This window comes from Convolutriloba macropyga, chromosome 1 (genome assembly GCF_964194025.1).
Source record: "Convolutriloba macropyga chromosome 1, txConMacr16.3, whole genome shotgun sequence".
Classification (NCBI taxonomy): domain Eukaryota; kingdom Metazoa; phylum Xenacoelomorpha; order Acoela; family Convolutidae; genus Convolutriloba; species Convolutriloba macropyga.
In genome coordinates, this window is record NC_134468.1 from 9,341,233 (window position 1) to 9,413,321 (window position 72,089).

A 72,089-nucleotide genomic window follows, 5' to 3' on the forward strand; every position below is an offset into this window, starting at 1 on the left:
GCAATCACACTCTGCGAAAGTAAGAATTGGATCACATCAGTATTAAATGACCCCAAAATGTCTTTACTAAGACCTCAGCTGTGGCCAGTCTAGATGTAGGATTACTTCCCTGTGTGCAACCTGAGAGTGTCTGATCAAAATAGTCTTGGGACGCGAAAGTGAGCCTGCACGAAAAGGTTCAGAAAGATTCTCTATACGCCAAAATTTTTCCACTAGGGGTCATCTAGGGGCACCAATTGAATTGGGAGACCATATCGGTGATGACAACTATTTTCATCGATGGAAGATGGTTCAATCAAGTGAGAGTGCACCCAGGAAAAAGTTTTCACAACCAAACTCTCAATTATACGCGAACTGTGGATAAGTTCCCAATCAAATTTTAAAAGTTCATATCTTTTTAGCCAGGGACCCAAAACGTCGGGTAAAAAGTTTTAGAACAAATAGAGTTGAGCTGTTTACGTGTCAACAAATATAAAAAAGACCTTAGCCATTTTGAGTTATTTGCATTTTTATTTTTTAAGGAGGCATGAGTCCAAAAACGCGAACAAAGAATTCGTATAAGTTGACTGAGAGCCTATATTTGTCTTGTGTTATTTTGTTTTTATCAATTCACACTAATTCGGGGACTAAAAGTTTTTTAAATATTTTTTGGCTCTCGAAGTGCCAACTTTCGGCGGTTGTTGAAACTCACAAAAGCAACATTACCCAGGTCAAAGTCCCAGGCCCAAGCCAGCTCTGATCAGACGATCATCAGTCTTCTAACTCTGCTCAGACCGTGCCAGACCGAAATGCCCTGTGATCAGACTTTTTTGATGCGACCATTTTTTGTGCTACTTTTGTGCGACTGTAGCCAAACCAATCCAGACCCAGCAGACCCAGCAGGCCTCTGACCAGACCTTAGTGTGACCATTTGTTTGTGCAACTTTTGTGCCAACAAGACATATGTGATGCGACTTTAATGCGACTTTCGTGCGACCTAAATTTGTGTGTTAATCAAATTTTTGGTATCCGGGTACCCCCCCCCCCCACCCACCTACCCGAGTAAACCCCCACTCGTTCCAACTACCACCCCCCCCCCCCACGTACCCAACTACCCCTCCTCCGCTCCCCCACGTACCTAACTACCCCTCCTCCGCTCCCACACGTACCACTCTAACCCCCTTCCCACACACACACACACACACACACACACACACACACACACACACACACACACACGCGCGCACACACACACACACACACACAAACACAACCACACGCAAGCCAATACCTAGTCCCCCCCAATTGTGTAAAATCCAAATTAAATAGAACGCAAAATTATGTAAGATCTACGCATAGAAACGCAAAATTAGGTAACATCAACGCTTAATTCAACTCAAAACGCAAGATCTACGCTAAATTCAATGCAAAATAATGTAAGATCTACGCAATATTCAACAAATTATGTAAAATCTGCTACATACATTGCTAAAATTTATTCTTCTTTTTAAGTATACCGAGACCATTGTTCAGAATATCGTGCATCCAATGTCCAGAGTATGCTCCTCTATTAAACTCTGATCAGGCCATAGTCAAACAACTCTATTATCAGTTCTCTGCTTCATCATTGTACAGAATATCGTGTGTCCATCGTCCAGACTATTTTATTCGTTTCGTTTCGGATCAGAATCTCATGCGACAGTGTTCTAGACTATTGTGCGAACACTTTTCAGACTACAAGCAGACTTTGTTCTCTCACCAGACTTCCTCACGACCAGGGTCCACACCATAGTCAGACTTTAATCTCTAATCAGACCTTTGTATGACCATTGTGTAGATTCCCACGCGACCATTGTCCAAACTATTGTGCTACCCTCGTTCAGACTACAACCAAATTTTTGTCTCTCAGCAGAATCTTTTGCGACCATGGTCCAGACTATGTTCAGACATTGGTTTTTGATCAGATCCTTCTGCGAGCGTTGTCCAGACTATCGTGCGACAGTAGCACTTTCCCTACCCTGCAATTTTGGTCGCACGATAACCCCTGTGTGCGACGCAAATCGGTCTGATCAGAGCTCGGTTTGGTCTGGGATCTTGAATTGGGTAGAAATCACCTATAGAGGTACACCATCTGTCAAAAATTCATAAAGCTCTTTCCATCTATCTACAAGTAATTCAACTTTTACAAAACTCTGGGTCGTGCAGAAATTCTAGGGTTTAGTGTCTGGTCAAATATGACTTCAAATTTGGCTTCGATGTGTCAGATTCAGCCAATCTTGCTATTTTCATTGCTAATGGACAACAATTTTACCTAATAAAAATCATAAACCTTGTCTAAAAATTTTTTTTCTTGATACTAAAATGTACAAATTTGCATGATTAAACGTTTTGAATCTCCTCAAATCTCACTTTCCCAATCGAACCGTCTTTCTTTGCCCCAACATTTCAAAACTTTCAACTTTCAAATGGAACCTTTTTAAGTGCTAGTAATTTCTGACCGCGTGGTTGCAATTTCTGACCGCAAATATTTATCACGTTGAAATAAACATTGAAATAGCACTCTCTTGAAATTTTGATTCCACCGTACAGCTTACAAAAATTATCAATTGGAGGTGGGTTGGGATTGATTGATTTCCCACGTTTTTCATATATTCGTTTGGTTTTTTTCTCTGGCAAATAGCATTTGTACGATCTCCACCCAAAGTTCACACTACCAAGTTTAATTCAAAATAACTTTTTCTTTTTCACTATCATTTCCTCTTTACTTTACTATTCTGATCATTTGTTTGGACTTTAACAGATGCGCCTATAAATTGGGCTAGTTCATTGAAGTAAAGGTTACGTTTCTCGGATGAAGTCACTGAGAAAGTCTGACATTAATTGAGAAGCGCGCACACGAATTTCGAAGTGACTTTAGCAGAGTCACGTATCCTTTATGAAACGCGCGCTGTGCAAGTTAATTAAAGAGTACTTTTCTACCAAACGTGATTACAATTCTTCATTGCGAAAGCATTAAAACTTTGAGGATCTACATCCCACCATCCAAATTAATGCGTATAGTTACATCCATATATTATAATTTCACTCTCATGCCAGCAAGCTTAACACCATATTAGAGAATAGTTGTATGTGATTTGTGGAAGCAAATAGATGCTAATTTTTGCAGAAGAAAACAGGAAAAACACTTTTGCAAACAATCAACCCTTTTCTTTTCCTGATGGAACTCTTTTGATGAACCACTTTTGATCTTTGAATCAGTTTCTGATGTTTTCCGTTTGTGCTCCAAACGCATAGGAGGAGCTTATAGTTTGCTACCCCCGATGCACTTTTCTAAATTAGTGATTCAACATATAATAGCACAAGCTCTGTAACAGGGGGAGCATAAAGTACTGGTGAGTGGTGTCCATACGGGAGAGTATCAGATTTCTGCTATATGTATAAATTACATTTCGTCCAATTGTCTCTCTTTTTTTAAATTAAATAAGAAGGCTTAATTAAAAATGGCAGACGAATCTGCAGCACTGGCAGAAACGATAGGTGTATAATTTCATTGGCTGGAAAAACTCTGGAGAAACTTGATTGAAGCGAAAAACATTTGAATCCTGAATTCTATGGTGCTTTGATTGACGGATCCTTTCCGTTTTGCCCCCCCCCCAATACGTTATACATCCCCCTAGTTAGAGAGCACTTGCCATCACATAGTAAACTATTGTTAATATAAAGTGGGTCTGGGGGTTCAAATAATACGCATTTAAAGCAAACGGTTGGTACAAACGGAAAAGATCCGGATTGAAACGTGCTCATTTAGTGGTGCTCTATGTAACAACTGTACTTTCAATTTCAGTTGAAAAAAAAACTTTTTACTTTCTTGAGTACCTGAAGATCTGGCACTGCATATTGGAAGATCTGGCATTTTAAAGTCTGGCACTGGTAAGTCTGGCACTATAATAAGTTGATACATTTTTGTCTGCCATAAAATTTTGCACTTCAAGTACGACTTCCAACAAACTTCACACTATCAAGTTCAATCAACAAGATTACATTTTCTCTTCAACTTTTAATATAAAATTGTGATCATTCGTTTGGACTTTAGACAGATGCGTCTGTAACAATTTGCTCGGATACTGAAATGCTGGTAAAATATTATGCTTTAATGAGTAAATTGTTTGTTAAAGATAAATCTTTTAATTCCCTTCTGTTGTGCTTTCAAACAATATCCTATTAGTAGGGAATGATAAATCAAAAAAGACAGAAGTCTCAAACGTAGTTCGCCAGATCTACTTACGTTATTTCTTACTTATGATTTTATTTTTACACGCCTCACTCCTAGCAATTTCAACCGTTTTTTGCAGAGTTTTCTTCAATTCCAATAACGTCTCCATAAAGACTCCTTCTCCTCCAATAAAGTTTTCACTAATACCGAAGAAAAAGATCGACATAGCTTCCGCTCAAGATTTTCAAAATTAACACAGATATTTTGATTTTGAATGACTTAAAAATTGCCCATAAAGTACAACTTCAGTAAAAAATATAATTCATTTACTTCATCTACCAATTATAAGATATTTTCCTGCAAACAAACGATTAAAACTTTCGTCCTCACTACTCTAACACTTTATCCAATTGTTTTCAAAACCGATAGTGATATAGAAAGGGCGATAAAATTCATAAGACAACACAATGACAAGGCTTAAAACGTTTTGATTGTTTAGCTGTTGAAATCGCTCTCATCCTATTTTTTTCATAATGATTTTTTGAAAGGATTACAAGCTGTTCCCCCAAAATGGCTGCTAATCTTGTTGCAATATCTCAGTGACTGATTCCCGGGTCGAGAAAAAAATGCAAAAATATGTAAGATAAGCGGTGAAAAGTTAGTTTTTTCACCGCAAGTTTCGTACATAATTTTGCGTTGAAATGCGGTGAATGCGGTGAAATTATGTAAGTTCACCGCTAGACTAAGCGGTGATCTTACAAAAATTCACCACATTTCACCGCTAAAATATGTAATTTCACCGCCCTTACAAGGGTCCGAACCTCTCACCTCCTGCATGGCATCCACTTCTTCTTCCACTGCGCAATCTCTCTCTAAATTCTATTATTGTCTGTTTGAATATAAATCGAATTCACTCTACTTTCTGCAAAACATGCGCGGTGAGTTTTTGTAAGATTTGCAATTTTTAGCGGTGAAATTACATATTTTAGCGGTGAAATGTGGTGAATTTTTGTAAGTTCACCGATTACTCTAGTGGTGAAATTACATAAAATCACCGCTTAGAAAAAGTGTCAGAAAGATGTAAGATTAAGGGGTAGTTTTAGTGGCAAGGCAAATCTAATAATTCCTCCCACACTCATCACTAATTTCACCGCTGATCTCAAACATCTTGAACAATTTTTTCTAATCGTTGAATTTATGTAAGTTCACCACTAAGTTGAGCGGTGAATTTATGTAATTTCACCGCATTCACCGCTTATCTTACAAAATTTGGACACTTTTTTTCGAAGCAGTGAATTTATGTAATTTCACCGCTAAATTCAGCGGTTAAATTATGTAATTTCAGCGCTACCAGGCGATAAAGTATTTTTCACCGCATTCACCGCCTGATTTATGTAATTTCACCGCATTCACCGCTTATCTTACAAAAATTTCCTCTTTAACCGCTTATCTTAAATGATTTTGCGTTGAATGGCGGTGACACCTCGACCCGGGTTTTTACGTGATGCTTTCCAGCGACTCGCTTCTCTTTCCAAGGGAAGGACCTTCTTTCCGGTATTAAATTGCAATCTCAAAAATCTTGATGTAAATCTTCTGCAATCATCCAGTTTTGACAAGACATATTCCATCAATGTAATTTCAAGCAAAATTGATGCTCCTCAACACTTTCAGGGAAAAAACAAATTTTAGACTAATTCTTGTTCAGTTGCGATTTTTACTCACTCCTCCATCTCTTTTCCTAACTGTTCAAGTTTGCTGCAGTCGCCTACTGTCTACCTTTTTGTGCATTGTGTGAAAGAGGGTGTCATCTGTGGTCCAGTTCCTGCAAAAAAGCGATTACATTTCCTAACTGTTGACAGTTAAATGGATAGTGCACAATTAATGCTCTTGAACCGCGTTTGATGTGTTGCAACAGGTGTCCTCCGAACCTTTTGAATTCAATCCCAATCATTAAACAAAACTTTTCGAATAAAACTGTTCATTGCAAGCATATCGTTGTCTGTCGATTATTTTAATTTAAAATTTTTGGCAAAAACATTCGTTGCTCAGCGGATCACTTACGTCGTGGTTCTATATGTCCGAAAAGACATGATTCGAATAATGTTTAAACCTAACATTTCGATATTTCAGTGTTTATATGTCTTCAGATATTGGTAAAAATACAAAATCCTGTTTTACAGATCCACGGTCATCTACAACTCATTGTGCCAAAAGATTCAACATTGTGCCAAATGGTTGTGTTTTTTTGTAAGAATTCTTCTCGCGCCAAAATCTTCATATTGGCTGTAATCTGCTAAGCAATTGTCTTGATTAGGTTTTCTGCTAACTTCTTGAATGCGTTTTTCACTAAACACGTTTTCAAGAGCCTATAAATTTTTCTAAATTCTCACACTTCTGTATCTCTCAGAATGTCCTCCATCTTTCATTTCCCCGATCAGCTTAGCGCGAAACGCTTTATTCCGCAAAACTCCGCATATAGATACCAAAACCGAATATTCCAGAAGTGTCGAGGTACTGCGGCACTGTATCCAAAAATGGCTAGCCAAATATTCTAATAGAAGCTTTCATCTGATTTCAAACAGACTGCTCTGGCCACTTTTGATCAACTTCAGAACTGTTGGTACGGTACTCCGCATTTAGTGTTTTCTTAAAGTCTGCTAGGCAAACAATCTGTCTCTCAATCGAAGAAATCTCCAATCGCAGACCTTCCAAGTCTTTCTCCAATTAATTCTGTTTTGTTTTCACATCCAATATAGTGAAACATGTCACTGACACCACTCCATATTCGCTCTGACAAACAACTTAATTTTTTTGCAGGATTTCCGGGCATCAGGACTGTAGGACACAGCAGTATTTAGAGGTTATTATATCAAGTATAATCATATGAGGAAAAGTTAGAGCGTTCAAAATGAAATCGGAAATGTAGAAGTCATGATTTGTATGTAACCACGTTTTAGCTTCATAAGCTTTGTTGATTGTCTATAATACAGTTGATTTCGCGATATGCTTCCATAACAGTAAAAAATATATACCTAATGTTTTAAAGGGAAAGGCGTATTTAGATAATAAGTTAGGATTCCCCTACTCCTACAATGGTGACCCTTATCTATTAACATACGCCTAATACGGAAGCTAACTACCTATTTTTCCCTCACGATAATCAAAATCAAACTTAATTGTTTTATTACAAAAAAATTCGAGTCGAGCTTTACCTTTGCTCGACTTCTTAAATTTGTTTCCTTTCAGGGGCCCCGTTATTTTTTCCCATTACCGGTTTTACGGCGATGGATGGTTCGAGGGGTAGCCCGGTAGGTTCAGGTTTGGAGGGTTTCGGTACGGTAGGTTCGGGTTCGGTAGGTATAGGTCAAGGTTTGGTAGGTAATGGTCAGGGTTTGGTAGGTACAGGTTCGGGTATGGTAATAACAGGTATTGGTATGGCGGGTACAGGTATAGGTACAGGTTTGGGTGACGCTGGACGTTCGGTAGGTACAGGTATGGGGGGACAATTTCCATCGGGATCCTTGACTCTTACTGGAGCAATTGATCCAAATATATTGCTCGCTCAACAACACATAGCTTCAGGAGGCTACGTTGGAAGAGTTTCTGTGAAACATCCTGTTTTCTACAAGTCAAATCCTGGAGTATGGTTCCATCAAATAGAATCTCAATTTGTCCTTGCCGGAATAACAAGAGATGAAACAAAATTTCATCACATACTTGATGCAATTCCCGAAAACGTTGCAATCAATCTTCCAATGGGCATAGACAATTATCGTGACATTAAAGAACATATCTGGGGCATATTCCAGAAGTCAAAACAAGAAATGATTGAAGAAGCCCTGGGAATGATTTTACTGGACGGCCAAAAACCTTCATTGTGCTTAATGAGAATTCAAAGAAAGCTTGCCGAATGCAACTTGACCTTAGATGACGATGTCATAAAGCACAGGTTAATGCAAGCAATGCCAATTTCTGGTAAAACGGCACTCTCAGCACACCTAGAACTTCCCGTTGAACAATTTGCCAAATTAGCTGATACCATTTACAGCTACTCAAACATCATAGTTGCCACACCTACTCCAGACGTATTCGCAGCCTCAGCACAACAGATGCCAACAAGATCGTTGTACAATCAGCATTCAACAAAAAGCAACCAATTTATTATCAACTCAAAGTCTAACAAGTCAATCGAGAATACACATAGACCTTTCACAGCAGGTCAAAGGCCAAAAATTTGTCGTTATCATCTCTTTTTACCTGAAAACGCAAAATCATGTAAACCTTGGTGTTAGTAGCCAGAACAAAAGCCCAAGAACATCGAGCCAACGTCTCGACCAAATTCTCCAGCAAATCAGTCTTACTAGTAACCCCTAGTTTGTGTGCGGCAACCTCTTGGAGAAATCTTTGCATTCGCATAGCCGCGAAATTAAGAGACAGTTCTATTGATTTCATAGCAGACACTGGTTCAATGACTTCAATAATTATGCCAAGTTTTATTAATACAAACTTCGTTACTCCTACTGTAACAAAACTTAGAACAGTCAATGGAGATGCAATTAAAATTTTTGGCAGAATGTCATTATCAATATCAATTCCCTCTTTGCGACGAACATTTTCTTTCACATTCTTTTTTAGCAGATGTCAGAGACAATATTCTCGGCTTAGACTTTATGAATGAATTCAAAATAACAGTTAATTGTGATAACCTCACCTTAAATGACAACTTAACAGGTCTTTCTACGAGACACTCTTTAACACCAGTTGACAAAAGCCACTCATCAGTCCAGGTTGTTAAAAATGACTTTTCTTCAATTAAAAATTTTTAGACTAAAAGCGATTATGGAAAAATGTTCTGATGTTTGTGGTGACGTTATTTTTGGTGACGAAGCAAAACATAAAACAGTCCACAGAATTGAAACATCCGGAAAACCAGTTTTCTCTAAACCAAGACAGTTGACACCAGAAGAACTAAAAATTCCCAAAAATGCTTTTGATGAAAAGCAACGGCTTGGTATAATACGATCATCCAAGAGTCCTTACTCCTCACCTTTGCATATGGTTCCGAAGAAAGAAATTTGCAATTGGAGACCCTGCGGTGACTATTGATCTCTAAATCACATAACTGTCAGAGACAGTTATCCAATGCCTCAATTTCAATGGTTGAACTTAATGGCCGAACAACTTTTAGCAAACTTGACTTGGTCAAAGCATACCATCAGATACCAATTCACTCGGATGACATAGAAAAGACAGCCGTAACTACACCTTTTGGTTTGTTCGAATTTATCAGAATGCCATTTGGTCTCAAAAATGCCGGGAAAACATTTCAAAGATTCATTCACGAAAGTGTTCAGAATATAAAAGATGTGTTTGTGTACTCAGACGACGTATTGGTAGCATCCTCTGATATTGAGTTGCATCTTGAAACACTTGATCTCCTGTTGACAAGATTAAATGAATATGGCTTGCGTGTAAACCTAACCAAGTGCAAATGGCTTCAAGCAACTGCCATTTTCTTAGGATTTGAAATTTCATCTGAAGGAATTCAACCACTTGCTTCAAAGATTGAAAGTCTGATTGGTTTAGAAGAACCGAAAAACTACAAAGAGCTCCTAAGAATAATGGGAATGTTTACTTTTTACAGGAAGCATATTCCACAATATGCACAAATTATTGAGCCTTTACAGCAACTTCTTAATGAAAATAAATCAATAAAGAGAAACAGAAGAAACAAAAACAATTTAGTTTTGCATACCGTTGAACCCACTTATGATTGGTTTCACCAGCATTCAGAATCTTTCAGTAAACTTAAACAGGCCTTGAGCAAAGCAGTACTTCTTCACCATTTATCATCAGATACTACCCTGTCATTAACAACTGATGCGTCAGAAACAGCCATTGGTGCAGCTCTTCATGAGGTATCTAGTTCAGACAAAAATCGACCAGTAGCATTTTTCTCTAGACGCCTAAGTCAAGCAGAACGCAATTATAGCACATTCGACAAAGAATTGCTTGCAATTTATTTTGCCACTGTTAAGTTTCGTTATCTCATAGAAGGCAGAAAAACCGTTGTCTTCAATGACCACAAACCTATAGCTTGCACTTTTTGTCGAATTAGCGCGTCCAATAACCACAGTCCTCGACAAGCCAGAGAGATTTCTTTTATAGCTGAATATATAGATGAAAATCACCATTTGTCCGATTCGGAAAATATTGTTGCCGACTGTTTATCTCGTCCCCCATCAGTTGATACTAAAGAACATTCCCAAATCGTATCCAGCGTCTACATCGACGTTTTTGATTTTCAGAATTAGCGAAAAGAAAATCAGAAGATTTTCGTACTCAGATGATTAATGAATACTTGAACGGAGTACAAGAAGTTGATATTGGCAAAGAAAAACTTCTCTGTGATAAATCTGTCGTTCCACGACCTATTTTAGCTCCGGATTGTCGCTTTCCTAGTTTCAGCCAGATCCATGACTTATGTCATCCTGATTGGAAAGTTACGAAAAGGATGATACTAGCCAGATTTACATGGCCCAAAGTTGGTCAAAATATCAAACTTTGCTGCAGAGAATGTTGACAATGCCAGCAAAACAAGATCTCAAGACATATAAAACCCAGGACATGCCAGTTTAATGACGGTATTACCAGGTTCAGCCGCATACATTTAGATATAGTAGGAACACATTCTGCAGTTCCAGATTCTCCTCATAGGTATCTTGTAACATTTACAGACAGAATGACAAAATGGGTGGAAGCAAAACCTGTATCATCAACTACAGCTGATGTAATAAGTGATGCCTTCGTAAATTCGTGGTTCTCTAGATTTGGCGTGCCTTTGTACCTAACAACAGACAGAGGTTCTCAATTCGAAAGTGAACTCTTCGAACGCTTAGCAAAAACTATTGGCTTTTGTCGGCTAAGAACAACTGCTTATCATCCTCAATCAAACGGTCAGATAGAAAGTTTTCATAGAACACTTAAAGAGGCTTTAAAGTCGGCTAAAAGCGATTGGCTCAGAGCCTTGGCTATTGTTCTGTTTGGAATTCGAATTAAACCTGACGAAAATGGAATTTCTGCACTATCAGCCACCACTGGTCTTGAAGTTCTAATCCCAAACTCAATAGTCAACAGTCAATTAAAAAAACTGATATTTGAATATATTCGCCAGCTACGAAGTCATTTAGACCTTTTAGTTTTCACTTCGGAGAGAAAAACAAAATCAAGTTCCAAAGACAATGTCTTTATTCCAAAAGAACTTTCTAAATGCTCTCATGTTTGGCTACGCATTGATTGTGTGAGACAATCATTAAAAGCTCCATATTGAGGTCCACATGAAGTAGTCTCTTTCAATCATGAGTTGAACACAGCCCAAATAAAAGTGAATGGTTTGATCGAAACAGTTGGTACACAAAGGTTAAAACCATGCAAGTTTCCTTTAGCCGTTAACAAGAGCAATGAACCAAAAATTTATACAAAAGGGAGCCAAATTAACAACAATGTTGAGACACAGTCAACTTTACAATAACGCTATTGTCTTTGCAATGAGCCATAAAATCGAGCAATGCTGAAATGTTGTAACAAAAATTGTCTCATTGAATGGTTTCATTCAGATTGTGTTGGCTTAAGAGTACATCCAAAAGGCTCATGGCTCTGCTCAACATGCAAAAGCCCTCTTAATGTCAAGCATGTGCGCATAGATTCTGATAAATTGAGCAGTGATTGAACAACATTGCCTTTTTGTTAACATAATTGCAGCTTTTATTTTAAACTTGCAGATTCAGTTTGCAACATTATTCTCCCCATTCATATTTTTTTTGGTTAGTTATTACACTTTTGCCCCCTGGACTCCCCTTTGAATTGTCAAAAATCATAGCTGCGGTTATTTACAAAAGTTAAATATTCGTAAAGGCAAGTTTTTTACTGAAAAGAATAAAATTTCCCCAAAATTTGGCCGATTTTATTCTTTTCGCTATTATTTTGTCCTCTTACATGACTAAAATTGGCCCGATTCTGCATATTTTGTTTTTTAGTAACCAGTTATTGACATTAAAACACTCTATTTGTTTTATTTCTTCATTTGCTTACCATTCTTGCTTATTATTTTTGAAATTTTTGGTTATTTTAGGTTTTTTTAGCTTATTTTAATATTGGGCGACGTGGAAAACCTACTGGGCGACGTGGACGAGTTATCGGACGATGTGGGCAACCTATGGGACTATCTGGGTATTATATTGGTGAATTTTCCACGATATTCGGGATGTTTGGCGAGTTTTGGTGGTTATTCTACGATATTCTGGGTATTTTGCGAATTTTGGTGGGTATTCTATTTTTGCGATGTTTTGGGTCTCTGACACTGAAGAGGGGGAGATATGTAGGACACAGCAGTATTTAGAGGTTTTTATATCTAGGGGCCAAGCGGGCCCCTAGTCAGGAGTTCCCCTTCAGTCACTCGATCGTTCCATTTTTTGCTGTTGACGTCTTTTTGCTTCATTATCTCCCTTCCACTCAACATAAAGACAAAAAACACACAGACACACGCTCACGCAGACGTCTTGGAGAAGCCTCGAATTCCAGCACTCAGGAAATCGAAAAGCTATTTGGAAACGACGCTTGTCATTTGAGCCCCCCCCCCCCCCCGCCCCGGCTTGGGGTAAGAAGAAGCAATATAGATGGTTCTTTGTTGATTGACTATTAAAGGAGCTGTCTGGCGGGGGACAAGCCCCTTACACAGTTACTGCTTGGTTTAACGTCAAGAAATTAATATAAATGGCCAAAAACAAGTTTCTAGACACTGGTAGAATCAAAATTAAGCTCCTCAAATGTGTCAAAGGTGAAAAGCAAAACAGTTAGCCTCTGAAGGGATTCGAACCATCGTAGAATTCTCATCTTCATCCACTGCACCATGTTACCTCTGATTGGCAGCATTTCAAAGTTAGAACAATGCCTCAACTCACTGTGCAGTGTACTCACTGTGAGTTTAGTAACCACTGTGCTACGCAGCTTTTGAAAACGCACTTTTAACTTCTCTTCAATTTCTTTTCATTTGCGCTGCCGGGCCAAAACGCACGCATTAATCAATTCTTCTATTTCTGAAATAAATGTTCTACAATTGAAGGAAACATAGGTACGCCAAATGAGCAAGCTCAACGCCTACTTGTCCTCATTTACGAAATGCTTTTCTTCGAACAAAAACTAACGGAAAATTTGTGTGTTTGAGAACTCACATATGCAGCAGAACTGAATCGCGCACGTAGGAAAATACGTTGACTAGAAAGAACACTTCATTCAATGGTCATTTTCTCTCCTGCTCAGAATTGATCTGACAACCTGCAGCGTGGGAGGTGAACGCATATCGCGCACTGCGCCAAGGTTCTCCACTTACAAAAATTTAAGCAGGTTGGGCGAACTTTGAAGTGGGTTTTCTTCAAATTGGGAAAAGCTATCTTCCAACGGTTTCATCTAATATAAACTACATTTCAGGACAATTTGAATGGGCCAACACAAAAAACCAACTTGCTTTGCAATTTTGAGAAAATTGCACTTTTTCTCAGATCAGCTGTTTTTAACGCCTTCTCCCAGGAAAAATGCCCAAAAACTATGGAAGGATTGTTTCAATCTTCTCGGGTCATAAAAATCGGTGGCCCTTATTTTCGCATGCGGACCTGCATGCAAAGTGTCAGCCAATTCCTACGGGTGCAATCCGAGAAATCGCTCCGGCTGTTTTTGGAGGTAAGAGTCAGATTTTTGTGACTAAGCCAGCAGGGCCCCTACCCCGCTGCCTCAATGCGATTATTGTGCGCATTCACCGCGCGACCACCAAGTATAATCATATGACGAAAGGTCAAAGCGTTCAAAATGAAATCGGAAATGTAGAAGCCATGATTTGTATGTAACCACGTTTTAGCTTCACAGGCTTTGTTAATTGTCTATATTACAGTTGATTTCTCAATATGCTTCCATTACAGTAAAAAATATATACCTAATGTTTTAAAGGGAAAAGCGTATTTAGATAATAAGTTAGGATTCCCCTACTCCTACAGGACATCAAAATCGGTTGGTTTTCTCATATATTGACAAATTAAATAGAGTTATTGGTGTCTCTCTTTTATCTGTACTTCCTTTTAATTTGGCTTTGCTTTCTAAATTAATCCATTTTATGCACCAATAAGTGTTATAAGTTTGACATAACAATTTTGTTATGATCTGATGGTAGTTTTCTGCTGAAGTTCCATGAAGAAAAGGTCTTGAATTGAAATATTAGCAAATATTGACAATTGTTGCAGAGGTTTAAATCAAATTGTTGTCGTTCTTTCGATAAACGTAGATTATACTTTGGTTTTAGTTGCTACGTCTGAAAACTTTACTGAATAATTTTTATTGTGACCATAACTAGCGATCTGTTTGTTTTTATCTTTTTGTGACTTTGACAAGAAGCGATGATTTATTGCGACCATTAAAAGGATGACAACAGTTTTAATATCAAAACTTCTTGGCAGTTTTTCAAAATGTGTTTTCCAAGCTTTTTCTCCAATGATTAATTTCAATTAATTTACACATTTCTTGTTGAAATTTTTTGGTTATTTTTAAGTAGTATAGTACAAAGAAGATGCGAAATTTCTCTGTGAAAGGACCCGTTTGTAGGGAGAATTTGTTTTTAAATAATTATGCTGATGGCGATTTCAGTCTGTCTGCATTATGTTTTCCATGATGTTCCTCATTATTGAGATCAAATTCAGTTACCTGAAAACTTTTCTAACATAAGAGATCCATCAATGAGATCTTTGATCAGTGAAACCAAAGTGTTAAAATTATTTGTTTTAAGCTTTTATTGAAGTCTGCAGTTTCGATTAGTTGTTTTAGTTTATTGTTTTAGCTAACTTCAGTCCGGCTCGTACAATTTTTATCCCCGATCTGCTTCCTTGTTCCGACCCCCAATTTAGTGGGGAGGGAGGAACTATATACTCAACTGGGTTTTTTTTGTTCAGACAATTTTGGCCGACCGATATGTTCATCGTCGAGAGTTGCGAGTGGTATCAATAGAGAGCACGTACACCCTAAAATTTGGATTTAAAAAGATTTTTCCGGATTTCTTTTTTTACGGGGAGTTATCGAGATTTAAAAATTGTGAATATTCCACAGTCCTTTTTTCACATTTTTCATTAACTTTTGCTACAATACGGCACAATTTCGCTAAAATAATTTAAAATAAGTTCAAAACTTTTAACGGTAGAGTGTTATTGTTCCCTTATAGATAGAAGAGCGTTGAATTGTTTGATTGAAGTTTTTTTAGCTCAAATTTCTTCTGATCAAATTTTCAAAACTCAAAACTTTTTCAGCTATAATGGCACAAAATATGCTTTCCTTTGTCCCCTTTGTTAGATTTTGCCAGACGCAGTGGCCTAGAAATTTTGACACAAATTTCTTAGTGTCCAATAGGGCGTCAGTTGAACTTAGATGCCCTATGAAAGTCTTCTGGAATTAATTTTTTTTGCCGTTTTGCAGATTTTGCTCGATAATTATACAAAAGCATTGTTGCTTAGTTTAATATATGAAGAATTTCACTAAACACTTGGTCTAATTCGCAAACACTTAGAACACTTGGTTGGTTTTGGCGGTTTTGGGGTGGTTTTAGCGAAAAATTAATTTTTTGGCGGATTGTTTGAACTGATGATTTTCTTGCTTTTGGTACTAAGAGTTTTCATACAAAATTTTTTTTGATTTTTGTGCAAAATTGCCTAACTGGAAAAAATTTAGTCAATTTGTAACCCAACATAATATTGTTTTTCGTAACAAATGGTTTTATGGGCTGCGACACCGTTCTCTTAAAGAATTTGGTAGAGATTTTATTCTTTCACTTTTTTGCTGTTAATTTTTGTTGGCGTATGCCAAATATTGAGTAATTAAAGGTCTTAGTGGCCAGCTTATTGGTATATAGCTAATGGTTTTATTCCCTTTCAAAATAAATTTCTGAAAAAAGAGTAAAAGAATTCTTCCACTTATACCTTTTTGTTCTGGTTTGCGTTTTTTGTATTTTACAATGTTAAATCATTTTTGTAACTTAGCCTCATTATAGAGACGTCTATATAATGTTTTGCTAAACCAATTTTCTGTTGTTTAAACGTTTTGATTGATGTTTTCAAGGCTCAGACAATTTTTTTCAGAAGAATTTTGTGAATTTTATATACTTTTCAGTTTTTTTGGTTCTTTTTACTTTCATTTTGTGATAGTCGTTTTACAGAAAAATTCTTCGATGATTGCAAGAAGCGAAAACGAGGATTGTATTATCTCTCGGGTAATTTTCTTTAAATTTAATGGCTTGAACAAGTTGTTTGTGAATTTTTTTCGGTTCATCTTTTATGTATTGTTTTTCTTTTATTGTGTTACGACTTTGTCTCTCAAATAACAGTCCCAATTAGTTATCCAAAAATTTTGAAGATAATCTGTATGCTCTTTTAGTCTAGCTTATGTCGGCTATGAAGTATGAAAAAATTTGTTTTTTAAAAAAAGACAATGGTTTTTTGAGAATCGGCAATCTTAATTCTGTTAAATTGTAGCTTAGTACCTCAATATATCCCTTATCATTGAACTACAATATGTCATTGAACAAAGGTCATATCCCTTATCTATTGAACTACAATTTGCTCTTTATAACAGTTTTCTTTCCGTCATTATCTTCGAATTGTCTTTGTTCTTGTTACAACCAGTTTTTATAAAACAAGCATGATTTTGGCATATTCGACCTTTTTTTTAGGTTTTTGGTTGTTTTTTTCTCTGTATCACATCTATGGGCGGTCGGTCTTCTGGTAAATTGGAAAGACGCAATCAAGGCTTTTTAATGTTTATAGTAAACATCTTATTGTTTTATTGGCTGGGACATCGTTTTGGTGCAAATTTTTTTCTGCAAATTTTTCCTTTTTTCCTGTATTTGTCGTATTTTTGTAGTCGTTTGACATATCCTGGATAACGAAAGGTGTTTATCGCTCTTGATGGATTTATAAAACAATCTCTCATTGATTTCATTTGATGCATAACGTTTCTAATCAGTCTGAATTTAATTCTTATCAAAATAGTATGTTTTTTAAACTTTGCCCTTTTGCTAATTTCTTGTCGACTTGTTACCAAATTGCATTAGGAAAAGTTGCTTATTTTTTTTTCTAACAAAGTACAGGTGCATTTTTTTAGTATAAGTTATATCTGATGCCACTTTGATTTGTTTATGAATGGTTTTTAAAAGATGGACTACGAGTTTTGGTCGTAATTAATATTAGTAATTACTTGATTTTCATTGCCATCTTTTCTGGTAGTCATTTTATGGTTGTCACAGGTTTCACAGGCCCTCTAAACTAGATTGTTTTATTCATTTAGTAGTTTTTTGAATGATATGTTGATATTTTAATTTTTTATCACTTCCGCATTTGATAGAAAATTATGTGAAAAATGTAGATGAGCGGGGTTGGAAGTTTATGTGCAAATGCACATTAACGAGCCGCCTTGTTAACCTTCCATTTGAATGGTAAATTGGCATTGAAGATCTGTGAAAAACCATACTTTGCATGGTAAGCTTTTGTTAGCATGGTAAGTGTATGGAAAGTTTTATTTTTTGTTCATATTAAAAATTTGGGTTTTTCTTCTGAGCTAGACGATATGGCGTTTTTAATAAGTTTTTTTGGTTACATTATTTCACTGCTTGTTTTCTGCAATATCTTGGTTAATAATTTTTCTTTTAGAATTCTCAAATTGTATTTTTTGCGTGACTTTTAAGTAGACAGTTTCAAGTAAGCAGTTCTTTTGTCTATCCCTTACTGGCGTGATATCATTGATGAATATTTTGTATTCGATTTTTATTTTGTTAATTTTTTGTTTTTTTTTCAATTAATTTTTGTTAATTTTTTTTAAAATTTGTTTTTGTAATTTGTTTTTGTTAATTTTGTCCGCTATGAAGAGTCTACTATCAGTTTTCCCAGATTATAAAAGGTTCGTGACAAAAGTGACCAAAACGTTAAAGTTCGGTCAATTAAGTTTACTTTCGCTCTCACATATGTTTTCGCTCCCGTCTCACTTTTTATGTCAATTAAAATTCTACTTCTGAATTTCGCCCTTAGTTGTTTCGACTTTTGTTTTTGGATAGGGGCTGACACTAGGAGGCGGTTCCTCAAAAGTTTTGGGTTTTTACTTGTTTAAATCTTCTGATTGAAAGAAAAATTGAAGACAATAATCAGATGGGAAAATAAAAATTAAGCTAAAAAGTTGATTAGCACCTGCTACGTGCAATTCAACATAAACAAAAATTATTCCAGTTTCGACTTCAAATGCGAGAAAGAAGATGTTTCATATGTTTTATGCTGATGATTTTGATTCTGCACAATAAATATTTTAACTATTTTTTCTTGCATTGAGAAGAATTTTTGAGCACAATTAGAAACAAGTTGCTCGAATATTTCTGACAATAATTTTGAACAATTCATCCAATGTGAACAGAGACATCGTCACAACAACTCTAGTGAACAAATTGATGATTTCTGCTTTCATGTTCTCAAAGTTTGACCGAAAGTTATTGCAATATTTTACTCCAACTGCCGGCATATTTTACTCCAACTGCCTGTAAATTTAACAGCACCTCAAAGCATTATAAATTCATTAATGTCTGCTTCTGTTCGTAAAATGTTTTTCTACTTTTGATACGATTGGATGATAATTTAAAACACTTTTTTTGTTCCGACCCCATTTGGGGGAGGAACTATATACTCAAGTGGGTTTTTTATTGTTCAGAAATTTTGGCCGATTGATATATTCATCGAAGAGAAATGTGAGTGGTATCATTAAAAAGCTCGTCCAGCGTAGAATTTGAAACAAAACAGATTTTTTTGAATATCGTTTTTTTTCGAGGAGTTATCGAGGATGGAAATTTTGTGTGAACACGCAATATTTGACATGATTTTGTTCATTTTTTCTTCAATTTAAGACTGGTTCTGGTTTCATATGGAAGTTTACTAACAAAAAAATTAGAATTCTATTTCAGAGCTCTATTTTAGAAAACTTTTCAATTTTTTTTTGTTTTCTAAGTCACCTAGAGACTGGTCACTTTTCATACCGAGGTCCGTTAATGACAAAACTGATTTACAGTCTAATTAAGCCCAAATAACAAAAAATTCGCTTTTTTGCATTCGACTCTTGAGTTTTCTTAATTTTAAATGCACTTTTGATTTTGTTTTTGGAGTTTTACTAAATTTTTGTCCTATGGCGTAGACTTGTTGACTAAAAGTACTTTAGGTTTTGTAATGAGCATTAAGTGAACCTATCTAGAGCTTTGAGTGGACAGCTAATGGCTGTTAAGACTTTAAAAATAATTTTTCGAGAATATTTTTAACTTTAACCGATCATAACATTATTTTTGTGAATTGTAAGTCAGTCTGAGTAATGGAAGGACCCCATCCTTTCTACTGCAACAGCAAATAATGTGGTTCGCGGTTTCATGTTCTTAGTATTTATTATATGACATCGATGCCAAAAGATTTCAAATTTTTTTTTTAAAAAATTGGAAATTTTTTATATTATTATTGCCTCTCGAAATCTTATCGCATTATCCTGATATTGTAATCTCCCATTGACATAGAGAAGATGAAGATGTTGAATGGATCATGCATAAATTTTCCGAAGAAAAACTTATGGTTTAAAGGGCTTCGACACTTTCTTCACGCAATTTTTCACTGATTTTTTGGTTTTGCATGTAGCCGTAAAAAGCTGACCGGTATCATAAGCTTGTTATTGAGGATTGATTGAAAAATATTACCCTAAGTAGTCAGCTTATGGCAAAGTCATAAAGTTTATAATATTATATTTTAAGGTTTTAAGGATTTTTCTTTTTTTTCAGTTTTTGTTGTTGTTAGCAACTTGTAACTTTGTCTCATCATTGAGAGGTCTCATAAATTCCCTGTTATCTAAAATTTAACGTATTTACTGATATTATGACTTAACTGATGTTTTGTTTGTTGGACAATATGCGTATTCATAAAAAATTATGTGAGTGGTGTATTTGTGTTTCTTTTTCTCCTGATTTAGCACAATCGCGTAACAAGAGACCCCAATGATTTTCAAATGTGGCTCAATTGAATCTATTTATTCATTCAGTATTTAAATTAGTTGAGTTAGAATAAACAGAAATTGAAATAAAAATACATAATTTTGAGAAGTAGCCAATGATTTTGATGGCTTTAATAATTTGTGTTTTTGCAATGATTTTAACTTGTTGTTCGTAATTTTTCTATAGTCCGTTGCTATGGCTTAGTCTAACCAAAAAACACATCCTATTGGTTTCACAATGACTTTTTAGTTAATTTATCAAGAACTATTTCGTTAAAAGCTAATAATTTTTAAGACTTGAAAATGTTTGGTTTAAAAAAGTTGATTGAATTTTGAATTTCGCGTTACCTAGTCTCATTAAAGAAAAATCCCTTCTGCTGTGTAGTTGGGAAAAATTAATTTTGTGCAGTTAGGGTTTTGTCTGAAAAGTTTTTTTTTGCTTTTTTGTTTTTATTTTTTTTCGTAGTCTTTTCAATGCAGATCTCGCTGTAAAGAGGCATGGCATTATTTAATTCAATTATTAGTTTGGTTGTGCATACATTTTTTTAAAATTCACACAACTATTTTTGATTATCTCTTTGTCAAAAAGGTAAGTCAAAAGACAATTAAGTCAAAAATGTAGAAGAGCGCAGGTCGGAACATCATGTGCGAATGCACATTAACGAGCATCCTTGTCATGTGAAAATATTTTAAGTTGAAATTTGTTGATGTATGTATATTTTTGCTTCTTAATGTTCTTTGTACAATTAAAGGGCAGCTCAAAAATTATTTGAGCAGCTCAAAAAATCCATTGTTACAGGCGAGGATATCATTGTAATATGAAAAATAACAAATGAAACAGAAAGAAGATCGAACATAAAAAGAAGTCACAACACCTAAGTTATCTTTGGGGAGCTTGCGTGAAACTCTTTGAACATGAAATAACGCCAGGTAGGTGTATTAATTCTTTGGATGAGTTTTAATTTTTTTATAAAAAGTTTTTTGTTCCTTTTAGAGTTATAATTCTGACTTCAATTCCGAAATTGCGTTTCTCAAACTAAATGGATTTCGAGTTCCTTTTCCAGACAGTGGAATGAAAGAAAAATAGATTCAACCAAAAACAAACATATGAATAATGGTGCTCATTTGTTTTTTGTTATTTGTTCTTAGTTTTCGACAAACGTTACGGAGGGAATACGTGCAGTTTTAACTAAAAAAATGATTAATTTGCTTCCCAATTTTTTGATGAAGAGGAGGTTGTTTGTCATTAGTTTTCATTTTGAGACATTGATTTTTTACTAGAAGGACCCATGAGGACGGGTATTGATAGCAATAAAACAATTTTGTTCGCTCAATTGATGTGGTTTTCTAGAAATAGCAGTAATCTAGAGGGTAAGCAACTATTTTCACGCAATAAACATTAACGAAAATGAGAGATAAACAACGAATAGGACAGAATTCAGAGGAGAATATCGGCTATTGATATTTGATGGAATCGATGGTCATTATCAATAACGCCACTTTTGTAAAAAAGAGTTTACAAAGGGAGGTGCAAATCTGAAATTTTACTTAGAGTTTTTCTTATATGTTTTTTTGCCAAATTGTTTTTTAATATAATCATATCGTTCGAAGAAGCTGTTTTATCATAACACGTGCAGAAAGTGCGAGTTTCAATTGCAACAGAATAATTAATTGTTAAGTGATGCACTGGAAATTACTTCCTAACTTTTAGAATACTCCTCTGTGAATCATTTAGCGCTTTTTGATATGACAGTTGGAGGGAAAGAGGATAAAATCATCAGGAAATCATTAGCATGCAAATTGAAAAGAAGCAGACTAAGCAAATTGCTTTGATGTAACCGTTGTTTGATTTTTTGTTCCTTTCTGACAGCCACACTATGATATCGATTTGTTACAAAACTTTTGATTGGGCCAATAGCAATTTTCTCAGAGACTATATGGTTATTAGTTTACAAAACAAAGCTTCTTGTGATATCAAACTGATTGCTTTAAAAACATCCAGGGAAGCAAAACTGAATATTTTTTGCTCTCAAATCTGTTGTAGTAAACTTTTTGCAAAAACTTTTATGCAATGGATTAAAGATCTCAATATTTAAGCAACACTTGTTGGTGCATAATTCTTTCAAATGTTTTTGACATTATACTAGTGATTTAAGTTGGCCGATAATATGACGTGGTCATTGCATCGTTGTTCTTATGCAGAGGACATATTTTTTTCGCTTAAAATTTTCTGTAAAAAAATACTCTCCCGGGTCAAATGTCCTCCCTAAAATCCTCCCATTTTATTGTAAGAGTGGGGGTAACTTGTCTATGGGGGTAAATTGATGTAAGAGTGTGGGGGTAATTTGTTCAGAGGGGGTAAAATGATGTAAGAGTTGGGATGCAATGGGAGGACTTAATGCGAGGAATTAACCCCCTGACTGAAATTGCCATGAAAAAGTGGGCTACAATGGACTGCAATGGGAGGATTTTTGAGGAATTACCCCCCCCCCCCCCCGGCTAAAATTGCCATGTAAGAGTGGGCTGCAATGGGCTGCAATGGGAAGACTTTTGAGGAAATACACGCCCTGACTAAAATTGCCATGAAAGAGTGAGGTGCAATGGGAGGACTTTTCAGGAATTACCCCCCCCCCCGACTAAAATTGCCATGTAAGAGTGGGCTGCAATGGGTTGCAAAGGGAGGACTTTTCAGGAATTACACACTGACTGAAATTCCCATGTAAGAGTGGGCTGTCAAGGGGGTAAAATGATGTAAGAGTGAGGGGGTGTTTTGTCCAGAGGGGGGTAAAATGAGCAAAGAGTTGAGCTGCCAAGGGGGGTAAAATGATGTAAGAGTGGGGCTGCAACGGGAGGATTTTTTAAGGAAAATGCAGCTCGAAACTCTCACGTTTTTTTGGACTGCATTGGGCTTCCAAGGAGGGGGGGGGTTAAAATTTTGTAAAAGTGAGGAGGTAAAAAACAAATTAACCCCCACTCTTACATTTTTTTCTTCTCTCAAGGGGGGTGAACGATGTAAGTGTTTTAGGTAATTTCTCCATTTTCCCCACACTCTTACATCGTCTTACCTTCCTTGACAGGCCAAAAGGTGTAAGAATGGGGGTTAATTTGTCTTTTACCCCCTCAACCTTACACTATTTTACCACCCTTGCAGCCAAATGCAGCCCAAAAAGATGTACGAGTTTTTAGCTGCACTTTCCTAAAATATCATCCAGGTGCAGCCCCACTCTTACGTCATTTTGGACGAAAAAATTTAACCCAGGCTGTCTATAGCGCTCAATTATTAAAAACAATTAGATGAGGAACTATTATCTTCTGTAAATCTTAGCTAGGCTACAAGACACAGTACAAGGTCTTAATTTTTCACGTGGATTTTGCTTCACAACAAAGTCAAACGCTTTGCTTTAAAATATCCTCCTCAGTACAAAAATTTTTGTTAGTTACCAATTTGAAGTGTGGAGGGATCTTTCTGGGGCAAAATTATAACCGTCATTATAAAACATGCTAAATTTTCTTTTCAAAGCGTGCGCACTTGTCTCGTGGTTTCAAAAACATTGGAACAGACTTCCGAAGATTTCTCATTGTAAGTTTTATCAATTTCAAAAAATTAGTAGGAACATAGTTTCAGCAGTTTGTGTTGGCCTTATCAGGTCTTCAAACTGTTTTAATGAAGCAGGAGCGCAAAGTTACCTTATGACACACAAACAGCAACTTTAGAGTATGATCTGTCCAAAATGCAAAAAGCCTCACTGTGAAACATCACTTCAATATGCAAAAAGATGTAAGGATTGGGCTGCAATGGGAGGAATTAATGGGAGGAATTAACCCCCTGATTGAAATCGCTATGAAAAAGTGGGCTGCATTGGGCTGCAATGGGAGGATTTTTGAGGAATTACCCCCCTGACTAAAATTGCCATCTAAGAAAGGGCTGCAATGGACCGCAATGGAATGACTTTTGAGTAAATACAACCCCCTGACTAAAATTGCCATGTAAGAGTGAGGTGCAATGGGAGGCCTTTTCAGGAATTGCCCCACTGACTAAAATTGCCATTTAAGAGTGGGCTGCAATGGGATGCAATGGGAGGACTTTTAAGGAACTACCCACTGACTGAAATTCCCATATAAGAGTGGGCTGCCAAGTGGGGTAAAATGGTGTAAGAGTGAGGGGGTGAATTGTCCAGAGGGGGGTAAAATGAGCTAAGAGTTGAGCTGCCAAGGGGGGTTAAAATGATGTAAGAGTGGGGCTGCAACGGGGGGATTTTTTAGGAAAATGCAGCCCAAAACTCTTACGTCTTTTTGGGCTGCATTGGGCTTCCAAGGGGGAGTTAAATTTTTGTAAATGTGAGGTGGTAAAAAACAAAATAACCCCCCACTCGTACAACTTTTTGGTCTGTCAAGGGGATACAACAATGTATGAGTTTTGGGGTAATTTCTACATTTTGCCCCAAACTCTTACATCGTTTTACCTTCCTTGACAGACCAAAAAGATGTAAGAATGGGGTTAATTTGTCTTTTACCCCTTCACTCTTACACTTTTTTACCCCCGTTGAAGCCCAATGCAGCCCAAAAAAATGTAAGAGTTTTTAGCTGCACTTTCCTAAAATATCATCCCATTGCAGCCCCACTCTTACGTCATTTTGGACGGAAAATTTAACTCAGGCTGTCTATAGCGCTCAATTATTAAAACAATTAGATGAGGAACTATTATCTTCTGTAAATATTTGCTAGACTACAAGACACAGTGCGAGCTCTTAATTTTTCACGTTGATTCTGCTTCAGAACAAAGTCAAACGCTTTGCTTTAAAATAGCCCTCTCAGTACAGAAATTTTTGTTATTTACCAATTTGAAGGGTGGAGGGATCTTACTGGGGCAAAGTTATAACCGTCACTATAAAACATGCTAGATTTTCTTTCAAAGTGTGCGCACTTATCTCGTGGTTTCAAAAACATTAAAACAGACTTCCGAAGATTTCTCATTGTAAGATTTATCAATTTCGAAAACTTAGTAGGAACATAGTTACAGCAGTATGTTTTGGCCTTATCAGGTCTTCAAACTGTTTTAATGAATTAGGAGCGCAAAGTCACCTTATGACACACAAACAGCAACTTTAGGGTATGGTCTGTCCAAAATGCAAAAAGCCTCACTGTCAAACATCACTTCAATATACAAAAAGATGTAAGGGTTGGGCTGCAATGGGAGGACTTAATGGGAGGAATTAACACCCTGATTGAAATTGCTATGAAAAAGTGGGCTGCAATGGGCTGCAATGGGAGGATTTCTGAGGAATTACCCCCCCCCCCCGACTAAAATTGCCATCTAAGAAAGGGATGCAATGGGCTGCAATGGGAAGACTTTTGAGGAAATACACACCCTGACTAAAAATGCCATGTAAGAGTGAGGTGCAATGGGAGGACTTTTCAGGAATTGCCCCCTGATTAAAATTGCCATTTAAGAGAGGGCTGCAATGGGCTGCAATGGGAGGACTTTTCAGGAATTACCCCTGACTGAAATTCCCATGTAAGAGTGGGCTGGCAAGGGGGTAAAATGGTGTAGGAGTGAGGGGGTGATTTGTCCAGAGGGGGGTAAAATGAGCTAAGAGTTGAGCTGCCAAGGGAGGTAAAATGATGTAAGAGTGGGGCTGCAACGGGAGGATTTTTTAGGAAAATGCAGCTCGAAACTCTTACGTCTTTTCGGGCTGCATTGGGCTTCCAAGGGGGGAGGGGGGTTAAAATTTTGTAAAAGTGATGGGGTAAAAAACAAAATAAACCCCCACTCTTACAACTTTTTGGTCTGTCAAGGGGGGTACCACGACTTAAGAGTTTTGGGGTAATTTCTTGATTTTCCCCCAAACTAACTCTTACATCGTTTTACCGTCCTTGACAGACCAAAAAGATGTAAGAATGGAGGTTAAATTGTCTTTTACCCCCTCACTCTTACACTTTTTTACCCCCGTTGAAGCCAATGCAGCCCAAAAAGATGTAAGAGTTTTTAGCTGCACTTTCCTAAAATATCATCCCATTGCAGCCCCACTCTTACGTCATTTTGGACGGAAAAATTTAACCCAGGCTGTCTATGGCGCTCAATTATTAAAAACAATTAGATGAGGAACTATTATCTTCTGTAAATCTTTGCTAGGCTACAAGACACAGTGCAAGGTCTTAATTTTTCACGTGGATTCTGCTTCAGAACAAAGTCAAACGCTTTGCTTTAAAATAGCCTTCTCAGTACAGAAGTTTTTGTTATTAACCAATTTGAAGTGTGGAGGGATCTTAATGGGGCAAAATATTAACCGTCACTATAAAACATGCTAAGTTTTTTTTCAAAGCGTGCGCACTTGTCTCGTGGTTTCAAAAACATTAAAACAGACCTCTGAAGATTTCTCATTTTAAGGTTTATCAATTTCGAAAACTTAGTAGGAGCATAGTTTCAGCAGTTTGTTTTGGACTCATCAGGTCTTCAAACTGTTTTAATGAAGCAAGAGCGCTAATTTACCTTCTGACACACACACAGCAGTTTTAGTGTATGGTCTCCCCAAAATGCAAAATCCTCACTGTGAAACATCACCACAATATACAAATTTATCGCAAATATGCGTTTTTTTAAACTCAAAGCAACATGCTAGGCTCTAGGTGACGCTCCAAAGCCTTAAAGCTATGCTAAACTATTTTGGTGTCATACTTCTTATTCCGCACAAGAAAACTACATGTAATTACTACTTCAGTTACTAGATTATAACCATGCTATCCTCTGATATCCTCTGATATTGATGGTTGCGCTTCGTACACTTTTGCTTTGCGCCAGGCGTTGTCTCTTCCTCATAAGATTTTTATCGCACAACACTGTTTCTTTTCTGCAGGAAAAAAGGACGGCAACATAGTCCATCGGCATTTTCCCCAAAATGACATGTTGAAGTCTCAGATGTTTAATTGTCTGCTGATGATGCTAACTTTTCTGGCATCCTTTTGTACACGACTCCAGCAACGGAATAAAAATTTTTCAAGAAAGTTTTGCTGAATCGAGATCCCCCACAAGCCATTTCTTTTAATGTCAAGCCGAACACTGTCATCAGTGCTAGTCCATTTGTTGTAAAAGTTTTCGCTTTCCCTCAACTGAAGTGATGACTATGACCTCATAGCATATGTCAACCATGGTTTCATCAAACATATCACTCGTTATCTTTGCGACAGCATTGCTAATGCTTTGCCACGTGCAGTTACAACCCCACTTTAAACAATTGTGGACAAGTTTTTAGATACGAATTTAGTTTCATCGTTAGGTCTCTTTTTTTATTTTATTCATCATTGTTCCAAATGCACTAATTGTCACCGGTTTTTGTTTTTGTTAACTTGAAATCGCAGTGTTTCTGTGGTATGTCCATTTGCATAAATAGTCTTCAAAGAAAGAGATTTCAGCAAAAGCCAAATATTTTGCAACGGACACCAAAAACGACAGAGAAACGATAAAAAGAATCATCTAACGAACACAAAAAAATTGCAATTTTCAATGAGTACTTTTGTCATCTCAAACTTAGATTTGCTTATTGACTTCCCCAAAGCTTTTGACTCAGTTGCGCATATGTTTTTGCTCCAAAAAATTGATGCCTTTAGATTTTGTGGCAAAGTCTTATCTCTTATTTTGTCACACATCACTGACTGAAAAACAATTGTACAAGTTCAAGCTAGCGGTCTAACTGCTAGAGAAAAAAGAAATGGTGTGCCGCTGCGATCTAACTTTTGTCATCTGTTCTTTCAAGTTTTCATAAGTGGAAGCGCTCTCTTAATTAGACCTCTAGGGTTATGCAGACGCCTTCTGTACCATCATCATTGACAATTGTACCCTTGGCAATGCAACAAATCCTAGAAAACTGGCTTGCTACAAAACACACATGAAACATCAGGTCTCCACTAGACTTAACTCTAAGTGTCACAAAGTGCCTCAATTGGAACAAATAATTGTCAGACAGAGTCACCAATGCAATGAAAGCATCTACAGAATTAGGCGCAAAGTTACAATGAGATGCAACATCAAGAGTAAGCTCAACGCCGACATCAGTTATGTGTAACCGATTCAAACGCATGACTCGCAATAATGCTCACTGTCACAGACCAGCATTGAGTAGTTTGAGAGAGATAGTAAAAAACTAGCAATCAAGTTGATACTTGGTGAAGCAAAAAGCTACAAGGCAAGACTGTCTGATCTATATGGAAATTCTTGCTTTGTATTGAAATGCAAAGCATTTTTTTGTCTTTGATAAATAAACAGAATGACCGAGACCAAAAGCACGCGAAAGACCAACAGAGGTGAACTGAACATAGAGATAATTGTATTGCGCAAAAGTGATAATTGATTCTGCCTCTCTAAGCAGCTATACAATTACCTCACTCTTTCTTGTTCAACTTTTCACGCTCGCAAATAGGAGAAGTTTGAAACACTTATTTTTACGAACTTTTAAAATATCTTAAACGGAAGCCGACCTCTACACTTGGGAAACCCTATATTGATCTCCAATTAACAAAAATTATTTACTTCAATATGCACAGTAAATAAGCACAGAAGTGTACTTGAAGAATCCTACAAAACAAATATGTTGATACATAACTTTTGAACTATTTGACCGCTTGTGTAACAATTTGCATCGTCGGTTGCAAGTTGTTACACAAGTTGTTACATTTGTGGAACATCTTGAATTAAAACTTGTTAAGATAAACTTTTTCAAATGACCATAATTACAGAAACAAATCTTGACTATCAATATACATATTTAATTTTTTTCTAAAAGTTAAATAAGTTTTCGAGTTAAGTTTTTGGATGAAAGAAGTAGCAGTAATTTAAAAAAGGTATCTAATGTTTTTTTGTGTTAATGAGACTTTAATGGAAAATTTTTAATTCCATTACCAATTTGAGTATGAGCACATGCTAATTCGAAATATTAGGCTGAGCTTCTAGGCCAATTCTCGGCTATTAAAATCAGTCTCTGTTTTCAATTGTGACTCGCGCCTGTAAACATGTGGAGCTTATTTGATTATAAGTTATTCTTCACTCTGGGACTGATCTTTTTTCTTATAATCCAGGGCGCTAAGGGTGCCAGAGTATTCCACAAAAAATGGATCCACCTGTTAAAAAACCCTTGATGCTCCAAAAATTGCGTAGTGAAGATATCGAAAAATCGAACCAAATTAGGTGCAATTGCATCCACAACAACTGAGGTCGCAGACCACATGAGATTTCAGATTGATACCAAATCTTGGTTTCACGGGACGATAAGTATGTTCGAAGTTTACGAATGGTACAGATAGTCGTCTTTTCGCAAATTTGTTTCCAATGTGAGATTCAAAAACAGGCTAATATACCCAAGTATTGCAGAAAAAAGTGGTTAAGCGTCTTTCAAAATAGTGATTTGTATACTCTATTGTTTTTGTTGCCATAATTCTTCAGATTTGGCTGTATTATTTGTTTTTTAAAGCATCATTGATTATTCTAGACATTTCTTCTCAAAAGGCAATGAAGTCTGGTCTACAATATTTTTATGATAGGTTGTCTTACAGCTACAAAACTCTCCGTGTGTTTATGGTACTAATTGAAGTTAATAACTTAACAGCTATTTACATTGAAGCTCAAATCCAAAACATCTAAATTATTATTTTGCTTGTCTTCTCCATTGAGCAATCTAAAATCTTTTCATGTTTGTTGACTTTTTTAGGCAACATTTTTTTTTCGCGACTTACAGAGCACATTATACCTATTACATATTTTTCGAATTTGCCCTATTTTGAGTTCATTATCTATACTGTTATTTTTCAGGCAACTAAAGCAATACCGCACCTGGTTTTTCATTTTAACAAGGTCATATTTTGGGCGTAATCACTGAAATACGGATTTCGTAAAGCTATTTTTGTTGCTTCATATGTATTGGGACATTTTAATAAATGTTTTTTATGACTAAATAAACACTTTTCTAATCCAGACCTAATTATGCGGATTCAGGATTTTTGCGCGTATTGTGCGTTAAGGTCCCAATGTTAGTACCCAATATTTTAGCAAAAACAATTTGAAGAATTCAATCAGATGACAGAAACTACTGCCTGGTACAGACAACACAGGACGTAAAAGAATTGCTTTCATATTCATTTCTCTTTGCCAGGGCAGAAATTGATATTTGATTCTGCCGCGCCAAACAGCAACACAATTACCTTATTCTTTCTTGTCCAACTTTTCACGCTCGCAATTAAGATAAATTTGAAACACATATTCTTACGACATTTTAAAATATCTTACACGGAATCCGACCATTGTACTTGGGAAAACCTACGCAGATTGGGATGTTGATATCCAATTAACAAAAATTGACTAACTCATTAGGCACAGTAAATAAACACAGAAAGGTACTTGGAGAACCCTACAAAACAAATAAATCAATGCAAAGTTTTTGAATTACTCGACCGATTATGTAACAACTTGCATCGTCGGGATTTAAAACTTGTTGAGATAAAGTTTTTCAAATTACCATATTTACAGAAACCAATCTTGACCATTGAATTACATTGAATTAAATTTTTCTAAAGTTTGAATAAATTTTCGAGTTAAATATTTGGATAAAAGAAGTAGCAGTACTTTAAAAAATGTTTCAAATATGTTTTTCTATTAATGAGACTTCAATGGAAGATTTTAATTTCAATATCAGTTTGAGTTTCTGCTTATGCTAATTCAAAATATTAGGTTGAGCATGCTGTTCGCACTAAAAACTTCAATGCCAATTCTCGGCTATTAAACTCATTCTCCGTTTTCAATAGCGACTTGAGCTCATTTGATTATAAGTCATTCCTCAATCTGTGATTGATCTATAATCTTATGATCCATGGCACTAAGGGTGCCAAAGTATTCAACAAAATGGATGGATGCACCTGTTGAAAATCTTTTAGTCCTCTAAGGTTTGTATAGTGAAGATACCGACAAGTTCGTATTTAAAGTTCGCCAATTTAGGTGCAATTGTGTCCGCAAAAACTGAGATCGCAGACCACAAGAGATTTCAGATTGATATCAAATCGTGGTTTCTCGGGACGATAAGTATGTTCAAATGTTACGAGTGGTTAAGATAGTCGTCTCCTCGCAAGTTTGGTTCCAATGTGAGCATCAAATACAAGCTAATATTGCCCTAGTACTGCAGAAAAAAGTTATTTATCGTCTTCCAAAAACGTGATTTGTAGCCTCTATTGTTTTTTGCCATTTTTCTCTAGATGTGTCTTAATTATATGTTTTGTGAAGCATCCTTGATGATTCTAGACGGTTTTTCCCAAAACGCGATGAAAAATCTGATCCACGTTATTTATTATTGATCGATTGGCTACAGCTACAAAACTCGCCGTGTGTTTTTGGTACTAATCGTAATTTTTTGCTCAACAGCTAATTACATTGATGCTTAAATAAAAACGTCTAAATTACAATTTTGCATTACGCCTTCATTGAGAAATCTAAAATAACTTGACGTTTGTTGACTTTTCCTGGGAAATGATCTTCTTCGCGACTCACAGTGCACATTATACTCTTTTACATTTTTTCGAATCTTTCTTTTAAGTTCCTTGTCTATTTTGCTACATTTCAGGCAGCTACAGCAATGCCGCACCGAGTTAATCATTATAACATGGTCATATTTTTGGTGTAATCACTGAAATACATGTTTCCTAAAGCTATTTTAGTTGCTTCATATATTGAAATCTTTTTTTAAAATGCTTTTCAAGACCAAAGAAACATTGTTCTCAACCGGACCTAATTATGCGGATTCAAGATTTCTCCGCGTATTGTACGCTAAAGTCTCAATTTTAGCACCCGATAGTTCAGCAAAAACAATTTGAAGAATTTAATCAAATTACAAAAACTACTGCCTGGTACAGACAACACAGGACGTAAAAGGATTCATATCGTGTGCATTTCATTTGCCAGGCCAGAAATTGAGGCTGTTTCAGCTCCAGTTGAAAGTAACTTTTTGATTTTTTTTGGTTTCTTAAAGAACCATTCTTCGAATAAGTCAACACAATGCACAAGAAGTAATCCATTTATTCGGCTCATAGAAACCTTTATCATTTCCGTTTTTGCCCCCAAGTTTTGTTGGTTTCCTACTATTTGCTCCCCAGTTTTCGCATGCCCAGTTTTCTTGAACATGAAAGATTTTAATTATTTATTTAAGTTCTATAATGGAATTAAATTATTCAGAATTAATTTATTAGAAATTAAAGAAGTTAAACTACGTTTTAACAATAGTTTTCTCAAATTGCCAATATTCACTAAATATAAGATTCACAAAGTAGGGGTTTCGTTCTAAACGGAGAAATGACCAATTCTCAATTTTTAACTCAGAACGTATGTTCGACGAGAACAAAATGCATTCAATACAAAAAACATTTTACCAACCGCAACGTGTTCTATCAACGAAAGAGTTGAAAAGAAAATTTTGTTGACTACAGACCCTTTTTTTCCATCGAGAGAACTCTTTTTTCCTTTGCCTAAACCTAAAAAAAAATTCACTAAGAGGCCACCTTTCAGAGTTTGAAACTAATAGCCAGGTGCTCAAAGAAATTGATAATAAAAACTACAAAGTTCAACTTGTCGAAATTGTCAAAAATCTGAATGATTTTCGTGATGTGAGTTTTGTCGTGTTTATTCATTATAAACTTTGAAATGTTTCACAATTTTTATATCATGACGTTGTTATGATTCAAATTTTCTCCTAATTATTCACTTAATTTTCGATAGCGTCATGCTCTCGACGGTTACAGTGCTAAATTAAAACTTATTCATCTTCTTTTTGTGAAAAATTTTTTGCACTCTTTGCTTAATATAAAAATCAGATATCGAATGTGTTGTCATTGGGAGTTATGTTCCAAATAAGAACGGCTATCCAAACAACGTTGGCAATCATATGACTTGGGCACACGAGTATTCAACTCGACGAGTAAGGCAGTTAATAAAGAAAAAATTTTCCTTATGGATACAAAACGAAGTGATGATCTACATAGTGGCTCCGTAAAGATTTTAAGTGTTCTCTGAGCGTCAGTGGTAACAAATTTTAAATTAAAATGTAGCCACTAAAATCAATAATGTATAACTCAACTGTACACAGCAGTGATCAACTCAGAAATATCAAAAGTACAGAAATATCAAAAGCTTTAATTAGAAAAACTTGTCAAAAATTGTCTTGTCATCACAGTTCCAAAACACCCGTAACATTTGAAACCTGGACCACCAAGGGGATTCTTTGTTCAAGGAAAACAATGAGTCGAGGTTGGTTGTTTGCACGGCAGAGCACTTTGAAGAGATCTGTGAGAAAACTTTTGGTGGAGGAGCTGCAAGCTACTTGCACATCAAACAATACAGACCGGAGCTAATAGCCTTTCTCTGTGAGTTCTCTATTTTTTATTACTTTAGTTTTTCGGCATCTCAGCTGCTCTGCTCAGTTTGGCGACCAATCCACTCTCAAGGCGAGCATGACCTCTACTGTAACATCACAGAAGAAATGAAGGTACAATTGTCCTCGAAGGTACCATTGTAAACCCCTGGGGTTTCATGTTGTCTGATTTGTAATGATGACTCAAATCCAGCATTAAGGGTATGTGGGTTAAAATCAAGGTTTGGTTAACCAAATGGTTGAGTTTAGCGCAACGATAAAATCTCCGTGCTCTATTGGGAGACGAAAGACCTTGCCAGCCGTCTGACTCTACCATTTTGCCACATTCGCATTTCTGAGGATCACGGACCATGGTTCTCAGGAACAAATCCACTGAAATTTTTTTCATTATTGACTAGAGGACTCGATAATTTCAGATTTTAGTTTTTGGCATGGTATTACTTTCATTCATAAGGAAGCAAACTTTTATTGGACGCTGTTAAATCATTTCAATCTGGGACAAAGCTTGAAAATGAGGCTAACGAGGAGTTTTTTGTAAATTCGCTTCAGCCAATATGTTTGGTGTTTGGTTTCGGCTGCCTCTTCATACTGTGTCTTCTCATACCAGCTCTCAAATGGTTAAGGAGGAAAAGACTGCTTGGAAAAAGGCATTTTTATCAAGAAATATTTTTGTTTCCCTTCTCAACCCTGGTATCAAACTACTGGAGTTTTCTCAACAATTTTTTCCAAGAAACAGGGAAAAAAGTTTTTCTCTGAGAAAATAGAGCAATTTCTTGGAAGAAATAAAAAATTATAATCTAGTTTATCAAGGTTATCTGACGTTTCTTACTGATCTTTACGTCAGGTCAGGTCAGTTTTTCAGCTCGACAAGCATTGCTTCTGTGATCAACTCCATCGTACCAATCAACATCTAAAGTAAATGTGTGGAGGTCAGACCAGTGTCTGTCTGGTCTTCCTTTAATTAAGTTCAACTGGCGCTGGACGTTACCTCTTCTGGCAGATTTCTCTAGTCGTTAGCCGCTCGCACTGTGAAGCATTTCCATCTGCTTTCGATTCTTGGTTTTTTCGACATCACCATCTTCTGGTTTTCTCTTGAAATTCTGGCGTTAGGCACAAACAAACTGTCACGTGCCTTGCTATCATAAAACTGTTTTGTTAGATTGTGCATTTCTATAATGGTGCCTCCTCCGTCTGTAAGCAAGGGTGGGAAGATTCAGTACCTTTAATCTCGATTCAAAGTCCAATATTCTCATTTGGCTGACTATTTTTGTGGCTGTCCTTTGGACGCTTTCGTTCAAGTTGACATGTTTTCTCTTGTACGGGTACCAAACTTCATTGCAGTTTTCAGGATGCGGTCAAATGATCGACTTATAATTACTGCTATAAATCTCTAATGTGATGTTGGAGAAGCATTTTTTCGTCGGGGCAATAATTCCATTGGCTGTTTTAACATTGGTGATGATATGCTTGTCAATGTCTAGTTTGTTGTCTATCTAGACACGTAGATCCCTTTCAGGGTTGGCTATTTTCATAATGGCTATTTTCAGGGTCTAGCGATATCATAATGAATTTTGATTGGCGACATTTTTGCTATTATTAGCTTACCCCCGTTGGAAGCCCAATGCAGCCCAAAAAGATGTAAGAGTTTTTAGCTGCACTTTCCTAAAATATCATCACATTGCAGCCCCACTCTTACGTCATTTTGGACGGAAAATTTAGCTCAGGCTGTCTATAGCGCTCAATTATTAAAACAATTAGATGAGGAACTATTATCTTCTGTAAATCTTTGCTAGGCTACAAGACACAGTGCAAAGTCTTAAATTTTCACGTGGATTCCGCTTCAGAACAAAGTCAAACGCTTTGCTTTAAAATAGCCTTCTCAGTACAGAAATTTTTGTTAGTTACCAATTTGAAGTGTGGAGGGATCTTACTAGGGCAAAATTTTAACTGTCACTATTAAACATGCTAAGTTTTTTTTTTCAAAGCGTGCGCACTTGTCTCGTGGTTTCTAAAACATTAAAACAGACTTCCGACGGTTGCTCATTGTAAGTTTTATCAATATCAAAAACTTAGTAGGAACATAGTTTCAGCAGTTTGTTTTGGACTTATCAGGTCTTCAAACTGTTTTAATGAAGCAAGAGCGCTAATTTACCTTCTGACACACAAACAGCAAATTTAGTGTATGTTCTCCCCAAAATGCAAAATCCTCACTGTGAAACATCACCACAATATACAAATTTATCGCAAATATGCGCTTTTTTTTAAACTCAAAGGAACATGCTAGGCTCTAGGTGACGCTCCAAAGCGTTAAAGCTATGCTAAACCATTTAGGTGTCCTACTTCTTATTCCGCACAAGAAAACTACATGTAATTACGACTTCAGTTACTAGATTTTAACCATGCTATCCTCTGATATTGATGGTTGCGCTTCGTACACTTTTGCTTTGCTCCAGGCGTTATCTCTTCCTCATAAGATTTTTATCGCACAACACTGTTTCTCTTCTGCAGGAAAAAAGGACGGCAACATAGTCCATCAGCATTTTCCCCAAAATGACATGTTGCCATGTTTAATTTCCTGCTGATGTTGATAGCTTTTCTGGCATCCTTTTGTACATGACTCCAGCAACGGTTATGCTGAATCGAGATCCCCCACAAGCCATTTGTTTTAATGTCAAGCCGAACACTGTCATCAGTGCTAGTCCATTTGTTGTGAAAATTTTCGCTTTCCCTCAACTGAAGTGATGACTATGACCTCATAGCATATGTCAACCATGGTTTCATCAAACATATCACTCCGTTATCTTTGCGACAGCATCGCTAATGCTTTGCCACGTGAACTTACTTAAACAATTGTGGACAAGTTTTTAGATACGAATTTAGTTTGATCGTTAGGTCTCGTTTTTATTCATCGTTGTTCCAAATGCACTAATTGTCACCGGTTTTTGTTTTTTTTAACCTGAAATCGCAGTGTTTCTGTGGTATGTCCATTTGCATAAACAGTCTTCAAAGAAAGAGATTTCAGCGAAGGCCAAAAATTTTGCAACGGACACCAAAAACGATAGAGAAACGATAAAAAGAATCATCTAACGAACACAAAAAATTTGCAATTTTCAATGAGTACTTTTGTCATCTCAAATTTAGATTTGCTTATTGACTTCCCCAAAGCTTTTGACTCAGTTGCGCATATGTTTTTGCTCCAAAAAATTGCTGCCTTTAGATTTTGTGGCAAAGTCTTATCTCTTATTTTGTCACACATCACAGACTGAAAAACAATTGTACAAGTTCAAGCTAGCGGTCTAACTGCTAGAGAAAAAAGAAATGGTGTGCCGCTGCGATCTATCTTTTGTCATCTGTTCTTTCAAGTTTTCATAAGTGAAAAATCTCACTTATTTAGACATCTAGGGTTATGCAGACGCCTTCTGTACCATCATCATTGACAATTGTACCCTTTGCAATCCAAAAAATCCTAGAGAACTGGCTTGCTACAAAACACACATGAAACATCAGGTCTCCACTAGACTTAACTCTAAGTGTCACAAAGTGCCTCAATTGGAACAAATAATTGTCAGACAGAGTCACCAATGCAATGAAAGCATCTACAGAATTAGGCTCAAAGTTACAATGAGATGCAACATCAAGAGTAAGCTCAACGCCGACATCAGTTATGTGTAAACGATTCAAACGCATGACTCGCAATAATGCTCACTGTCACAGACCAGCATTGAGTAGTTTGAGAGAGAGTAAAAAACTAGCAATCAAGTTGATACTTGGTGCAGCAAAAAGCTACAAGGCAAGACTGTCTGATCTATATGGAAATTCTTGCTTTGTATTGAAATGCAAAGCACTTTTTTGTCTTTAATAAATAAACAGAATGACCGAGACCAAAAGCACGCGAAAGACCAATAGAGGTGAACTGAACATAGAGATAATTGTATTGCGCAAAAGTGATGATAATTGATTCTGCCTCGCTAAGCAGCTATACATTTACCTCATTCTTTCTTGTCCAACTTTTCAGAATCGCAAATAGGAGAAGTTTGAAACACTTATTTTTACGAACTTTTAAAATATCTTAAACGCAAACCGACCTCTACACTTGGGAAACCCTATATTGATCTCCAATTAACAAAAATTATTTACTTCAATATGCACAGTAAATAAGCACAGAAGTGTACTTGAAGAATCCTACAAAACAAATATGTTGATACATAACTTTTGAATTACTTGACCACTTGTGTAACAATTTGAATCTTCGGTTGCAAGTTGTTACACAAGTTGTTACATTTGTGTAACATCTTGAATTAAAACTTGTTAAGATAAACTTTTTCAAATGACCATAATTACAGAAACAAATCTTGACTATCAATATACATATTTATTTTTTTTCTAAAAGTTGAATAAGTTTTCGAGTTAAGTTTTTGGATGAAAGAAGCAGCAGTAATTTAAAAAAGGTATCTAAAGTTTTTTTGTGTTAATGAGACTTTAATGGAAAATTTTTAATTCCATTACCAATTTGAGTTTGAGCACATGCTAATTCGAAATATTAGGCAGAGCTTCTAGGCCAATTCTCGGCTATTAAAATCAGTCTCTGTTTTCAATTGTGACTCGCGCCTGTAAACATGTGGAGCTTTTTTGATTATAAGTTATTCTTCTTTCTGCGACTGATCTTTTATCTTATAATCCAGGGCGCTAAGGGTTCCAGAGTATTCCACAAAATATGGATCCACCTGTTAAATAACCCATGATGCTCCAAAAATTTTGTAGCGAAGATATCGAAAAATCGAACCAAATTAGGTGCAATTGCATCCACAACAACTGAGCTCGCAGACCACATGAGATTTCAGATTGATACCAAATCTTGGTTTCACGGGAATATAAGTAGGTTCGAAGTTTACGAATGGTAGAGATAGTCGTCTCTTCGCGAATTTGTTTCCAATGTGAGATTCAAAAACGGGCTAATATACCCAAGTATTGCAGAAAAAGAGTGGTTAAGCGTCTTTCAAAATAGTGATTTCTGTACTCAATTGTTTTTGTTGCCATCATTTTTCAGATTTGGCTGTATTATTTGTTTTGTAAAGCATCATTGATTATTCTAGACAGTTTTTCTCAAAATGCAACGAAGTCTGGTCTACGATGTTTTTATGATAGGTTGTCTTACAGCTACAAAACTCTCCGTGTGTTTATGGTACTAATTGAAGTTAATTACTTAACAGCTATTTAGATTGAAGCTCAAATCCAAAACATCTAAGTTAATATTTTGCTTGTCTTTTCCATTGAGCAATCTAAAATCTTTTGATGTTTGTTGACTTTTCTAGGCAACATTTTTTTTCGCGACTTGCAGAGCACATTAAACCTATTACATATTTTTCGAATTTGCCCTATTTCGAGTTCATTATCTATACTGCTATTTGTCAGGCAACTAAAGAAATACCGCACCAGGTTTTTCATTTTAACAAGGTCATATTTTTGGCGTAATCACTGAAATACAGATTTCGTAAAGCTATTTTTGTTGCTTCATATGTATTGGGACAATTTTATAAATGTTCTATGACTAAATAAACACTTTTCTCATCCAGACCTAATTATGCGGATTCAAGATTTCTGCGCGTATTGTGCGTTAAGGTCCCAATTTTAGTACCCAAAATTTTAACAAAAACAATTTGAAGAATTCAATCAAATGACAGAAACTACCGCCTGGTACAGACAACACAGGACGTAAGAGAATTGCTTTCATATTCTTTCCCTTTTGCCAGGGCACAAATTCATATTTGATTCTGCCGCGCCAAACAGCAACACAATTACCTCATTCTTTCTTGTCCAACTTTTCACGCTCGCAATAAAGACAAATTTGAAACACAAATTCTTACGACATTTTAAAATATCTTACACGGAAGCCGACAACTGTACTTGGGAAAACCTACGCAGATTGGGATGTTGATATCCAATTAACAAAAATTGACTAACTCAATAGGCACAGTAAATAAACACAGAAATGTAATTGGAGAACCCTACAAAACAAATAAATCAACGCAAAGTTTTTGAATTACTCGACCGATTATGTAACAACTTGCATCGTCGGGATTTAAAACGTGTAAAGTTTTTCAAATTACCATATTTACAGAAACCAATTTTGACCATTGAATTACATATTTAAATTTTTCTAAAGTTTGAATAAATTTTCGAGATAAATTTTTGGATAAAAGAAGTAGCAGTACTTTAAAAAATGTTTCAAATATGTTTTTCTATTAATGAGATTTCAATGGAAGATTTTAATTTCAATATCAGTTTGAGTTTCCGCACTTGCTAATTCAAAATATTAGCTTGAGCATGCTGTTCGCACAAAAAACGTCAATGCCAATTCTCGGCTATTAAACTCAATCTCTGTTTTCAATAGCGACTTGAGCTCATTTGATTATAAGTCATTCCTCAATCTGTGATTGATCTATAATCTTATAATCCATGGCACTAAGGGCGCCACAGTATTCAACAAAATGGATGGATGCACCTGTTGAATAACTTTTAGTTCTCTAAGGTTTGTATAGTGAAGATACCGACAAGTTCGTATTTAAAGTTCGCCAATTTAGGTGCAATTGTGTCCACAACAACTGAGATTGCAGACCACAAGAGATTTCAGATTGATATCAAATCGTGGTTTCACGAGACGATAAGTATGTTCAAATGTTACGAGTGGTTGACATAGTTGTCTCTTTGCAAGTTTGGTTCCAATGTGAGCATCAAATACATGCTAATATTGCCCTAGTACTGCAGAGAAAAGTTATTTATCGTCTTCCAAAAACGTGATTTGTAGCGTCGTTTATTTTTTGCCATTTTTCTCCAGATGTGTCTTAATTATATGTTTTGTGAAGCATCCTTGATGATTCTAGACGCTTTTTCTCAAAACGCGATGAAAAATCTGATCCGCGTTATTTATTATTGATCGATTGGCTACATCTACAAAACTCTCCGTGTGTTTTTGGTACTAATCGAAATTTTTTGCTCAACAGCTATTTACATTGATGCTTAAATAAAAACGTCTAAATTACAATTTTGCATTACGCCTTCATTGAGAAATCTAAAATAACTTGACGTTTGTTGACTTTTCCTGGGAAATGATCTTCTTCGCGACTCACAGTGCACATTATTTTATTTTACATTTTTTTCGAATCTTTCTTTTAAGTTCCTTGTCTATTTTGCTACATTTCAGGCAACTACAGCAATGCCGCACCAAGTTAATCATTATAACAAGGTCATATTTTTGGCGTAATCACTGAAATACAGGTTTCCTAAAGCTATTTTAGTTGCTTCATATATTGGGATCTTTTTTTAAATGCTTTTCAAGACCAAAGAAACATTGTTCTCAACCGGACCTAATTATTCGGATTCAAGATTTCTCCGCGTATTGTACGTTAATTTTAGCAACCGATACATTAGCAAAAACAATTTGAAGAATTTAATCAAATTACAAAAACTACTGCCTGGTACATACAACACAGGACGTAAAAAGATTCATATCGTGTGCATTTCATTTGCCAGGCCAGAAATTGAAGCTGTTTCAGCTCCAGTTGAAAGTAACTTTCTGATTTTTTTGGTTTCTTAAAGAACCATTCTTCGAATAAGTCAACACAATGGACAAGAAGTAATCCATTTATTCGGCTCATAGAAACCTTTATCATTTCCGTATTTGCCCCCAAGTTTTGTTGGTTTCATAGTATTTGCACCCCAGACGCACGCCCAGTTTTCTTGAACATGAAAGATTTTGATTAATTATTTAAGTTCTATGAAAGAATTAAATTATTCAGAATTAATTTATTAGAAATTAAAGAAGTTAAACTAGGGTTTAACAATAGTTTTCTCAAATTGCCAATATTCACTAAATATAAGACTAACAAAGTAGGGGTTTCGTTCTGAACGGAGAAATGACCAATTCTCAATTTTTAACTCAGAACGTATGTTCGACGAGAACAAAATGCATTCAATACAAAAAACATTTTACCAACCACAACGTATTTTATCAACGAAAGAGTTGAAAAGAAAATTTTGTTGACTACAGACCCTTTTTTTCCATCAAGAGAACTCTTTTTTTCTTTGCCTAAACATAAAAAGGAAATTCACTAATAGGCCACCTTTCAGAGTTTGAAACTAAAAACAAGGTGCTCAAGAAATTGATAATAAAAAACTACAAAGTTCAACTTGTCGAAATTGTCAAAAATCTGAGTGATTTTCGTGATGTGAGTTTTGTCTGGTTTATTCATTATAAACTTTGAAGTGTTTCACAATTTTTATATCATAACGCTGTTATGATTCATAGTTTCTCTTAATTATTCACTTAATTTTCGATAGCGTCATGCTCTCGACGATTGCAGTGCTAAATTAAAACTTATTCATCTTCTTTTTGTGAAAAATTTTTTGCACTTTTTGCTTAATATAAAAATCAGCTATCGAATGGGTTCTCATTGGGAGATATGTTCCAAACAAGAACGGCTATCCAAACAACGTTGGCAATCATATGGCTTGGGCACACGAGTTTTCAACTCGACGAGTAAGGCAGTTAATAAAGAAAAAATTTTCCTTATAGATACAAAACGAAGTGATGATCTACATAGTGGCTCCGTAAAGATTTTAAGTGTTCTCTGAGAGTCAGTGGTAACAAAAATTAAGTTAAAATGTAGCCACTAAAATCAATAATGTATAACTCAACTGTACACAGCAGTGATCAACTCAGTACAGAAATGTCAAAAGCTTTAATTAGAAAAACTTGTCAAAAATTATCTTGTCATCACAGTTCCAAAACACCCGTAACGTTTGAAACCTGAACCACCAAGGGGATTCTTTGTTCAAGGAAAACAATGAGTCGAGGTTGGTTGTTTGCACGGCAGAGCACTTTGAAGAGATCTGTGAGAAAACTTTTGGTGGAGGAGCTGCAAGCTACTTGCACATCAAACAATACAGACCGGAGCTAATAGCCTTTCTCTGTGAGTTCTCTATTTTTTATTACTTTAGTTTTTCGGCATCTCAGCTGCTCTGCTCAGTTTGGCGACCAATCCACTCTCAAGGCGAGCATGACCTCTACTGTAACATCACAGAAGAAATGAAGGTACAATTGTCCTCGAAGGTACCATTGTAAACCCCTGGGGTTTCATGTTGTCTGATTTGTAATGATGACTCAAATCCAGCATTAGGGTTTGTGGGTTAAAATCAGCGTTTAGTTAATCAAATGGTTGAGCGCAAGGATAAAATCTCCGTGCTCTATTGGGAGACGAAAGACCTTGCCAGCCGTCTGACTCTACCATTTTGCCACATTCGCATTTCTGAGGATCACGGACCATGGTTCTCAGGAACAAATCCACTGAAAATTTTCCATTATTGACTAGATGACTCGATAATTTCAGATTTTGGTTTATGGCATGGTATTAACTTCAATCATAAGGAAGCAAACTTTTATTGGTCGCTGTTAAATCATTTCAATCTAGGACAAAGCTTGAAAATGAGGTTAACGAATAGTTTTTTGTCAATTCGCTTCAGCCAATATGTTTGGTGTTTGGTGTGGGCTGCCTCTTCATAATGTGTCTTCTCATACCAGCTCTCAAATGATTGAGGAGGAAAAGACTGCTTGGAAAAAGGCATTTTTATCAAGAAATATTTTTGTTTCCCTTCGCAACCCTGATATCAAATTACATGGAGTTTTCTCAACAATTTTTTCCAAGAAACAGGGAAAAAAAGGTTTTCTCTGAGAAAATAGAGCATTTTTTTGGAAGAAACAAAAAATTATAATCTAGTTTATCAAGGTTATCTGACGTTTCTTACTGATCTTTACGTCAGGTCAGGTCAGTTTTTCAGCTCGACAAGCGTTGCTTCTGGGATCAGCTCCATCGTACCAATCAACATCTAAAGTAATTGTGTGGAGGTCAGACCAGTGCCTGTCTGGTCTTCCTTTAATTATGTTCAACTGGCACTGGACTGATTTGTCTAGTCGTTAGCCGCTCGCACTGTGAAGCATTTCCGTCTGCTTTCGATTCTTGGTTTTTTCGACATCACCTTCTTCTGGTTTTCTCTTGAAATTCTGGCGTTAGGCACAAACAAACTGTCACGTGCCTTGCTATCATAATACAGTTTGGTTAGATTGTGCATTTCTATAATGGTGCCTCCTCCGTCTGTAAGCAAGGGTGGGAAGATTCAGTACCTTTATTCTCGATTCAAAGTCCAATTTTCTCATTTGGCTGACTTTTTTGTGGCTCTCCTTTGGACGTTTTTGTTCAGGTTGACATGTTTTCTCTTGTACGGGTACCAAACTTCATTGCAGTATTCAGGATGCGGTCAAATGATCGACTTATAATTACTGCTATAAATCTCTACTGTGATGTTGGAGAAGCATTTTTTCGTCAGGGCAATTATTCCATTGGTTGTTTTAACATGATGATATGCTTGTCAATGTCTAGTTTGTTGTCTATTCAGACACGTAGATCTCTTTCAGGGTTGGCTATTTTCATAATGGCTTTTTTCAGGGTCTAGCGATATCATAATGAAATTTGATTGGCGACATTTTTGCTATTATTAGCTTAGCTGGTAGGGTCTTTGTCTCGATTAGCAGATCTCTCGCTTCGTCATACTTTTTGCGAAAAAAAGCACACATTTATACTCTAGTTAATCTGTCGGTAAAGGCGTTTTAGGTTTTTTGCAGATAAATTTTGAAAAAAGATTGCCGAAAATGATAAGTGTGAAAGCACAAGTGATTTTAAAAGAAAAATGCGCGCGTTCAGGGGAACTTGATTTCTTATAAGGTAAATTGATCTTATAGCATGAGCCACTTTTTTCAAGGTTTTATTCAGTTGCTCCTCGAAACTAAGATTCCTGTCAATTTGAATTCCAAGATTTCTTTAAATTTTTTGTGTTGTGAGAACTTCGTTTTTGTAAAAAATAGATCCGAATTCAGAATTATCGCGCGAGAAAAAGATTAATTCGGTTTTGTTTGTTTTCAAAATTAGTTTGTTCATCTCTACATGCTCTTCTGTTTTTTTGTAAAATTTCCGTAACTTTTCCATGTAAGCTACCTTTCTGTCCACAACAGACAATACTTGTGTCATCTGCGAAATGAATTACCTTTTCCGTTGTGCTTATATTAGATGAAAAATTGTTCATATAGAAAAGAAAAATGAGTGGTCCTAAAACATTTACTTGTGGCGCATCATGGTTCAAAAATTCACAATCAGAGAATACGCCACTAAGTTTTACCTTTTGTCTGCGGTCGGCAAGAAATGAAAACAGTAATTCTTTCGCTTTCTGGGAAAAAACCATACAATTCCATTTTTTAAAAAAAAAAAATGCGAAATGGAATTAAACGCTTTTGCAAGGTCTAGAAAAATAGCAACATTTTCTTTGCTTTTGTCTAAATTAGCCGAAACTGTTTCAACCAGTTCTAGAACTGCATCTGTTGCAGAGTCTTTTTTCTGAAAAGCGAATTGCGCTTTGTTTATGATATTATGCTTATCAATGAACTCCATCATCTGAGTCAGAAGGAGGCGCTCAAAAATTTTTGCAAAACTCGGAGTTACAGAAATTGGTCTATAAATTGTGCTATCTAATTTATGAGTCTTTTGAAAATTGGTGTTACATAGTCTAGTTTCATTTTAGTTGGGAAAATTTCTCTTTAATGCATTCATATAAAGCGAACTGTAGATGTACGCCTACAGCTAATTTTAAAGACTTTATGGGTCGAATTGAGATTTCACCAGGTCCAGCTGCTTTGTTATCGTCCAGCGAGTCAATGACTGAAAAAATTTCTTTTCTAGTCACAGTTCTGAATGTGAATTCGGGTATATTAAATTTATCAGGGTATTTACAACCAATATCCGAACCTTTGAAAACGCCTAAATTATCAAATGCTTTTTTTAGACAGTTGACAATATTTTTTGGTTCCCTTGAAATTTCACCACTGTCTAATCTGACTTCATCAACCTTGACAATTCTTTCACTCGGACTGGTCCCTTGTTTAATGAATTTCCATTGTTCCTTACCTCTTGGTAGTTTTCGGAAGAAAGTGATGCAATATTTGTTGTGCGCCTCCCATAATCTTCTATTAACTAATTTTCTTAAGCACTTAATTTCTCTGTACGTCTCGCTGTCAGGAATTTTTTTCCTTTTATTGAACAAAAAATTTTTTTGGGCAATCAAATGTTTCAATTCTTGTGTTAACCAGGGCTTAGAATTCTTATAAGTTTCTCCCCCTTTTTAACATTCTGAATTGGTTTGTGTTTTTCAACAATTTACTCAAAAATATCGATGAATGAATCAAACATATCGTAGCCATTCTCACATTGGTACATTCTAAACCATTCGGCGAGGGCAAGATCTCTGTTAAATTTAGAGCATGAGAAAAGTCGAAATATTCTCATCGTTATTATGTTGTCATTCTCAGTTTTCAATGAGAGGTTTGATTCAAATATAAAAAAGACAACAAGGAAATGGTCGGAGTTAAAAGGGGTTGTTGTGACATTGTAGGCAATTATCTGATTTTTTGAAACGTAACAGTGATCAATAAGTGTAAAGGTTTTTTCAGTACCTCTGAAAATCTTTCACATAGAAAAGAAAAATGAGTGGTCCTAAAACATTTCCCTGTGGCACACCGTGATTCAAAATTTCACAATCAGAGAATACGCCATTAAGTTTTACCTTTTGACTGCGGTTGCCAAGACATGAAAACAGTAATTCTTTGGCTTCCTGGGAAAAGCAATACAATTCAGTTTTTTTAAAGGAAATGTTATGCGAAATGGAATTAAACACTTTTGCATGGTCTAGAAAAATAGCAACATTTTCTTTGCTTTGATCTAAATTAGCCGAAACGGTTTCAACCAGTTATAGAACTGCATCTGTTGCAGAGTTTTTTTTCTGAAACCCGAATTGCTCTTTGTCTATATTATTTAAGGCGTTTTAGGTTTTTTGCAGATAAATTTTGACAAAAGATTGCCGAAAATTATAAGTGTGAAAGCACAAGTGATTTTAAAAGAAAAATGCGCGCGTTCAGGGGAACTTGATTTCTTATAAGGTAAATTGATCTTATAGCATGAGCCACTTTTTTCAAGGTTTTATTCAGTTGCTCCTCGAAACTAAGATTCCTGTCAATTTGAATTCCAAGATTTCTTTAAATTTTTTGTGTTGTGAGAACTTCGTTTTTGTAAAAAAATAGATCCGAATTCAGAATTATTGCGCGAGAAAAAGATTAATTCGGTTTTGTTTGTTTTCAAAATTAGTTTGTTCATCTCTACATACTCTTCTGTTTTTTTGTAAAATTTCCGTAACTTTTCCATGTAAGCTACCTTTCTGTCCACAACAGACAATACTTGTGTCATCTGCGAAATGAATTACCTTTTCCGTTGTGCTTATATTAGATGAAAAATTGTTCATATAGAAAAGAAAAATGAGTGGTCCTAAAACATTTACTTGTGGCGCATCATGGTTCAAAAATTCACAATCAGAGAATACGCCACTAAGTTTTACCTTTTGTCTGCGGTCGGCAAGAAATGAAAACAGTAATTCTTTCGCTTTCTGGGAAAAAACCATACAATTCCATTTTTTTAAAAAAAAAATGCGAAATGGAATTAAACGCTTTTGCAAGGTCTAGAAAAATAGCAACATTTTCTTTGTTTTTGTCTAAATTAGCCGAAACTGTTTCAACCAGTTCTAGAACTGCATCTGTTGCAAAGTCTTTTTGCTGAAAACCGAATTGCTCTTTGTTTATAATATTATGCTTATCAATGAACTCCATCATCTGAGTCAGAAGGAGGCGCTCAAAAATTTTTGAAAAACTCGGAGTTACAGAAATTGGTCTATAAATTGTGCTATCTAATTTATCAGCTTTTCTGAAAATTGGTGTTACATCGTCCAGTTTCATTTTAGTTGGTAAAATTTTCTCTTTAATGCATTCATTTAAGGCGAACTGTAGATGTACGCCTATAGATAACTTGCAAGACTTTATGAGTCGAATTGAAATTTCACCAGGTCCAGCTGCTTTGTTATCGTCCAGCGAGTCAATGACTGAAAAATTTCTTTTCTAGTCAGAGTTCTGAATGTGAATTCAGGTATATTAAAATTATCAGGGTATTTACAAGCAATATCCGAACCTTTGAAAACAGCTAGATTAGCAAATGCTTTTCTTAGACAATTGACAATATTTTTTGGTTCCCTTGAAATTTCACCACTGTCTAATCTGATTTCATCAACCTTGACAATTCTTTCACTCGAACGGGTCCTTTGTTTAATGAATTTCTATTGTTCTTTGCTTGTTGGTAGTTTTTGGAAGAAACTGATGCAAAAATTGTTGTGCGCCTCCCATAATCTTCTATTAACTAATTTTCTTAAGCGCTTAAATTCTCTGTACGTCTCGCTGTCAGGAATTTTTTTCCTTTTATTGAACAAAATTTTTTTTGGGCAATCAAATGTTTCAATTCTTGTGTTAACCAGGGCTTAGAATTCTTATAGGTTTCTCCCCCTTTTTAACACTCTGAATTGGTTTGTGTTTTTCAACAATTTACTCAAAAATATCGATGAATGAATCAAACATATCGTTGCCATTCTCACATTGGTACAACCTAAACCATTCGGCGAGGGAAAGATCTCTGTTAAAGTTAGAGCTTGAGAAAAGTCAAAAGTTTCTCATCGTTATTATGTTGTCAGTCTCAGATTTCAATGAGAGGTTTGATTGGAAGATAACAAGAAAATGGTTGGAGTTAAAAGGGGTTGTTGTGACAATGTAGGCAATTATGTGGTTTTATGAAACAAAGCAGTGATCAATGAGTGTAAATGTATTATCAGTACCTCTGATTGGATCCCTTAGGTTAACAATTTCTATTCCTGAAAACGTCTAGTTTACTTTTTTCTGTCTGGTTCAGATAATTTAAGTTGTAATCTCCCAACAAAATAACGTTATCTTTAACGCAATATGCCCCTGATAATTTGGTACTTAACTGATCAAGAAAATACTCACCAAGACGTTTGTCTGGGCAAAAAGAAACGTTAACAGGTAATTTTTCAGTCAGAGGGTCAGTTATTTCAACCCAAATGGATTCAAAAAAAATCTCATCAACCGTTTCAAGGCTTGATTTAATATGAGCGGTAATTTTTTTCGGGACAAAAATACTTGCTCCTCCGCTCTTTGAATCCCCTGTTTTGTCTGATCTACATTTCCCAAAAAAGTATGCGATGCTGTTGAAAAATTTTTTTCAATATTACAATCAGTGTTCAACCTGGTTTCAGTTACAGCGACAAACGTATTAATGGGAGCTGTTTGCAAAAATTTTGCAAACTCTTCAAACTTCTTCTTCAACCTTAGACAAATAATAAGGAAAAATAAAGGCGAGTGGCTTGTTCCTCTGTTTTTTAAGTAACTTGAATACTGAATCAAATTTTCCAGACGAGGCCTTTATTCAATTCAATGTCCCCTGACAGCATGAGACGTACAAGTGAACAAAAAACTAACAGTTTCAGGACAAAAACAAAAAAGTATGAATCAACTGTATTGAAAAAATAACAAACATTAGGTTTGTTGGAATAATACTTTTCAAATGTTCGCTTATGGATTTCAGTTTGATTTTCTCTTCCCATAAGTATACTGAAATTTAAAAATATCAAGAAAAGTGGCATTGTTCTATATTTCAACAAACCATCAGCCAAATTTTTAATGAGTTGGAGGTTAAAATGCTTGTTTTGGATGGAAACCAAAAAAATTGTTGTTATCATAGTGATTGAAATTTTTTCTAAAGTTTGGGTGGATAATTCTCGGTTTTATTTCAGTTTCTGACACCGTAAGCCCTAGATGCACGTAGAAGTTCCGAAAATTTCTGACAAGTTCAGGTATAATATGACTGACTGATGGGTGTGCTCTATCATTACTGATATCTTTCGTTTCCAGCAATTTATTCAAAAAAACAACGTCAATATCAAAAACGCCACTCAACTCCATTGCAACATTTTATAACATTTCATTATATTTGTCTATATTTTCGTTATTTTCGCTGCGACCAAAAAAACCATCTTTAACTGGTGGAATTTTGCAAAGTGCAACTTTGAGTGGGGAAAGTTTCTTAATTATTTCCGACTCAGTTTCTATTAAAATACTAGCTGTTTCAAAACCGCTATTACCCGAATCAATATTGTTATGTCCAGCATGTAAAATAAGATTTTCAAACTTGTGATAACCGTTGTATTGTTTTACAATATTTGGTAAGTCTTGCACTTTTGCTGAAGGATAGGGGTGTATAGCAGTACTTGGGCTCAGATCTTTTGCTTGTACTTTTTGTATGTACTGTCCGAAAGAATAAGTGTCTTTGTTGATCTTGGTATAAACTTCGGATAAAAAATCTTGGTTTGTTGTTGATGCTGTTGAACTTTGTTGTTGTCTTGGTTTGGATTCGGTGTTTTTTCCTTTACTTTGTCAATTAGATTATCAACCATTTTGTTATTTTGTTGTCGGAGGAAAGCATTTTCATCTTTAAATTGTAATAATAAATTATTCAGATTCAAACATTCTTTTATCAAGTCTTCTTTCTTCATTTTTCAAAATCTTTCAGCTCTTTATGTACCTCTGTCATCGTTTCAAAAAAAGTGTGGTTTGTTAGTGTGTTTTACAAAAAACGCATGCGACAGACTTCTTTGACTCTTTACTTCTTTTTCGCTAGGCCAGAAAATTCTGAAAATTTTCACGGTTATCCCTAGGCCAGAAAATTCTATAAATTTTCACGGGTATCTGAGTCGTCATCAAAATACTCGAACAAAACAATTCAAAATTAGACAAAATGCCAAAACCAGCTTTGGAATGGATTCGATTGTTCGTCAATGCGTACAAAAATGGAATAAGTTACCACATTGGCTTCGGTTGGCAAAAAATGGAAACGTTTTTTTTACGAAAACGCTGAGTGATTTCTTCCTCTCACAACATGGAAAATTCCTTTGAATAGTAACGTAGGAGCTTTTAAAAGTTATTTTTATTTTTAGGAAGAAAACAATCGAAAGAAAATTTTATAATGTGATTCTTTAAGAAAATTGTTGATGTTTATTATATTATTTTGTTTGAATGATTTGAAATATTTATTGTTTCAGGTATATTTAACCGTATGGTTATACTAGTAGTAGTAGTAGTAAAAGACTCAATTCCAAAACAGGAGTGAGGAGATCATTTAGTCCAGGCATCAGGAGAGATTAAGAGCGACAGTTTTTACAAAAACATTTTACAAAATAAGAACAAGAGATATCAATGTTAAAACGAGTAAGTTTTTCAACTAGAAAAATATGTAATTTAGTACGAAATATGCCCAGCGGCATATCGAATTTAATAACATTTAGCTTTAGCAGTTCATGTGCACATCTGGTGGCCCTGACAAAAAAGTTATCTTCGGAGCAGAACTTCTGCGTTTTAGGCACGCTAAACAATCCAAGAGTCGATAACCTTGTGTTGAAAGAACTACTTTGTGTTTCACTCTCCACCTCCGCTTGTTCATTGATCATTTTCCAAAGCGGGACCATGTCCGACTCAATCTTCTGGTAGCAAACTGGTATGAAAGAAAATCTTTGAAGTTTAGAAACATAATCGCGATCAGAATTAATCCATCTGAAAACTCTTGATTGAAATTTCTCCAGCTTGCGCATATAGGTTATGGAAGGCTGCCATACAGAACAACCATAAAGAAGGATGGAGAGGACGAGGCTTTGATACAATAAAAGTTTCCTCCTTGCTGATATCGTGAAAGGCACGTTTCGCTTTATGAAATAGAAAATCTTTTTGCATTTAGCTAATTTTGTACCAATATGACGTTGCCAGCTCAAATTACTCGATATGGTGAAGCCAAGGTCTTCAATATAGTCAACATAATCCAGTTCTGTTTCACCAAGTTTTAATACTTGCGAACGGTCAAAATTGAAAGATGAAATTTTACATTTGGACGGATGAAAATTCAAGCCATTTGAAACTGACCACTGCTGTAAGGCGTTAAGGTCCTGTTGTATACGTTGTGACTCGCAGCATGTGAAAATTTTCAAAACATCAGCGTACAGAAAATACAATCCAAGTGAGATTACATTTGGCATATCATTGATAAATAACAGAAAAAGAAGTGGTCCGATGACACTGCATTGTAGTACACCAGATGTCACATTACAGAAAGAACAGAAAGTTTCATTCACTTTGACGCACTGTAAGCGATCAGAAAAATAAGACTCAAAACGTAACAAAAAACCAGGACAGCAGCCAAGAACTTGAAGTTTAGATAGCAATAAGTGATGAGGAACAGTGTCAAAGGCCTTCCTGATGTCAAAATAAACTGAAAGTGCAGGAGAGCTTATGTCTTGAGATTTATAAACAATATCTAAGTAATCAATCATTTGAGTTACAGTGCTCCTTATTTTCATGAATCCGTGTTGCTGTTTGCAAATTAAAAACTTCACCTTTGGATAAATAAAATCAAATAAAATACGTTCGAATACCAACGAAAGTTTACATAAAATACTTATTGGACGATAGTTCTCAACCAGGTTCAGTGGTCCCGTTTTATGTAAGGGCGTAATATACGATACCTTCCATAACGAAGGCCAGGTGCAATTTTTGGTAACCCAGTAAAAGAGTTGTTGAACTGCTGGAGATAAAATAGTTGCACACTCACGAAGAATGACTGAGGGAATATTATCAGCACCCATAGAGCTCGAATCATCACAGCGCAAAAATAAGGTTCTTATCTCTGCTTCTGAAACCGTTACGTTGTCTATACACAACTCTGGCAAAAATTCATAAGATGCTGGCACATCGTATTTAATTTTGGGAGAAAAAACGGAACCAAAGAACGTATTAAAACCATTTGCGATCTCGGAGCTAGAGGACAGAGAAACTCCGCTATAGGACATAACAGAAGGTAAAGAGTTACTGAAGCCAAGTGTTCTCAGCAGCCTAAAACAGTGAGAAGAACATGATAGGTTGAATTTTTCAATGAAAGTTTGCTTGTCCAATTCAATCGACTCGTTAAGTGATTTATCAAGTTCTCTTTGTTTTAGTGAGAGCAGAAGTGTCCAGTTTTTTGTAAGCTTACGGAAGTTAGTCTCTTTCTGATTCAGAAGATGCATTGTATGCGAGGAGAAAAATATTGGCGCATTACGTCGCTTAGCTCTTTTCATCTTAACACTTTGACTAAAACTTTCATGCAGATAAAAATACCAGTGCTCAGGATAGTCCAAAGTCTTGATATCGTTGAAACTTAAAAATTTGAACCAGTCAGAAAGATAAAAGTTGAAAGCTTGCGCATTGAATGACGAGCGTGAAAAACCTGATTTAAATTTAGCATCAATCAGATCGAAGTTACAAGAAAAGGAGATCGGGTAATGATCGGAAAAAAGTTTGGTTCCAATAGTAACAGGTAATTGATCCACATTAGACAAGATAAGATCCAACGTGTTGTGACCTTTGTGAGTGGGACCGCTAACAAATTGATTCAAATTAAGTTCGTCAAGTAAATCTAAAAATTCAACTTCCTGAGAGTTAATCGATGTAAGTGTTCCCCAATTGATACCGGGAAGATCGAAATCACCGAGCACATAAATATTAACTGTTGTCGTAGGCGAATAGTTGCTGACTAAACATTTGATTTTCGCAAGGTATTCATTAAGGCAATCAGTGAGCAATTCGATGTTGAAGTGAAATGGAGATCCGACTGCGGGTTTGTATATCAATATGAAAAACGACGGTATGCTATCTAGAAGACCACACGCAACAGAGAAAGGATATTGTGGTAATTTAACATCAATTATTTGTGTTTGGATGGAATTAGATGCAGCAATGAGAACACCTCCGTGTTCCCATTTGCTGCGATCGGAACGTGCCACAACATTGAAATTAGATCCGAGTAATATTTCTGAATCAGAAATGCTTTCAGAGAGCCATGTTTCAGTTAAAAAAATTAACGAAATTGATGCTGTTGTCATTATTCTAACCAATTCTTGACGTTTATCCAAGCTGCAAATTGATTGACAATTGAGAAGCAAGCAGTTGGCTTCTGTTAGTCAATCACTGCTCATTTCGACTTCACGCCCTTGATAAAAAAGTTTTAAATTCTTTATCCGAAAGTCTTCTTTATTTTTTCCTTCCCGATGAATCATATGGAAGCGTTTCCCGAGGACATCTTTCTCCTTCTGTCTTTCACTGGATGTCAGAAACTTCTTTATGTATACAGGTTTTACAAAATTTCGCAGGTAGTGACTTCTAGCAAAGCAATTCTGAAGGAAAAGGGGATTGGAGGTTGTGATATTTATAGGACGGCAGTTTCGCTTTTGTTTGCTCAGGGGATTGACTTTTTTTCCAAGTCGTCTAACACCTGTTACATTGCCGTCGCAAGCTAACCCAATATGCGATATTATGATTTGACTTCCATCGAGTCCTTCTCGATTTGCTTCAAGTACGAGTCTTCAGATTCAATAACACCATTTATAATAAACTGCAGATCAGGATTTTTGTACTGAGCGTTTGAGCGACCTGAACTATTGTCAGCGTAGGATGGTAAGGTGTCATTAACAGCTTTCTTGACGTCATCGTACAAATGACTAGTAACAGACTCTTTAACAGCTTTAGGAATTAGTTCTGCAATTGATGATGTAAACTTGTTACTTAAAGAATCAAATAAGCCATTCAACTTAGCTTCGGTTTTTGAAGAAGTGAAGATGTTGTCATTCTGCTCGACACACGAGTCGCAAAGCCACACACAGTTGCGTTTAGCTCCAAGCCATTTAACTTCCTCCTCGGAGAGGTGAGCACAGGTACCGTAAAACCAAAGTTGACAACTTTCGCACCCAATCGCAGAACCGTCATCCTCTTTGACTCCTTTCTTGCATTGGCCGCATTTGACTGATGTCTTAGTAGAGTTAACTCTTTGATTCCTTGATGCCATTGTTCAAGCATACATTAATATGAAACTATTTAATTTAAATTTACTTGTTGCAAAAAAATTCAAATTAACGTCATTTAGGGCGTACGCGGTCGTTGGTAAAACTGCCATTTTAACCAACTGAGCCCGAGTTGGTTCTCCCAAGAAACACTACTCATTTTGCAAAGATATGACACAAGCCGAACTCTTACCCAGAACTTTGTTTTAAATTTCTGAGTTCAATTTTATAGTCATCTGGCAGATTGCCATCGTCCAAGTACAATGTATTGAGTTTTGACTTCACTTGATTAACGAGTGCCTGTGTTGTTTCGGCGAACAGTGGAGGCGCTCTGGGGCACACTGTTGAGTCCCTTCCTCCGACGATATAATAGCATCTCCATAATATAGGAAACGGGGCGGCGTATGTATAGTAGTGAACAATCGGTTATTTTCCAGGTATTATGAAAATAAAGACAACCGTATTTTTGTATACTGTATTTTGTTTATATCTATCCACAGGACTCGCATTTAATGTTTGGAAAGTAGACGAATCTATTTACTGTGCTTTCAAACATTCGACTGAGAACGGTGTGCGATTTAATCTGTCTGTATCAAATCTGCTTCAAAAGGGATATGCATATGTTGGACTAGGATTAAGTGATGATGAGTTCATGGGCACCGATGATGTGGTCTCTTGTTTGTTGAAAAAGGGAGAAGTAAGTGGATCGTTTTATTTTTCCATTTCTCGCAGTTTAGTTTAATGTGATTAGTTTTCTGCTGTTCTTCTTTTTTTAAATCCTTGTAAATTTTAGGTTGCTGTTGAAGTATCGTACAACAACGAGAAATATCAAAATGTCCTTGACGATAAACAAGAAAAGAGTCCGACAGTATTTAACGTCACAACAGAGTATAATGCAGATGATGGTATGATGTCATGCGCGTTTAGCAGGCCATTAGAATTCACAACAAACATTGGGGGTAAACAGTATGACTTTGCAAACCACTTGTATTATCTTCTCATTGCAGCTGGCAATTTGAACGAAGAAGGTAAGTTAAAACAATGAAGGTACAAGACTTGAGTTCATTAATAGTCAGCACAAAAAACACTTATCTCGTTTGCACGATACATTAAAAAACATCTAAGCTTAAAATAAATACACCCCTCCCCTATACTGGGCAAATATTGGCCGGTCCAGGAGTCCTCCCAGCTCTGCCTCTTCCTAACTTGTTTTGGCATATTTACAGATATATCAAAAAAGAATATTATGAAACAAACTAAGAATATATGAAGTCATACCAGGGACAGTGTCCACTGAGCTCCGGCTGTGAATTCTCTACATCAACAATAAAGGATTAGCCAAATATACTTTAAAGGCATGGGATAGTTAAACTAACTGTTCTTTGACAATTGCTCCGACTGAAGTATCGATTATATCGATTATACAGTGGAGCTCACTTATATTCTTAAGTAGTTAAAAATGTCAGCATAGCTATTTTCCTTTTTTGTTTTGTGCAGATAGCTTCGAAGGTTGTTGTTTCAACACTCTTGAAGCTGATGAGGCTGCTCCGCCGGCATCAGTAGTTTTTTGCTCATGGGTTCACGTTCGCTACCGTTGTAAGGACGACTTTTTGCTATTGAATTGAATTTTTTCACTTCCAGTAGGTCTTAATATGTCCATTTTCACGTCGAATATACAATAATTTCATTAGTTTTGATGTCCAATCGTTGATTTAAGAGAAGAAATTTCGTCTTGACATTGACATTGCAGATGGATCACCTTGTGTAAAGCCATCCTTGGATACTATTGTCTGTTTACTATTGAATAAATTTGAGGGTTCACGATAAGAGTTAAATATTGAGGTCTGGGTGACAAAAATTCTTTTAAAGTTCTCTGATGCAAGTTTTCTGCATGTATGCTCAAGGTGGCTGCAGACTGTATTAGGAAAGCAACCGTAAATTTACGTTAAAAATTGTGTTTGCACAATGTATTTGCAACTAACTGATACCAATTTTGTTATCAATGCACTGTTCAATGTCGAAAAATCATACAAAGTAGGTAGCAAAAGAATCGTTTCCTATGGGGTCTCGATATACAATTCAATTCTAGTGGGCTTTGAAGAACGGTATTAATAACCCGTTGTGACTGAACAACAATTAGTGTCATATTTAAAAACTCGGCATTAGCTGAAATGCAACACAAACCAGTATCAGCATTCAACATTTCGCAGTGACCGATTCAATTCTTCTAAATAAAAGATCAAATGTTGAAAAAATAGGTTTATTTGTATCTCGAGCAATCAAGAGATCCATTTTTGACTTTAAATAAAGTTGATAGTTTTTGAAAGATTTTCAATAAAATTGAACTATAAAAGCAGAAAATTTCCCGATTAAATATAAAAAGTCAAGAGTTGGTCATGAATGGTATGTCATTTATTGTGTTTTCTTTTTTTGAGTATAGGAGACATCAGTCGTTAAATAAAGAAAACGTTCAAATATCGACATGGTAAAATACCTGGTTTTGAAGACCCTTTTCAGCAACATTCCAAGCTGTGTTTTGATTAATTATAGAACTTTAATGGCCAGAGCGGATGTATGGCATATATGAAAGCAATAGTTCAGCAATAGGTATTCTTTTTGTGCCACTTGCTATTTATTTGCTCGCTGGTTTCTCGCAAACGTTTAAGAAGACGACGAAGAGAATAGCAGTCATTGCTAAACTAGTTTTGTTTCTGTGGTTCTGTCAGTCGCTCTTAACAAATTAGTGCTGTCAATTTCCGCAATTGCAATCCAATGAACGGTAATCATTATCCTTTCTAGAGCCCCGTGGCATCTCTAACTGCGTTGACGGAAACTCGCCCAATGAGAGGGTAGTTTTCGGTCCTAACTCAGTCAATTAACAAAAAATCAATCACTTCATTACGTCTCACACAATGAGAGGAGAGAATGTAATCAAACTACAAAATTAAGTTGGTCATGGGGATAACTCTAGCATTAAAAATCGATTGTGTTAGTTGCAATTTCACAATGTGCCCCAAATGACAAATCGATTTGTTTATGATCTGAGTTGATAAGAGTTTTGAGATTAACTAAAATTCTATGAAGAGAAATATTAATAAGGAAATAATTAAATATTTCTAAGTTTTAAAAATGACGGAACTGCGAACGGAAAAAATTCAGAAATTTGTCGGTTTTCCATAAAAACAGAAAATTGTGTTCCTGGTGAAATCTATTCGTCTTAATCACCAAGCTCTTGAAGCATGGAAATGCTTGCTTAAAACAACGGAGGCGTGATCAATATGAACAGATTTCCTGTGGAGCTCAATGTACTGCTTTTATGACAAACAGGCGAACTTCTATCTGGCTTTTCGCCGTATGTACTTTTGGAATTTTTCAAACCAATTGAAAATTCTATCGATTCTCAATTTACTCGTACAATATTTAAGGAAATTGGAATATTGCCAAAAAGCTCTTCAAAAGGAGGCATTTCACTGTGCATCAGGTTTCTTGGTGCCTCTGATATCTTAGATCAGCTTTGCTCTTCTGATGTCTTTGTTTCTCTAATTTGTTTTACTTTTTGTACTAAATAATTGTACTAAATGATAGTATTTGATGACGTAAAACTGAAGACGAGTTACCCTGGCAATATTCCACCAAAAGCTTTGGTGGGATATTTTCAATTTTGTTTTTACATTATTATAGACCCTGTGCAATTCTTCAGGTCTCAAAGAGAAGCACTCTGAGAATTTCGTATCCAACATGCCTGTCAATCTGACCAGCAACAGTTCTGCATCGTGGGTTCTCGCGTCGGCTGACCTCAATTCCAACAATCTTTTTGGATCCAAATTAATAACTGTTCACGGCCTCTTTCAAATAGTGGCGTGGTGTGTGCTGGCGCCCATATCCTACTTCACAGTGGCCTTCTACAGGCCATACTTTCAGAATAAGTTTGTGGTGAGAAAACAGAAGTGGTTTGTGGTACACGTGGTCTTGAATTGGGCGCTGTTTTTCATCTGCATATTATCAATCTTCATCGCCTTTTTTCACAAGAACTTTCAGTTCGAGGTGAACGTCCACACGTCTCTTGGAGTGGTTGTCATGTTCAGCCTTATGATGCAGGTATGAATAATGGGCTGCTAAACTTGATCACGCCTCCTTCGTGAAAAATAAGCCTAAGCCTGATTCCGAGTAATAGGAATCATCGTATATCAGATGCTGGATACAGATATAAGTGTCGATTATCAAAGTTATTTGCTTCCTTAGACTATTAATTGCTCGCAAATGAAATTTTTAGCAATTACATTAGCCCTGTTTTCTATGTCTGACCATTGAATCTGTCACTTTTGTCTTAAGAAACGGATAAAACCCGGAGGGTATCAAGTTTATGAGCAGCTTGCCAACAGCACTAGTGGTCTCTAATTATTCGATTCAGCAAAAGTAGTCTTATTAAATTCATGCTGAGAAGAGCAATTCTTTAAGTTTTAGACCACCCCACGCGTGCAGACACGCACAAAAGCACAAATTTGAGGTGTAAATTTTCTGAAAGTTTTTGTCAAAAGTTTTCTACACTCCAATGATGACCTATGCAATTCTGAGTTTATAATTTCGATTCGACCAATAAATTAAAAGACTTGAATATACCTATGATTTGTTTCAGCTTTTGATGGGTTTGCTACGACCAGAATTGGACTCCAAGTGGCGAGTGGTGTTCAGTTGGGGCCACAGACTGTTTGGAATGTCCCTAGTGCTCTTATCCCTCATTACCTGTCATTTTGGTCTTAAAGAATACAATTTGAAACACCAGAACAACAACGTCGCCTATACACACTATATGGTCTTTTTAGTACTCTTGACCTTGATAATATTCTCTATGGCTGCTGTTTACATAAACCGTCGAGTCAAAGCCAGATATCTGGCTGCCGAAGTTGGTGGAAGTTCCACCCAAACTGCAGACCCGGATGCTCGAAGCACTGCCAAATTTACAGAGCCAATGCAGAGCGCCAATGATATGGACGATGACCAACATGAAAATGACGGGTCGCGACAACTGTCAATTCAAAAGGAAGAAGACGTACAGCAATGTGAGGAATTCAGATTGAGGTCTGCAAATTCGGAAGAGAGTTTGGATTCGGATGTTGATACTAAAAGTGTCTTCGTTATTTCTCCAAACACCCCAGTGTCTCTGAAAAGTGATGCTATGATCAAACTCCACTATTCATTCATATTTGTAGTGCTGGTAATTGCAGTATTAATATATATCGACTTGTTCGCTAATTTATCGGGAAAATTATTTGGGTAAATATTGTTGTCTTGCAAGTAGTGCAGTTTTAATAGTAGAATATTAGCGACACGCAATTTGACAGTTTTCTAAAGGTATAGGTCTGTTTAGGTAAATTTGTATACGTAACTGTTTGTATAGGTAAATTTTCATATTTTTCATTCCAATGGGAAACTAGCCGCCTTAGGTTCCAGTTGAGACAACTGGCGGAGTAGAAATAATTCCTGGTAGCTTCTTTTTCAAATTGTTATTTCTGTTCACATAGTTGAGTTCTATCATTAAATAGAAACCTTAATTTTGTAAGAGCTCAACTCTGACATCGATACTTTTCAAAGCAGATGTACCTTTTTTAAGCTTTTCAGTTAGCCATGAATATCATTTTTCCGAGAAAGAAAGCATTTTTTCGATTTAAACATTGCAAAAAAGTGCTTTCGAGAACTAGTATTTTTTAATTCTGCATCCATCTACGCCATTGTTTTCGGTTCTGCTGTCAATGTTTTAAATCGAGCTTTAGGTATGGGGTTACGACAAGGGTTAAAATTAGGGTTGATTGTCGTGTCAAAGTACAACTGGCGTATCATTAGACTTGAATCCTGGCAAACAATTACTAATCGAGTATTTAAATTACTAAAACAGTTCAAGGGTAACCTCACTTATAATGTTTACCTCAACTAGATCTAATTTTGTAATCTCAAGTTTGTTAAAAGTAAAATTAGGTTTGAATGTTTCTCAAATGATTTGTCATGATCTGCAAATGTTGCTGTCTGTGATTACGTGTCGTTAGTGGTTCGTGCAATCATTGCAAAGAGTATTTTCGGATTGTAGCACCCGATGGTTACCCCCCCCCCCCCCCGTTACAGAGAACGTGAGAATACAAATTAAAACACTATGTTGGTTAAAATATGGCACGTGCCCTCGGAGAAGGAAAATATGCGCCAACTAAGCGGGTCGGGCACAAACGGAAAATATCTCAAATTTTATATACTCTTTTATATTTGTCCCTTTTTCAAATGAAGTTTGTTAGCCTTTGAATGTTAATTGTTGGAATCTAATTTGATACAGTCTCCAAATATAATTATAGTGTTATGCGTTTCAGTTTTTGAGAAACAATTCTGAGTTATCGTAATTCCAAACAAAGACTTGATGTTCATGGAATTCTTATTACAAAAAGCTTGCATTCAACGTTATTTCAGATAGAAATATATTCTTCCTAGGCAAGGTAGAAAAATTATCTTACTGAGCAATAGACTTAATTCTTAAGATCGCAAATTTATCCGGAAAATTTCAAGATATCAAAACTATATTGTTGAGTGCTGCTACCTTGATGACAATAAATTGGCGCTTCATGAGGAAAGAGCCCTCGTAGAAACATTTTAAAACTCACAAACATTGGGTTTTTCTTCAAAAAACTGAATGACTGCTTTTACCCAATGAAAAGCTCTTTGAAAGCATTGGGGTTAATTTCCTTATTTTTCAAATTTTCAACTGTTCTATAATTCTTGCACACACATTATCTACCGGTACCGCTCATTTTTTTCGACTTAATTGTATACCAGATGAAGCAGAGATGGGGAAACTTCTAAATTATTAAAGAGTGGTTCAAACTTAATTAGTTAAAACCTGGTGGATTCTCAATTAGGGACGGGATATTTTAATACCAAGGAAGTTATTTTTAAAAACATTAACTAGATTCGGAGTTCAAATTACAAAACCAGTTTTTCGACTACAGAACAAATGCCAGAGCTTATGCAAAAACATCAGAAAAGAAAGACGATTAAAAAATTTGTACTTAATTGTAATTAAAACAACTAAATAAAAGCATTAAGTACGTCATACCTTTCACGGTAAGAAATTAAAAAAAAAACTAATCAGTACACTGAGGAACAGTGCTCAATTAGCGCCTTGAAAGAAGGGAGCAGCGTGGTTGTCAGTGAGCCCCTGTTAAAAATGGCTATTGCAGTCATGTCCATGTCTGAACTCTCACTGTGAAAATGGCTCCAATGAGCGAAAGATGGTCTACCGATTCCGGAAGTCAACAAAGTGAAATCAAGACTAGTAGATGTCGACTATTTAGTAGCGATTTGGATAGACTCCAAATGATTGCTACACTGACAAAGATGGTTGGTAGTGATTGTGAAAGCTTTGTATGATCCCTGCGCATTGTTAGTAAATGAAGGGAAGACCATCTAGTAAGAAATACTGTGTAAGGTTCAGACGAGATAGATGTAGAGATAGTCACAGAAACGAAAATCACAGTAGTGTTGCAACTGTGATCGCAGAGCTAAAATGATCGTGACTATACTACCTGTCTGGTCTCGACAACACTTGCTCTGCTTGTCCCGAAAGATGGTTGAGATACAGAGAGACTTGGGCGGAACACAGCACCTCAAAGAGCTGGACCCCAGATAGGCTTGGCACCGATGCTCTAGTTTGCTCTGTCTTGGAATTCATTCCTCTAAAGGTTACTAGACTAAATACCCAAGGCTCCGGCCAAAGAGGAGGTGCACTCAACTAAGGAGTTAATTGAAAAAAAAACCGAAAGTGGTAGGAGCATAAAGACTAGCTTTGAAGTGATAACAGTAATTGCATCCATTTTTGAAATAGCAGGCCATTTGCAATCTGAAATTATTAACACTAAGCGAAGACAAATAGAATAACAATTATGGACATAAAAAGAATACTCTTATTTGACTGAACCACACTATGAAAGTCTTACAAAAAATAAGTTACCAACCGAATACATTCGAAAGATTTTTTGCGTAATTATAAACCCAATGGTATCCGCCTATAATGACATTAATTGTTGAGACAATAAAATTAAAATTGGGAATAACTCAAAAGTTCATTATTTTATGACAAAATATATCTGCAAAGTCAACAATTGCAATCCGCATTCGAAAAAAAACTAGAACCGCGCATTACAGAGGCTAAAGGGTGCGACAAAATGAAAATGAAATACTGTCAAAAACGGGTTGATATAAGAAGGCCATTATCCGCCAATTGGGGATTTTAAAAGTGGAACCAAGCACCAACAGGTCAACTATAAATAAATAGGGATTGAGATAAATCAATGGCAGAAACAGTGAAAATAGAAGTCGTAACATTTCAGGTGACAAGAATTTTAGAAAACGAAAAAAGTGTTCAGACTCGAATTCTCATTTCTTTATAGCAGAATGAAAATTTCAAGCTTTGGAATTTGGATTGTAAAAAAGAAAGGCCAACATCTCCGTAAAACCATCAGTATCGCAGCTAGTGGTTGAAATTGATTATGTCTTCAAGGTAATATAGCATAACATAATAAGCATATATCTTGGTGGACCTCCACATAATGTCAATTAAATTTACCCTTCTCAATTTATTTTTAAGTGGTTGCAGAAGTTATGCTATTGAGTCCTCTATGATCAAAAAATTTCTAGGCGATTGATTTGTATAATAATGAAAAAAGTAAACACAAAATACTTCACGCGCAAAAGTCAGACGAGAGAGAAAAATCAGATAAACATTTCTTTGATTTCCTGATCAGATGGCGGGAAATACGATGAACGAACTCAAACCAAGGAACACAACGAAATAGAAAAATATCTCAATGCAGGTCCTGAAATAAAATCGAAAAAACCTAATGAATTGAATAACTATATTCAAGCCGCAAAAACAGTCAAAGGTACATATAATTTTACCACGCAAACGAAAAACAAAAAATACAACAAAAAACTGAAGAACATGAACTGCCTGCATTCGAAATGCAGTAGGTTTACAGTCATCATAACCAATTACTTCTTAATAAAATAAACATTGTGTGTCTAGAAAGCAAACATTAACTTTCCTGAGAATCATTGACGCAATACGTATCAAAAAAGGCCAGTATAAATCTAATATCGTTCTATTTGCGCTGAGGAAACAATACCAACGCCGCAAGTGAACAACAACAAAGCTATTTAAAAATAACAAATTGATTGAGAATAGAGCTCGTCTGATTCAATAACATTAGGGTTTGAAAAACCCTAATGTTGTTGAATCAGACGAGCTCTATTCCCACTTGAAAAAATTTACGAGCGACTGGTTTGATCAGAACTGATATTTTAGGGCTGTTAGACAAGAGAGCGTTAAAAAAACGATTACGGCCACACACTTTTAAAAGCACTTTTAATTATAAAGAATAAAGTTTGAACAACAAAAACCATTAGGATATAACCGAAGCCAATACGCGGATTGAATAACTTGAAATACAAAATGGGACCTTCTGTTAATGGTACTAACTTAAAAATCGCAACAAATTAAATAATTAGGAGCAAAATTTAGAAAGTCTAATGAAACTTTTTAAATAAAAAGATTACAATAAGCTACTAGCGGTTTATTGCTATGATTAGAAGTGGTCATCTAATTTTCATTTTTATCATTTTTTTGGTTTGGATGAATAACAGTTTTAATTAGATAAAATCGAGGCAATGCATTTATTCCAGAACACTGTAAGGATTTGGAAGTTGAAATATCCCTCTTTTTTTACCAAGATTTTATCAGCAATGTTTTAAGGCCGTTATTTTGACATATTGGGACAAAATGTGCTAAAAGTTGATTTAGTTCCAAAAAAACGAGTTTCTGATCCAAAAATTATTAAATTTTTCCATTTTTAAAGGTAAAAAACTTATTAAAGGTAAAAAAAAAATTATTGTGAACCATTTTAGCAATTTTTAGCAAAATTTAATTAAAGACGTGCAAAATGAACAATTTAATGACAATCCGCCTAATGTTTTCAACATCACTAACGAAAAAACCAAATTAAACAGTTTCATAAAATTATATGGTTTCTGCTCTGCAGGCTTTTTAATTATTCCAATATGTCCTTCTACCTCAAGTATATCGCTGGGCCAAAATTGACTGAACAAAAAACCAGTCGGTTATATAGTTACGCCCTCCCCAGTAACTGGGGTCACAACAACAAATTTCAAAGTTGATCTCGGATTGTTTTACAAATCTGATCTCGGATTGTTTTACAGATTGTACTGACCGAACAATCTCTTACCGAACTTTACAAATTCATATCAAACAAAAACAGGGAATTGATTGGTAATATTTCATGGCACAAAATTAGCCTCGTTAGCGCAAATTGTGTCTACACAAGCATACAGCCTACAGAAAATGGAAGATTTTACGATTTTAAAAATAATTAAGACATATAACAAAGAGCAGTCAATCAAAATACCTTTCGAAAAAGAACAGCATTTCAGTACCAACATGAAAATTTCAGGTTTTTGAATTAGCGGTCATTATAAATGCGAGAAAAAACCAGTCGGAACATTTTTTTTCCTTTTATTGCAAAAACTGATGAAAAAAATCAGTTTGATTTGAATCATCCTATATTTTTTAAGAATAATAAAAGAAATAGGTATCAACTAATTGCCTTCTTCAGCCAATAGTTGTTTTTAAAATTGTGAGACAAAAAATAGTTTGTGAAAAAAAATTTGTTCGAAGATTTGAGATTTTTGAATTTATAAGCTGTCGAGTCCGATCTTTATCAATTTTATTGATGCTTAAAATTTCACAGATTCGTTTTTTTGTTTCTTTTTAGCTGGCGTCTTAATTCCAGTTTTTGAAATTTCTTTCAACTTTAATTATTTGTATGCCTAGCGGGACGAATTGTTTTGTCATGTCACACTGCAGTGGCTGAAACAAAACTCATCTTTTGAGAAATTTGCAACAGGAGGTTTAGATGACGTGAACATGAGGTCCAGCCATGGACAAATGAAGTTCCAACAGAAACGCGGCAACCTTGAGAATGTCTTCTTAAGCAAAGAGTTTAGATGAAAAGAATAAAGAACGAAATCAAATCTGTAATTTTATACCATGATGATCGATGTATTCGCTAAACTTTACAATTTAAAAACGTTTTTGTTCCGACCCCCACTTTAGTGGGGAGGGAGGAACTATATACTCAACTGGGTTTTTTTGTTCAGTCAATTTTGGCCGATCGATATATTCATCGTAGAGAGTTGAGACTGGTATCATTAGAAAGCTCGTCCAGCGTAGAATATGGAATTAAAAAGATTTTTTACTTTTCGTTTTTTTACAGTTAATTATCGAGGTTTAAACTTTTGAGAAAATAGAAAATTGGAGATTTTGAACGGCTTCGTTCAATATGGAAATTAATAGTTTAATATAGTCTGGATGTCATACTTCCAGTTCTATGCCGGAAGCTGCTGGAAGGTGCGGGAAGATGTCGGAAGTTGCTGGAAAACAAATCCAAAACGCAACTTACTCACGTATCGCTACCGGGGTTGAATTGACACATTTTTGGATAGCAGAATCTACCTGCCAAAATGACTTTTAATTATTTCTCCGACGCCCACTTCAGTGGGGAGGAGGAACTATATACTCAACTGGGTTTTTTTTGTTCAGTCAATTTTGGCCGGTCGATATATTCATCGTAGAGATTTGTGAGTGGTATCATTGAAAAGGCCGTCCAGTGTAGAATACGGATTTAAAAAGATTTTTTCCATTTTTGTTTTTTACAGGGAGTTGTCGAGGTTTGAAGTTGAACATTCAACTGTTTCTGTTAGCACAATTTCGCTAATATATTTCAAAATAAAAAAAATTTGACGGCAGAGTGGTATTCTTACCATTAGAGATCGAAGAGCGTTGCTGAATTGTTTGATTGAAGTTTTTTTGGCTAAAATATTTGACAAAAATTTTCAAAAGTCAACCTTTTTCATCAAAAATGGCACAAAATATGCTTTTTTGGCCCACTTTGTTAAAGTTTGCCAGACCTAGTGACCTAGAATCCTTAAATCAGACTCACATATCTGAAAAAGAGCGCTAGTTGCAATTAGGCGCCGTATAAAATTCTTCTAGAGTTAAAACTTTGCCGTTTTTTGCAGATTTAACTCGATAATTATACAAAATGCATCCTTCTTTTTTTTAATATTTGAAAAATTCCACGCAACAATTGGTCTAATTCGCAAACACTTGAAACACTTGGTCGGTTTGCTAGGCGCCTGACAAAATCAGGGAGATGTTTGACAACATCATGGATTCTTAGAATCAAAGACTTTGGTTTTTATTTTGATCATATCATCTTTTTTCAAAATATATTGCTTTTGTTTTTTAATATTGATTACTGACAATTTTTTTTATTCACGGCACCGTTAATGACAGCTCCAATTTACCTAAATGTGAGGCCCAATGTATATACAGTTTGTTTTCAGAAAACCAAAGGGTTTTTATGGCGTTTAGGAAGAGTTTTAGTAAAATTTAACTGAATTCTTGTCTTTTGCCTTCAGTTTTTATTCTTTTGGCAGTCTGGTTTTTAAGTTTAACAACTCAAATATCTAAATGTCTTCCTCAAGAGATGCAATTGAACCATATCTTTTCATTCGGTTGTTACCTAATGTCTCTTATGTTATTGAATGTATTTGTATTAGGGAAATTGCTGTGATTTTTTGAACTTGTCAATTTTTTATAATATTTTAGTCAACATTTTGCCTATTATCGGTAAGTATAGGTCAACCTTACCTCCGTATAGAATACAAACTAATTTTGTGGCCGACTGTTTTAACATAAGGTTTTCTTGCTTTTGGTAATATGAGTTTTCATACAAAATTTTCTGATTTTTTGTGCTTAATTTCTCATGTTTGCGGTTGTTTTTGTTTCTTTTGTAAATTGTAACAATATTTAGCAATCTAACTTTGCGAAAAAACTCTACGAAAAAACTTTACAACATTTGAAACTGAACATATTTTTCATAACATTTGGTTTGAAGGGCTGCGACACCGTTCTCTTGCAGAAATTGGTAGAGTTTTTTATTTCTGCCCTTTATTTGTTGTTAATTTTTAATGTCGTATGCCAAATATTGTGTAGTTAAAAGTCTCAGTGGCCAACCATAGATGAAAAAATGAACTTAAAAGGTGACATCGGTAAATAGCTAATGGTTGTTTTGACTTTCGAATTAAATTTCTAAAAAAAAGAGTAATAGTTTTCTTCAACTATCGTACCCCTTTTTGTTCTGGTTTTCGTTTTTTTTCGCATTTTACAATGTTTTACCATTTTCATAAATAGCCTCATTATTTAGAGCTCTTTCTAATTGTTTGTTGAATCAAACAATAATTTTTCTGTTGTTTAAATGTTTTAAATGATGTCTTCAGGGCTTAGACAATTTGTTTCAGAAGAACTTTGTGAAGTTTAGATACTTTCCAGTTTTTCCGGTTCTTTTTGTTGTCACTTTGCATTTGTCGTTTTACAAAAAGAATTTATACTGCTCAAAGGAACCGCAAATGAAGATGTTATATTCTCGCGTTTATTATCTTATAAAGCTAATAGCTTCAAAACTGTGGTTTCGTAAAGTTGTTTGTGAAACTTATTATTTCAGCTTGTATTTAATGTTATTTTATAGTCTTATGATTTAGTGTCATTAAAAACAGTCGCAATTAGTTCTCCGTGTAGTTGCAAGACAAACTGTCTACTCTTTTAGTCAAAAGATTTCTTGGCTATGAATTTTAAAAATTTTTGTTTTTAAATTTAAAAAAATATACTTTCGAGATCTGCCAAAATTATCTCTGTTAAATTGTAGCTAATCATCTCTATAAACAATTCACATCATTTACCTAACAATTTGCTCTTCATAACCGTTTTTTCGTCGAATGGTCTTTCTTCATGAAACAACCAGTTTTCAAAAAAACCAATTTTCGTGGTTTTTGCTTATTTGCCGCTTTTTTTGTAGGTTTTTGTTTTCTTTTCACAGTATCACAATAATGGGCGTCATTTGATTTACGGAAATTGCCTTCAGAAATTGCCAACGAAGATTTTTATTGTTTTTAGTGATCAGCGTAATATTTAACTGATTGGGGGTACATCGTTTTCGTGCATAATTTTTCGTGCAAATTCGTAGTTTTTGCCTGTATTTGCCGTTCTTTTTGTAGTCATATGACATACCCTGGATAAAGAAGGGCCTCAGTCGCTCTCTATTGAAGTATGAAAGACTCTCTCAATGATTTCATTTGATACGTAATGTTTCTAATCAGTTCAATTTTATTTTTTTTTTTTAAAAAGCAATGTTTTAATAAACTTTGCCCCTTTTGCTCATTTCTAGTCGACTTGATGCCAAGTCGCATTGAGGAAAAGCCCCCTATTTTGTTCCAAAAAATTGCCTGTTAATCTTCTGAGTATAAATTTCATCTGATGCCATTTTGATTTGGTTATTAGTGGTTTTCAAAAAATGGACAAGGAGTTATGGTCGTATTTAATATATTTAACTATTTGATTTTTATTGCCGTCTTTTTTGGTAGTCATGTAATGGTAGCCACTAGTCTCATAGGTCCTCCAGAGTAGATTGTTTTATTCTTTTAGTAGGTTGTTGAACGATATGTTGATATGTTAATTTTTTTAATCTCTTCTTCATTTGATAGACAATTAAGTGAAAAATGTAGATGAACGGGGTCGGAACTTAATGTGCTAACGCGCATTACCGAGCCTCCTTGTAGATTTGTCAATTTTTTTGTAATTTTGTAATTTGATATAAACTGAAAATGTTTTTATAGATATTAATAAGCATTTAATATTGATTTTGTCTGCTGGACAAAGTCATATGGCAGACTCAGCGACCAAAAGTTCTCCAGTGGTTGAAAAATATCAGATTTTATATTTTCCAAATATACAAGTTAAGCATACAGCAGTCGTTTATCATTGTGCTAGAAAATTAATAAAAATTGCTATGTGCAAAACCTTTCGTTGAAACGATGCATAGTTTTGGAAAGAAATTGAAACCATTCCTTCTAGTGGGTAACAGTAAACCTAAATAGCGCACCATTATTGACAAAAACAAAACTAAACAAAACAAAAACAAAATGTATTTTTATTTGTAACTTTTCATATTCAGTTCTGACAGCCCTTTCTGTATCTATCGACCTATGTCTCTTACATCCTAGTTGGATATCATACCAGCAAAACGCACTTCCTGTCTCATTCTTCTTCTATCTTAGAAAATCAATGTGCACTTCGTGAAAAACTGTTTCCAAGTTGAATTTCAAGAATTCTGCAACATTTGAACCAAACGAGCTTCACAGCACTATTTAATAAACCTGATTGAGAATTGTTTTCCAAAAGAAGGAGAGGTAACCAATTCTTATAAAAAAAACCCAAAAATTTTGAAGTTTTCATCAATAACTTTGGATTATGGAACATTTTGTCGAAAATTGAGTACTGCTTGTAGTTTTTATCGCTGGGGAATCGTAATGTCTGTTCTTGACGTTCCAAGCAGGAGCAAAATAAACTCTGGCGACATTATGCTGTCCTTATGATCAATTATTATTGGTTCAAAAACTGTTCTCCGTCATTATGTCTGAACAGACACACTTGTATGTTTTATAAATCTTCAGCTAATTTTGCTCTGCAAACTTTCTTCCGAGAGATATTTTTATTGTTAAATTTTATTCATATTGAGAAAATGATACAAATATGCATTAGTCTATTAAATAAAATGTACAAAAAGATAAACTGAAAAAATTGTAAAAGTGTAATTAAAGGTTGTGCTTCATTCGAGGCTGGAGTTGATTGCTCTCGTTTGGGGGTTTTTACTGATGATTGTTCAAAATCGATTAATTTGACTCTTCTTACACCGGAATCTCTTTTAACCTGAAACATTGTGGAAGATTTTAAAGAAAATTAAGAAACTTAAGAACTTAATAACTTGTTATTATAGAAAATTAAGAGCGAACGTTCAAAATGTTTTTCAAAATTAGTCGTCTAATGAGCTTACTAGCTCCCGTGATTTTTGTAGCGGTTAGTATAGTAAAACTATAAGCAAATATCGACTAGTATTGACAATTAAGTCAACTAATTATTACATTTGTCGTAATCAGCAGTATTAATGGATAGCAATTTTCTTATTTCAGCAGAGTAATTGTTTCTAGATTCGTATTTCAAATATCATTTTGAGAAAAGTGAGAGATGTTTTTTCTGAAGGAGGTGGGGGGGGGGGGGAATATAGTCCGATAGGAATGATAAAAAGCAAAATATCTAACCCGCGTGCAGAGCTGGTCGGAAACGAAATTGATCTTGGGAACTGAGAGTCGGGCGACGATGGATCCCGCCCAAGGTTCTCGCTGCTTTCGTCACTCACAGCTGGCGGGTTCTCAAGTCGCCACTTCGATCTGGGCATTGCGCCCGCGTGTTCACTCGCGAGTACTGCTGCCGAGAAGGGGCGCGGCTGATTCGGTTCTGATAGAGGTCGTTGGTGTCTCATACGAGGTATTTTGGACCGGGAGATGTTTGAAAAAGACTGGACGCTCTGTTCCCTGGCACTTCTAAGTCGTCTATAATCTGTCTGTCGTTTGATAAGTCGCTTTGCTTTTCTTTTCATTCTCGCATATCGAGCAAATAGCTGAAATTGTTTTTGATTAGTATTAGATTTCACACAGGAAATAGATTTATAATAATCTGCAATCATGCTCCTTGCAAGGCATGCGAGATTATAGACACATATGAAACGGGAGCAGATCTTTGAATCCTTGTTGCAGAAGTTAAGAGGCGAGTCGGCCTTGAACAGTGTGTCATCCATGAGCGGGGACAATCTATAGTGATAAATTTTTGACTCACCCAATGAGTGGGGAGCCCAAATTTAATGAATTATCAGACTAGTTGCACCTCAGTGGCGGGTGAAATGTGATTGCCCAGAACAGGAAGTTTTATCCCAAACAATTTTTCCAAAAAGGAAACTATTTTGATTGCATGGGTGATTGCATGGGTTGAACTGATAACAATGATCGTTGATCGTTTATGAACCAAAATTTTCTAATAATAATTTTTATTCTTATCTGTTTGAAGTATGTAACTAAAATAAATCACTCACAACCGGATTAAGACAAAGAACACTGTTGTTTTCCGTAAATAATTCCAGCTTTCTATGAATTCAATTACTATCACACATTATTAACTATTCTCATGATTTTCCCAATCTGTCACCCCCCCCCCCTTTCGTACTTTATCACGCTCCATAATTGATGATAGTTAAAGACCTTTATGATGGCTACAAAAAATATATTTAAAAAGCGCATTAGTTTGTTCACACATTCTAATCAAAAACAGCTTTTGTTCACGGGGGTTGGGCGAGTTTCGAGCCATAGATTCAGGACCAGTTTTCGGGTTTCGGCGAAATTCCTTTTTTTCGAATTTTACTTTAGAACTTGTACTCCTGTTTTTTTTTCACACTCACCAGAATAATAACGCAAATGTAGAATAAGAAGTTAAGGCACAGAAATATGAGCAG

The 72,089-nt window shown here is 35.6% G+C and overlaps 2 protein-coding genes across 3 annotated transcripts in view; one reads left to right on the plus strand and one right to left on the minus strand.

Annotated features, from left to right (window-relative positions):
* The first annotated feature begins 54,986 nt into the window (after positions 1-54,986).
* Positions 54,987-59,938, plus strand: LOC142345426 (ferric-chelate reductase 1-like). The gene is made up of 4 exons (XM_075397475.1): positions 54,987-55,276; positions 55,373-55,607; positions 58,280-58,677; positions 59,216-59,938. The coding sequence occupies exons 1-4, from the start codon at positions 55,022-55,024 to the stop codon at positions 59,855-59,857; spliced, it is 1,530 nt and encodes a 509-aa protein (XP_075253590.1). The 5' UTR covers positions 54,987-55,021; the 3' UTR covers positions 59,858-59,938.
* Positions 59,939-70,235: 10,297 nt separating this feature from the next.
* The window catches only part of LOC142345435 (uncharacterized), a 13,247-nt gene continuing 11,393 nt past the window's right edge, over positions 70,236-72,089 (minus strand). For both annotated transcript variants that reach the window (XM_075397487.1, XM_075397495.1), the window contains 3 exons: positions 72,036-72,089; positions 70,846-71,204; positions 70,236-70,456 (listed from right to left, as the gene is read on the minus strand). The exon at positions 72,036-72,089 is cut by the window's right edge and continues 177 nt beyond it. In XM_075397487.1, the coding sequence (XP_075253602.1) occupies positions 70,435-70,456; positions 70,846-71,204; positions 72,036-72,089 (435 nt within the window). In that variant the 3' untranslated portion in view covers positions 70,236-70,434. The remainder of the gene's footprint in view (positions 70,457-70,845; positions 71,205-72,035) is intronic.

What these genes read in the sequence shown, in the direction of transcription:
- LOC142345426 (XM_075397475.1), top strand. Translation starts at nt 55,022, where the DNA reads ATGAAAATAAAGACAACCGTATTTTTGTATACTGTATTTTGTTTATAT. An exon ending in GTTTGTTGAAAAAGGGAGAA is followed by an intron (nt 55,277 to 55,372) that starts GTAAGTGGATCG and finishes TGTAAATTTTAG; the next exon opens with GTTGCTGTTGAAGTATCGTA. An exon ending in TGGCAATTTGAACGAAGAAG is followed by an intron (nt 55,608 to 58,279) that starts GTAAGTTAAAAC and finishes GCAATTCTTCAG; the next exon opens with GTCTCAAAGAGAAGCACTCT.